General features: G+C 40.6%; 1 protein-coding gene and 1 pseudogene across 1 annotated transcript; both read right to left on the reverse strand.

The window, feature by feature from the left end:
* Positions 1 to 19,032: 19,032 nt before the first annotated feature.
* Positions 19,033 to 19,902, reverse strand: LOC122098746 (annotated as a pseudogene).
* A 4,101-nt stretch (positions 19,903 to 24,003) lies between these two features.
* Positions 24,004 to 52,664, reverse strand: LOC122098741 (double-strand-break repair protein rad21-like protein 1). The gene is made up of 10 exons (XM_042669175.1): positions 52,521 to 52,664; positions 50,974 to 51,103; positions 50,538 to 50,556; positions 49,531 to 49,605; positions 47,559 to 47,665; positions 46,325 to 46,495; positions 43,985 to 44,116; positions 42,190 to 42,416; positions 25,292 to 25,464; positions 24,004 to 24,100 (listed from the first exon to the last, which is right to left on the reverse strand). The coding sequence occupies exons 1-10, from the start codon at positions 52,662 to 52,664 to the stop codon at positions 24,004 to 24,006; spliced, it is 1,275 nt and encodes a 424-aa protein (XP_042525109.1).
* Between the last annotated feature and the right edge of the window lie 19,425 nt (positions 52,665 to 72,089).

A 72,089-nucleotide genomic window follows, 5' to 3' on the forward strand; every position in this document is an offset into this window, starting at 1 on the left:
GAGAAAGTAAAGCGCGAAGATGAGCAGGGAGCGGCCGGAGAAGGCCCTTGCCCTGGCGGAGGCATGGGTCAGGGCGCGGGCGTGGGCGCGGGCGCAGGCGCAAGCTTGGGCTCCGGCTCGGTCTCTCTGGTGGCCATGAAAGACGATGGTGGCACCGAGAATCCTGGGCAGCCGGAGTGGAAGGAGCCTGAAGAGGAGCTGTCCCAGAATGAGGCCGAGGCCTCTCAGCCTCCAGATATGGATCACATCACCCTGTGCCGCACTGTCAGTGAGTTGCGACTGCACGAGGTGGAGCGCATTTTCCAACGCACTCAATATCCTGAAATGTTAGCTAGGTAAGTGGCTTCCTCTGCAGACCGTCAGTTCTCCCGTCTCATTCCCTCCCCCTTTTTACTAAAAGCTATGTTGGGGGCACATTCCAGGGTGACAGCGATAGCAACTGGGCATCAGAGTAAATATTTTCATGTAATACAAGAATGAAAACGTTAGCAAACTTTAAACTCCTACTTTTGTAAACAATGTGTTATTGGACTCAGAATTCATATTGAGAAAGAGACATATTTTTCTTTAAAACTAAGAATGAAGGGAGTGGAAGTGGCAAATAACTGGGCTTATATGGGCAATGCCCTGCATTTAATCCACAACACCACAGGATGACAACAAAACAAAACCATGAAAATAAATTTCAAATGATTTTGTCATTGTAAAGTATCTCCACTGGTGTTGATTTTTAAAATATTGTTAATCTTGAGTTTCAAGTATTTTTTTTTTGCTAGTCCTGGGTCTTTAACTCATGGCCTGGGCACTGTCCATAACCCTCTCCCTGTTCAAGGCTAGCACTCTACCACTGGAGTCATACCACTACTTCCACCTCTTTCTGAGTAGTTTATTGGCAGTAAGACTTTCCTTCCTGGGTTGGCTTTGAACCAGGATCCTCGGATCTCAGCCTTCTGAGTATCTAGGATTACAGGTATGATCCCCTGGCAACTTACTGAGTACCATAGTTAGTGTCTCCCTCATGATTACACAGAAGAAAAACTGTAAAGTAAGCCTGGACTGGGGTTATTGCACAAAACACTCTAGGTTAAATAGAAGGAAGGATTTTTCCAGTGAACATTAGATGTATGTCCATACATTTCATATCATCTGCAATACTAACTATGAACCATTTGCTATTTTCTCCCTTCAGGGAGGATCTGTCAGTGCCCCCAAGTGCCACTGACGCTGAGTGCCAGAAACCTGAAAAACAGTGATCTTCCTGGGCAGCCATCCTAAAACCTGCTTCAGGACTTCAATGTAGGCTTCATAAGTAGGCTTATTTTTTTTTGTCTTTTTCATATTTGAGGAATATGTTTTGAGTGATGGTCTTTTTGCTGTGAGAAATAGTAAACCCCCAGCCTGTAGAAGTTCCTGTTACCAACAAGAACATGACTTAATAATGAAAAAAATAAAAAATAAACAACCAAATAGTCTCCATTTTCTTCTATAAAATGAAATAGTGTTCAACACTTTAACAGCAGTATTTTTAGAAAACTCAGTATCTGTGTGGTTCAGGTGAGCGTCTATCTAACTTGGGAAGGATGCAAATTAATGGACCAAGGAGATAGGTGATGAGAGGGTTCAACTGATATTTCATCAAACCTATATCCTGGGTATAGGCCTTTAGCTAAATGAGTAAATTTATGAGTGTCTGAACATTGGGATATAATCACACACACACTGAAAACTTGCTATATGACTGATTAATGGGTACTTGGTTATGCAAACACTGGAGGGGGGTTGATTCTCCTGTTATTGTTTTCAGTCAGAAGTAAAGGAATATGAAAAGTAGCACCCTAATATTTTCATTTAATTCATGTGTTTAATGTGTGAGCCTAAAATCCATTGCTAAAGTATTCTGATTATCATGGAGGGTGAGAAAAATGCTTGCAAACTGGAAAATTGCTTAAATTGTGAAGAAAGCAGAACACCTTTCTGGAAAATTTTGCATGTTAATGACAAATTTAAAGAGAAATTGTATACATGTTGCATATGCACCTTGAGCATATGTCATTAATTGGACTTTGTAAGTGAATTTGGACTTCAGGAATCTCAACATTCAGCATTGTTCACTACTTTATTTGGGTTTGGGGGGTGTTCTTTTTTTAATATATATTTTTTTACTGTAAAGATACTGTACAGAGGGGTTACAGTTACATGAGCAAGGTAAGGGAGTCCATTTCCAATGGAGCACTATTACACCCTCCTTTATTTCTCCCCTACCATCATCTCTTTCCTCCCCACCTCCCCAACTCCTCCCTCCCCTTTTCCACCATACCACACCTGCCTGCAAAGTTATAAAATTTGTTTTCAACATACTGACTTGTACATCTCATTGTCTCATTGTTACAATGGGTCATCCTGTATCCTTATTTCAGCATTTTGTTATTTCCCTTCCTCTCCCCAAATTAGAAAACTGTACATACAAGATGCAGGACACCAGAATCAAATAGTGACAACAGGGGTTTTACCATGGAGGAAGAACATACAAAGTAGAAAGAAAAATCACATAGTACATTATAAATACATTAAAAAGAACAGCAACAAAGATAAAACCTCTTATGTCCATATCTTGGGGATCATTTCACTTAGCATCAGGTTATATGGTCATATATACATAGCTTTTGGCCTCTTTGGCTTGTCCTATACATATACTAGCTATTGAAGACAAGGGAAACCATGAAACCTATGTTTCTTTGGGACTGGATTACTTGACTTAATATAATTTTTCCAAGTTTTTCCATTTCCTAACAAATGGGGCAGGGTCATTCTTTCTGATGGAGGCATAGAATTCCATTTTATATAAGTATAGTTTAGATATGAAAGCCTTGTCTATTGTATGGCTAGTGAAGATCTCCTAGTCCATGGGCTTTCTACTGATCTTGCTACTATGTCCTTTGCCATGCAGAAGCTGCAGTTTCATGCAATCCCATTTATCCAACCTTTCTTTGATTTGTTCACAACATTATTTGTAAAGAGTGGGTTGTTTGTTTGATAGAGGTCATTAAGGCTTTCAGGCCTCTCAGGTCATTACCGGTATTAATTTGGAATACCTTTTCATTGCTTCTGGGAGTGAAAACTGACTAGTACATGGAATCATAAGGACACTACAGGAGGCCATGTAAAGCATCATTTGTATTAAGAAATCCTCCTTTAACAATACCAAAAACAAAATAGGGGTAAGCTTATTAGCTTTGCTCAACAGTGCATAAGGACATGAAATGGAGCTACAGGCCTGGAAGAAGTGTTCATTTGGAAAGTTTTGTCAAATCTTTCCAAATTCCATAGGCTGAAATATGAAAGCAGTATATATGGGGTGAGAAACTCCTGATTTACAACTGGAGAAGTTACAGTCTGGGGAGGGGAGTATATGTGACTGAGCTTTCCTTAAAGAACCACCTAACTCCCATGATTTTTCACAGGAGGAATGCCCTGTGGACACCCTTGAGAAATTCTTCTTAATACTCCTAGCTAGGCACTGCTAACATATGCTGGTAATCCTACCCACTCAAGAGGATTATAACTGAGGATAAATTTTCTAAGTCAGCCACAACAGGAAAATCCATGAGACCCTTACCTCCAGTTGACCGCAAGAAAATCAGAAGGGCAGCTCAATTTATGGAGCACTAACCTTGAACAAAAGAGCACAGTGACACTGCTTAAACCTTAAGTTCAAGCTCCAGGACCAACACACACACACACACACACACACACACACACACATGCGTAATAAAAGTAATAATCATGCTTGCAGAATTGAGCTAAAAATTTAAAACCAAAAAATGTACATGAACATATAAGGATGATTGTCTGCATAGAGGAATGGTGGGAAAGAGAAAGGAGTAAATGGTGTTAGGGTGAATATAATCAAAGGAAACTATATGTATGAGTGAAAATGCCCTAATGAAACCTATTAAAAATGTAAAAACAAACCAGGGAAGAGTGGAGACATAGTCAAAGCATAGTAAAGGGGGTGAATCTGAACAAAATATACATTAGACATAAAGGAGAATAGCTCAACTAAATATTTTATGCCATTAGTATATGCTAATTTTTAAAAGTGGATGGGTTAAATCTGAAATATCCCCAATATATACATGTAATATGTATTTTACCTTATGAGTTAGAGATCTTAAAGATCCTGTGGAAAAGGCAGGTCAAATACTCAGAATGATGTTTTAAAATTTCTTAATTTGGCCAATCTGTTTTACAGTTAAAAAAATGACATTCTGAGAGGTTAGTAATTTGCTCAAGGGTACACAACCAAATTAGTGCCTGAACCAGCACTACAAATGAGTCTCTAGTATTTATGAACTCACTCTCAAATGAAATTAACTCACCATTTCAAAGAAAGTAAAAATAATGTTACAATCTCTTTTAGGGCTATTGGAAGAGGAGGTTTTCTTAAACTTTTTGTTTTTTATTGTGAAAATACCGTACAGAGGAGTTACAATTCCATGGGCAAGCATTCTTACCAAGCATTGTTGCCTCCTCCTTGGTTTCCCCTTCCCATACCTTCCCATCTTCCCCCCCCCCCCACCCCGCTTCCCCAGACCTCACTCACCCCCCCCCACCACCTCTCCCCCGGCCCAAAGTTGTAAAGTTCATTTTTTGACATAACATGTTGTACATCTCATTGTTGCAATGGGTCCACCTGTATCTCTATTTAAACAATTTGTTTTTTCCCTTCCCCTTCACAAAGTATACCAACATCAAATACAGTGAAAACTTTTGACAGTTCAAGTATAGTTTGGAAAGCATAATAGTTGACAACAGAATTTAGTTAACTGCTTTCAAATTGTTACAGGGTTTAATTTGAACCAAGAAAAACTGGTCATCAGTACATATCTGCTGATTTATGAGGGGCTGTAATGAAGTTGCACAGAGCAACTGATGGATGGATGAAGATATTTAAGATAAGTCACAGGAAGGATAAACAGAGCATATAAAGGTGTCATTCGTAAGGCAGCACATGAAGGGAAATAAGTGACATTGTACTTAGACTAGGAAAAGAGGATGATCACAAGTCAATGATCTAAGCATGCATCCCTGTTAGTAAAACCAGAGAGTTAAGAGCATGATCACTCAAGTAAGACAAAGGAAATTAATATAGGATCAGAGATTGATGAAATTGAAAGTAGGAAAACACACAAGAAATCCAGTTATACCAGTATGGTTCTTTGAATGCAGCAATAAAATTTCTAGCTCCTAGAAAAACTGAAGAAAATTTTTTTTATTATAATGGAAATGAAATAAGGGTGTTTTTCTGGATTTTACCAATGTTAATTCGCACTAAGCAAACACTGAAACAACTCCGCACACATAAACTCAACTACAGACAAAACAGATTCCCTGACTTGAGAAACAACCAAACTTGCCCAATATACAATGGACAACTGATCATCTTATGATTTTTAAAATTTGTTTCATAGTGAAAAAAATTCACACTGTAAATCCCTCAAAATTATGTCTCCAATGAGAGGGTTGTATGATATGAATTTAAACTAATTTCACAGGAACATATACAGACTTTTCTAGAGAACTAGAATGGGAAATATTTTCCAAGTTCTTTTATGAGGCTAGCATCAACTGTAATTCAAAAGCTAAAATATACTAAGAGAAAGCTAGAAAATTACCAAGTACAAGGAAACCAAGGACTAATATTTCCTGTTAAATAGGGCCTTTACCAAACCACTATTAAATTAACATTAACATGTACTCATTTCCTTATCAGGAGGGCAATGCCAAAGAGAAATTTGAGATAACACTTCATTCTCAGTAGGATGGCACTAGTTTCAAAAAATAAAAGGAATGACCAGCAGGGCACTGGTGGCTTAAACCAATAATCCTAGCAACGCAGATCTAAGGATTGTGGCTTGGAGCCAATCCAAGCAGGAATTCAGTGAAACCCTTATCTCCAATTAACCACCGGAAAACTGAAAGTGAAGCTATGGCTCAAGTGGTAGAGCACTAGTCTTGAGCAAAAATACTCAGGGACAGCACTTAAGCTATGAATTCAAGCCCAGACCTGGCACCACCCTCAAAAAAAAAAGTACAATAGGAATCGCTGGCAAGGTTATGTGAAGTTGGAACTCTGACACACTGTTGGAGCTGTGAAATGATGTAGCTCTACAGAAAAGAGCTGGTGGCGCATCAGAAGATTAAACATAGGTTCGTGGTGTGACTCTCCAATTCGACCTAAAGATAAATATTCAACGAAAACAGTAACAATATGCCAACAAAAACTTTTTAAATGCACTCAGAATTTTAATGTAAAATTGTCTTTAAAAACAAACCCATGCGGTTTCCCTTATTTGCAATATTTAGTATATGTATGAGTCAAGCAGAAAAGGTCAAATAAGGTGATATTAGGAAAATGAACCCTAAAATATGTATTTAAATGTTTTTATTCTTTCATGCATTTGTTTCTAACTCATTTATAAGATTATTTCTTTGTTGCTTTCTATGTCCCTCTCCCACAGTATAACCCATGCTTTCACTGTATTTGATGTCAGTATAATTTGTGGAAGGGAAGGGGAAAAACAAGTCGTTTAAATAAGGATACAGGTTGACCTGTTGCAACAATGAGAAGTACAAGCTGTCATGTTGAAAACAAACTTTACAACTTTGGTGGTGGGGGGGATTGGGTGGGGGCCTGGGGGAGGCTGAGAAGGGATGGGAAGGGGAAACAAAGAAGGACGCTACAATGCTTGATAAGAAATGTACTCATTATCTTGCCCATGTAATTGTAACCCCTCTGTACAGTATTTTCACAATAAAACACACACACACACACACACACACACACACACCATGCAATGAGACGTACAAGTCATTATGTCGAAAAAAGAACTTTACAACTTTGGCCGTGGGAGGGGGTGGGGAAGGGGGTGGGAGATGGGAAGGGATGGGAAGGGGAAACAAAGGAGGAGGCAGCAATGCTTGATAAGAAATGTACTCATTCCTTCTGATGGAGGCATAGAATTCCATTGTGTATATATACCATATTTTCTTGATCCATTCATCTACTGAGGGGCATCTGGGTTGGTTCCATATCTTAGCTATAGTAAATAATGCTGTGATAAACAGTCATGCTGGTAGCTTTAGTGTGGTTTTGTTTGTAAACATTTGGGCAAGTGCCCAAAAGTGGGATTGCTGGGTCATAGGGGAGTTCTACGTGGAGTCTTTTGAGGAACCTCCATACTACTTTTCAAAGTGGTTGAACAAGTTTACACTCCCAACAACAATGCAATAATGTTCCCTTCTGACCACATCCCCTCCAGCATCTGTTGTTATTAGAGTTCTTTATTTTAGCCATTCTAACTGGAGTGAGGTGGTATCTCAATGTTGTTTTGATTTGCATTTCTTTTATGGCTAGGGAGGTTAAGCATTTCTTCATGTGTCTATTGGCCATCCTTCTTTCCTCTTCAGAGAAGTTTCTCTTTAAGTCTTTAGCCCACTTATTTATTGGGCAGTTGTTTCTTTGAGGATTTGTTGTTGGGGGATTTGTTAGGAAATGGAAAGGCTTGGAAAAAATTATATTAAGTGAAGTAAGCCAGGCCCAAAGAAGCATAGGTCCCAAGGTTTCCCTTATTTGCAATATCTAGAATATGTCTGAGTCAAGCAGAAAAGGTCAGATAACGTGATGTTAGGGAAATGAACCCTAAGATATGTATTCAAATTTTTTTTTTCTTTCATGCGATTGTTTCTAGCACATTTATAAGATTATTTCTTTGTTGCTTTGTATGTCCCTCCCCAACAGTATAACCCCTGCTTTCACTGTATTGATGTTGGTATAATTTGTGGAGGGGAAGGGAAAAACATATCTTTTAAATAGGGATACAGATGGACCCATTGCAACAATGAGATGTACAAGTCATTATGTTGAAAATGAACTTTACAACTTTGATGCGGGGGGTGGGGGGGGGAGGGAGGGGAAGGGGGAGAGGGAAAGAGGAGTGGGTGTGGGACGGAAGGAAGATGGGAAGGGATGGGAAGGGGAAACAAAGGAGGAGGCTACAATGCTTGATAAGAAATGTACTCATTATCTTGCCCATGTAATTGTAACCCTCTGTAAGGTATTTTCACACACAAAAAAAAACACCCATGTCAGAAATATATCTTAAACAAACCATAAATGCAACACCCAAATAAGAAAAATGGTAGGTGAAATACATTCAAAATAGCTAAGTTAAGAAACAATGACTTAGCTGTAATTATGTATTTCTACTATACAGATACAAGTTTCCAGTTCTAGGTCTGATTATTCTACATTTACAAAGAAGGAATAGGAAATCAGCCTGACTATGAAATGGCTCAGACCTTCAGCTGCTTCCACATGGCTTTGTTAGCACACTAAACAACCTCTACAGAAAGCCACTGGCCACACCACCCACAGCATCTGGATTTCCTTCACACATCATGGAACCTGGGTCCCACTGTAACTGTAATATTGGCATAGGGAGCACTCTGGCTCAGCTCAACCACTTGTTTCTTTTTGAGGAACAACAAGCTATTAAACGTGACAGCGACTTGTTTTGGGTTGCAGTTTTTGCACAGCTCCTTCAGACTAAAGGACCATATTCCCATCTTGTTGTGTTCCTGGGAAAGTAATTCAAACAGAGAAAAGTAAAGGGAAACAAAATCATTAAAGGAACACAGGATATGGATAAACAATAACCAACAAAATACTGAAATTTTCATTGGTGACCATAATATCCTTCAAAGGAGCAAAACAGTACAATATGCTTAGAATAAATATCACTGGTCACTGGGCACAAAAATAGCTCACGGAGGAAATACATAGAAAAGAATTCCAAAATGTTACATCAATGTATGGTGTGATACACAAATGTTAGCTCATTTAAAATGCATGTTAATAAAAATCCTTCGTATGGAAAGAACAATTAGTCTTGACTACAGATGGAAGAAAAATCTACAGTGCTTTTGGGCACTTCAAATCCAAAGAAAATGATCACCTTACGAGGATTCCTCTCCTTAAAAGGAGCTAGATGTTTGGGGTGTGGTTGGGAGGGTGTAAAACCACTACATTGGTAAATGTAGAAGTCTATTTCTAAGGAAAGTGGTAGGGGTGTGGGTAAACCATGTGAGGACTGGGACAGGGTCCAGGAAACAGGAATCTTTAGGGGGCATAGGATGTGTTAATGGTACAGTCTAATGTACTTCAAACACTTGAAAATCATCCCATTATTTATGATTCTATTAACCCCTTTTACTTATATACTTTTGTTAGACTGGCTTTATTTTGGTGATTAATTGGAGATGAGTCTCACAGATTTTCCTGCTCAGATCTCAGCCTGCTGCGTAATCAGGATTACAAGCTTCAGCCACTGGCACCCAGCTTATTTATCTCTTTTAAAAGAAAACAGAACAAAACAAAACAATTACAACAAACTTTCAGTAAAGAAAAGGTAAAGGCAGAACTGCTATTTTCATCAAAGTGAAATACAAAGTAGACACTTGAAAATATAAAGTCAGAAGAAGTTAATATAGTGCATAATGGTTTTTCAAAAATCAAAGTAATGACGCAGATAATCCATAATCAGACCCTACACCCCCTTCAAGTAAGAGAAGGAAACAATAAAGATGAAGTTCCCAAAATATTAAACAAATCTTAGAATGTAAGAATGTTATTTTTGACCAAAAGTACCCATTACTTGCTTAGCACAACAAAATTCAAGAAAAAAAAATCTTGTAATGAATTGTCATAGCAGCAGGTATAAAGAAAAATCCCCAAACCTTCCAGAGTGAAAATAAGGATTGCCTGCAGAGGAACAAAGAGCTAGCAAGAAATTGCTGTATTTGTGATAAAGACTTTCCTAAGACAAAAACAGTGGAGAAGACACACACAAAAAAACTAGTTTAAATTAGAACAAAGCCGATGATGAGCTCCAAGAGGATTTCCTTGAAGAAAAAATGTAGAACTGATCAACTGGCATAGCTCACAGTATATATTTAGAAGACATTTTGTTTTATCACCAGGGAATTTGGAAAAATAATTAAGGATGGTAAATGGACAAATACTCAGTAAGTGTCAACATGCTGGAATTAACATCTCAGGTAATAGAAGCATAACATTTGTAAGGAAAGAATGCAGTGACACTATGAAACTGCCATGTAGGTTTCACATGACCTTGGTGGCAGAAGCTGCCAGCTGTTCCTTAACGTCTCTTCTTCAATAGAAACACTATTAACAGCTGGGTCTAAGGTGTCTAAAACCAAGCTACATTTCCCAGCCCGACAGAGCAAGGTGCCTAAGTACTGGTTGATGAACTGTGAAGAGTCAAATCTTTACATACCACACACACACACACACACACACACACACACACACACACACACACACACACACACACACACATACACACACACATTGTGGATTTTTCCCTTTAAGAAAGATGCTGCTGATTGAAATAGAAACATAGTGTATTTAGAGCTTATGGATCTTGACAATGATAAATAAGGAAAAGGAAAACACAGCTCTGACAACTTTTCGAGCATGAACCCATGCCAGATTGCATGATTAGCTGAGAGAGAAATACACTTCCTGTTGTCTTCTTTAAGAAAGATATTTTGGCTCTCTGTCACAATCGAGCCTGCATTCACAACTGTTATAATTATCACCTGGTAACACTAAAAGCTCTGCTAAAGGTATGCTAGGATGAGGAATTTAACAAGCTAGGATTGCCTTAACAAAGGCAATAGAGAAAACTAATGCCTTGGATATCAAGAAAGAACAGAAATCCTGTTCTCACTTAGAAACATGGACTTCTAAACAGAAGAGCCTCCCTCAGTGATGTCTGATGATGAGGGATTAGAGGTAAAGAAGGGTGAAAAAAGGACTGCTATCGTTGCTTTGCAGCCTTTTAGCACAGCACTGTGGAACATGTTGAATAGGAATTAAATTTAAGAACTGAGTTATCAGTCTTTAGCTACTAAAATCAGTGTCATATTTAGAATTATTTGACAGTTTGCTAAAATAAGAATGGAGCACAGAATAGATATCTGGGGACAACTTTCTGGCATCAGTCCCCAACTTCTGTACTCAACAGTAGTTTGCTTCAAGCAGAAACATTTTGAAAAGATGTCTGTAATCCTAGCTACTCAGGAGGCTGAAAGCTGAGGATTATTGTGTGAAGCCAGCCCAGGCAGGAAAGTCTCTAAGATTCTGATCTCTGAATAAGCACCAAAAAGTCAGAAGTGGAGCTGCTGCTCAATGGGTAGAGAACTCAGCTTCAGGACCAGTGCCAGGAAAAAAATGACTTTGTTTTCATAAATATCTAAGTGCTTGTGGCGATTGCATAAGTTTTCAAAGTAGAGTTGATAAATCTTACCTGTAAAGTAGTTCACACATGACACACACTTCCACTCCTTTGCACTGTCTCAGGGTTTTCTTTGCTGTTCCATAACTCCTGTTGAGATAATTCATAAACATTAAACATTTTAAGTGATTCATAACAAACATTTGCTGCTCAAATTAAAGAGTTTACACTCTGATCATGAAGATGATGAAAATAATACAAATAAACATTGACATGTGCTGATTTGCATTGCTACTTGTCCTACTATAGAGGGGACACCAAATAAGAGATTGTGTCATCTTTATTGATAATACAACTCAAAGCATTCTGGCCATTCTCTACTTTGAAATGTAAACTCAGCAGATACCCATTTTCAGTTAGCATTTTCCTACTCTTGGTCAATCTAACTCAACTGACAGGAGTAAATACAACCAACAGAAAAAGTAGATTGTTAATTTAAACTTAACTGATGATATAGAAGTTCTAAAAGTAACTGCTAGAGTTTGTGACAATTACCAAGGTAGGAAATCTTTCATATTTCAAGGCCTCTCCTTATCCCCAAATGGGTAACTAACTCACTACCTGCCCTGTGAGCTATCTGAATAGGTTCATTTTTTCAGTCTTTAAACTTTAACCACTTTGAGAAGAACCTCAAAAATGAGGTGTAGAAAGTTGAAATCTCTCTACAGAAAACCATTCCAATCCCTTACAAACCAGCACCTTACGAGCAGAAAAGGGAAAGGGCATAGGAAATGTGTTGATCCATCTGATATTAAAAAAAAAAAAAAAAAAAAACACAACACAGGCTATCAAGGCTTGGGGCACAGAAATGGCAGCGATTAGACCCTTGGGTTTTTTGGCCAAGTTTTGTAAGCTGGCTCTGACCACACCACCCAGAAGCATCTGTGTCACCCTCATCCCATGCCCATTGTTTGTCTAGCTTCAAACCAAACTCTGGAGCACAGCTCTTTCGTCAAAGTGCTCTTAGCTTTATTGATTTCAACATGGTTTCAGAGAGTTCATGAACACTCTGCCTTACATGAGAAATCTCTTGTGGCTACAAGGATCCTTTCAGGAGTTCTAGGAACTGCTGAACCCCATTCTCACAAGCTGTGCTGGCTTCCTGGTTCTGAAGAGGCCCTATCTTTTGTTTTTTCCAATACTGTTGCTTTAATAACAGGAAATACAAGTACAAAAACATTATACTAGTATACTTTTTATTACATGGAGATGGAATAGCACATTTGTGTTTTTACCAGAATTGATATCATCCAAAACTTTTACGACTGTATAAATGGCTTTCCACAGATTTTTTATACCTATGTAGATTTATAAATGAAAAAGCTCAGAATTCTTTTTAACCATTTAAGATTTACATTTATCCAAATATTCCTGTTCAAGATGCTCTGGAGAACTGTTTTTTTTAAATATACAATCAGCTATGCATTTCATATATGTAGTCTCTCCCATTAACCAAGATCTCCCTTATATTGGCATCACAAAGACATTACACACTCATTTGGGGTTAAAAGTATTGTTATTGGGGATCAAGGTGGCGACGGGACAGTAGGGAAACGCCACAGCTCTCTCCAACCAAAAAGAGAGTTTCATCACTTAATTTCCCCCAAGAGACCAACAACAACAAAAAGATGAATACCCAGAGAAAAACAGGAGGTGGAAAAAACAAAAAAGAAGGAAAGGGAAGAATTTCAGAACAGAGAAGCGCAAAGACCCCTCCCCCAACCTTTACTGGCTTTGTGGCACACACCAAGCCGCAGCCAGCCCAGCCTGGCGGCAGGGACTGCTGGAGTCCCCAGAGACATAGGGCATCGTGTGCACATCACCTGTGCAGAAGATGCCTGAGGTACCAGTGTCGGATCTGCTGATTGTGACGAACAGAGAAGCCTTCAAGCCTGGAGCCTGCACAAAGATCCCACTCCTACCCCTCACTCTCTGAGCTGATGGGCTCCATCCTACCAAAGCCACTTGGCCCCATGGCAGGAACCCCAGAACTACATGGGTCGCTCACAGAACGCCAAACCAGAAGACCTGCAAGGTACTGGTGCTGATCCAGAGAGGGCAAACAGAGACAAACCCCAGTGCTCAGAACCTGCACAAAGACCCCTCCCTCACCCCTTGGCCGGAGGCCGAGGCCCATTCAGCTGGACCCAAACAGCATCAACAGAGACAGAGACAGAGGAGAAACACGCAGAGCCACCATTGCCCAGCCCAGCCACAAGCATCTCAATTGAACTCTGATTGCAGCGGCAACCAGCAACCTACATCACACAGAAACAACAACTAGCTCAAGGGTGAACACCCCGCAGGGGATGGTGTATCCCTCCTCAAAGGAGACCAGAGATGGCAGGAACCCCCAGACTTGACCCAGACCCCTACCCCAACACCTGGACTACAAGACCCATGAAAACTGGGAACTGAGAGCTCCACCAGCCCGTGGAGCACAGCCAGCCAGCCAGGTTAGATCGAGTGTCCCTGGAAGGCAGCTGAAACACCCAAGCCAGGAACAGCACCCGTGGGTCACAACAACCAAGAGTAGAAGAAACTTGAACTGTGTACTCCAGGCTGCATAATCCCGGCGGGATACACAGCACCACAGGTCCACCTGGCATGCCCCAGGCTCGGGACCGGGAGCCAGGACTAGGCCTGGGGATCTGAGCAGCACAACCAACTCCTCCCGATTGAAGTCAGAAGCTGAGCATACGCTTCAGCAGAGGGGAGAAAACAGAAAACTGCACCCTCTGGGAATCACACCCATGACAGTAAAAGTCCTGGGTGTCCAGGGCAAGAGAACCAGAAACCCAAACCCAACCAGAACCTGATCCATATATCCCAGGCCAGGAATTGGACAACTCAGGGCACCAGCACCTGATAACAGTCAGGAGCTCAGGCTGGTAAGGTAGCTTAGCAGTAGAGTGCTTGCCTTGTGTGCACGAGGCCCTGGATCTGATTCCTCAGTACCACATAAGCAGAAAGGACCAGAAGTGGCACTGTGGCTCAAATGGTAGGGCGCCAGCCTTGAGCTGAAGAGCTGAGGGACAGCTCCCAGGCCCAGAATTCAGGCCCACAACTAGCCAAAAAAAATCAGGAGCCCATTGCAGATTCCAGCAACTGGGAGAGTACATCCAGCACACCCGACCTCACCAAGAGCACCTTTAGGAGTAAACAAGAGCAGTCTAGGCTGCTCAGTCCTTCTAAAGCCGGGAACTGCCAGTGATCTACAGCAGAGAGCCGAGAGCCCTACGTGGGTCAGACCAGCAGCTGAAGGTCAGCCCCCAACAGAGCAAGACCAGGTACAGACTCTCTCTACCAGTCCAGAAACAGGAGCCAAGCAGAGACAGACACCTATTGACCAAAACAAAATTTCAGATTAGTCTCCAATAATCCCTGAATCCCCATGTGAAAATCACAGAGAAAAATTACAAGGTTTATCAACGCCCAGGATAGCAAGCTATCCCCCAAAGCGATCAGCCACCCAGGAGAGAGCCCCAGGAGGAGCAAAGCAAGAATGGAAGACAAAAGCTACATCCAAGAGATGCTGGAGGCAATGACTCAAGAATTAAAGCCAGAAGTAGACCAGAAATTTAAAGAACACAGGGATAAACTATCGAAAGAGATGTAGGGTCTCAAACAGGAGGTGCATGCAAAAATAGAGGTAGTGCACACCTCACTAAGAGGTGAGATTAGTACTTTGAGAACCAACATTGAATCCATAAATTAGTCCATTTCCTCCATGCAAACCACAATGGAAGCCATAGTTAACAGAGTGAACGAAATGGAATTTAGAGTGTCAGTTACAGAAGACAGAATACACCAATTGGACCAAAAAGTCACAGATATGGAAAACCCGCTTAAATTATGCCAAAGGGAAATCCAAGAGCAAGTGGATAGTGCCAAGAAATTTAACCTTCGTATAATTGGAGTGGACAAAGGCAAGGAATATCAAAGCAAGGGAATGCAAGACCTATTCAACAAGATTATCAATGAAAATTTCCCCCATCTTAAAAGATAATATCTTACCTACACAACAGAAGCATATAGAACACCTAACAAGCAGGATCCCAGGATAAACACTTCTAGGTACATTATAGTAAAAATGATAGATCTGAATAATAAGGAAACAATCTTGCATGTAGCAAAAATGAAGGAGCTATACTACAATGGGAAAAAATTAGAATCACTGCAGATCTCTTCACACAGACACTGAATGCAAGAAAGGCCTGGGAAAGTACCATCCGAGCACTGAGAACCAATAACTGCCAGCCCAGACTGATATACCAGGCAAAGCTAGCATTCACATTCGATGGAGAAATGAACATTTTTAATAGTAAAGAAAAACTAAATGAATTCATGAACAATAAGCCAGCATTACAAAGAATACTAAGAGGGGGAACACAACATGAAGAAAGCAATGAGGAATGGGGACCCGCACCAGACAGGTATTAATAGAAGTCTAACTTAGTAAGCACAGGAGGAAAGGAAAGAAGAAAAACTTAGGAAAACAGGGAATGACAGGGACCACAATGCATCTCTCTATAATAACCTTAAACATTAATGGGTTTAATTCACCAATCAAAAGAAAAAGACCTGCAGATTGGATCAGAAAACACAACCCATTCATTTGTTGCCCTCAGGAGACCCACCTCTCAGCCAAACATACAAACAAACTCAGAGTGAAGGGTTGGAAAAGGATCTACCAATCAAATGCCTCCAGAAAGAAAGCAGAAGTAGCTATCCTGATACCTGACAAAATAAACTTTTCATTAAAATCAATAAAAAAAGACAAGGAAGGACACTACATATTAATGCAAGGAACAATCCAAGAGTAAGACATTGCCATTATCAACTTATACTCCCCAAACATTGGAGCACCCAAATATGGTAAGCAAATACTCTCAAACTTACAGAATAAAACAGACCCAAATACGATAATACTAGGAGACATTAATATCCCACTCTCACCAAAGGACAGGTCTACCAACCAGAGGATTGGCAAAGAAGCTACCAAATTAAGGGAGGACATACTTCAAGCAGAACTAACTGACATCTACCGAGTATTTCACCCTAAAACAACACAGTGTACGTTCTTCTCAGCAGCTCATGGAACTCTCTCCAAAATAGACTATATCATAGTTCATTCAAGGAACTTAAGCAAATACAAGGGGATTGATATAATCCTCTGTATCTTATCCAACCACAGTGGAATGAAGCTAGTTCTCAATAATAAAGCATACCGCAGAAATTACACAAATACTTGGAAATTGAACAGCACACTCTAAGCAACACCTGGGTAACAGAAGAAATTAGAGAAGAAATTAAAAAGTTCCTACAATTCAATGAAAATGAAGACACATCGCAAAGAAACTTGTGGGACACAACAAAAGCAGTCCTGAGGGGCAAATTTATCACCCTCAGTGCCCACATCAAGAAAATAGAGACAGACCAAGTAAATAATCTCATGTTGCAATTAAAACAGCTAGAAAAACATGAAAAAAAAAAAAACTAAAGTTATTAGACGGAGCCAGATAATCAAATTAAGAGTGAAAATTAATGAACTAGAGAATAGGAAAATTATAAATAAAATTAATAAAACAAAAAGCTGGTTCTTTGGAAAAATAAATAAAATTGATAGACCTTGGCAAGATAAATTAAGAAAAGAAGAGAGGAAATCCAAATTAACAAGATCAGGGATGCCACCGGAATAATCACAACAAATACCCAACATATCCAAACAATTATAAAGAACTATTTTCAAAAGTTATACTCTCTAAAAAAAGAAAACCTAGCAGGAATGGATGCATTTTTAGAGAAATACAAGTTGCCCAAACTGAGCAAAGAAATGTTCACCATCCCTGGTTGTGAAGGAAATGCAAATAAAGACAACCCTGAGATACCACCTTACCCCAGTCAGAATGGCCCACATCCTAAAGTCAGCCAGCGACAAATGCTGGAGGGGATGCAGAGAAAAAGGAACCCTATTACACTGCTGGTGGGAATGTACACTAACACAACCACTTTGGAAAGCCGTCTGGAGGCACTTCAGAAATCTAAATATAGACCTCCCCTATGACCCAGCCATACCACTCCTAGGCATCTATCCTGAACAACAGGAGCCAGTATACAAGGACACATGCACCTCCATGTTTACTGCAGCACTGTTCACAATAGCCAGGATATGGAAACAACCCAGATGTCCTACCACAGATGAATGGATCCAAAAATTGTGGTATCTATACACAATAGAATATTATGCAGCCATTGAAAAGCACAAAATAGGGCTGGGAAGGTGGCTCAGTGGTAGAGCGCTTGCCTTGCATGCCTGAGGCCCTGGGTTCAATTCCTCAGCACCACATAAGCAAAAAGGAAAAAGCCGGAAGTGGCGCTGTCGCTCAAGTGGTAGAGCACTAGCCTTGAGCTGAAGAGCTGAGGGACAGCGCCCAGGCCCAGAGTTCAGGCCCCAGGACCGGACCCAAAAAAAAAAAAAAGAAAGAAAGAAAGAAAAAAAAAGAAAAGTACAAAATAATAAATAATGCCATTTGTAGGGAAATGGATGGAGCTAGAAGAAATCATGTTGAGCAAGGTAAGCCAAGAGCAAAGAGACAAACGACACATGGTCTCCCTGATAAGTGGATGTTAAATCCAAAATGTAAGGTGATACAACAAAATTAACAAGACTTAAGAAACAAAGGACTTCTACTCATCTCACTACTAAATAACCCCATGCCGCTGATCAAATGTATGGTATATATGAACACACCAGAGGGAAACCTTGAAGAGGACACAGATCTAGGAGGAATCAGGGAAAAACATACAACAGTGGGACCCATCAGCTGCACTGGACATTGATCAAAATGAACTAAGTAACTCAATGGCAGCGATGGGAGGGAGAAAACAAGTGGGAAAGAGGGAACTGCTGATGCTATGCAAAACAAAAGAAATGTACGTATCACTCAATGTGGAAGACATAACTGTATTGTAAAGCTCATAGAGCTCATAAACGTTATAGACCACGATAGACAATTTGCCCCATGCAAGTTAGAATGTGTTTATGACTTTTAAGTATCACTATCCCACAATACTGTAAAATTTTGTAAATTATGTAATCACAATCACAATAAAGAATTTTTTTAAAAGGAACAGTTTAAAAAAAGTGTTGTTATTGGTTAGGTGGTAACTCATGAAATCCTATTTATAAAATTGACAATATAACAGAAAGCAACATAATGTCCTATAAGTATTAAAGACAAACAAGTTTACAAATAATGAAACTGTAGTTACTAACTCTAAAATAGTTGGCCATATGAAAGAAGAGTAACGTCAATTAATAAAGAAAAATAAACTGCTAGTACGCAGCATTCAGCCTTCCATAGCATATTTCACAGTTCCGGCCATTTCGGTTGAGTTGTTGTTAGATACACACACACACACCAAAAAAAAAAGATAAAAAGCTGAATTAATTTTGTTGGGAAGTATGAAATAATTTTCTATAATATTTGAAATATATTTTGTTTATAAATGAATAAAATAAAATAGGTGTTTATCTTAAATTTTAATCATTCTTGTTAAAAAATAAAACTGATCTCAACAATTAAATGAAAAACATGTGTATTTAAAACAATATGTTTAGAAAACTGAATCACATTCCTTGTCAGCATTATGCTTTTCTCTTGCTAGAATCATCTTTGTTCCTTCTTTTTACACCCCAATTATAAACCCTGGCTATATCTTCCCTCACTCAAGCACTAACCATGTGAAAGCAGGGAGAAGAAAAAGTACAGCTCCTATATTTGAAGGGTAACTTCGGTAGTAGTAAACTGATGTCAAAGAAAGTCAAGGTCTTCCTCAAGAGAATCAAGATTCTTCATAAACAGTAGATAAATTCTTTTCCAACAATGCCTGAGCTTCATCAGTATCATATTCAAGCATTACATTAGCCCCACCCACAGACACACTTTATCAGTAGGAGGAAGCGAAGCTTTGCAGTATGGGTTATCTGCCAATAAAAATCTGGTCTCCATTGAATCAGGGGACTCTTTCCTTCTGCACGTATTTTAGAATTTCTAAAGTCTCCTTAATTTCAGGAATCTGACTTTTCAGTCTCCTTTTCTTTCTTCTTTTTTTTTTTTTGTTGGTCATGGGGCTTGGACTCTAGGCATGGGCACTGTCCCTCAGCTCTTCAGCTCAAGGCTAGCGCTCTACCACTTGAGCCACAGTGCCACTTCCAGCTTTTTCTACTTATGTGGTGCTGAAGAATTGAACCCAGGGCCTCATGAATGCAAGGCAAGCACTCTTACCACTGAGCCACCTTCCCAGCCCTCTCCTTTTGAGCAAGGTTGAGTTCCATAAATTCACACGTCTGATAGGGTTCATCCAGCTTCTTTAGTACTGTATCTGCAGTCTCATTCCCAGGTTGTTTCATGAAGGAATCTACATCTTCCACAAGCACTGCTTCAGGAATCCCAAGGTGAAGCCGCGGCCCAGTCCCTGACCCCACTTCTTCAAGGGCAGCACCTTCCTTAGCAACCATCAGCTTGAGAAAGTCAGCTCCCAACTGACTGCCCCCTATCTTTGCTTACTCCCCAACTACACTAAGCTGAAAATATGGTACTTGTTTTCTGAAGGCTTTTCCAAATCTCTCAGCCCACAATTTTACTTTTCTTCTCTTCTAGGTCTGTGTCTGGGTAAGTTAGTTCACTCACTTAGTCATGTTTATTTTACTGTTAAACACTGTTAAATGATGTTTCTGACAGGCAGAATGCTCACTTAACTCACAAAAAAGCAGCTTAGAAGAATAGCCTGTGTATTTCACAAAAGACTGTCGATTAATTTCTCTGCATACCCTACACAACTGTCTCCGTATTGTGAGCATCCTCATGGATTATGACGATGCCTGAACTTGTTCTCTGGTGTGGTTTGCTTAACCATGTTTACACACAAACTGATTATGTAAGCAAGAGAAAGATGAAAACGAACACAGTCCCTTCTGGCTCAGCCCTTCAGATGTTTCAGCAAAGAGCTCATACTATTTATTCTGTCCTACATTATCCAGAGAATTTGGTATGATTTCCTTGTACTTAAAAACCATTTAATAGTCTTGGAACTTACTGTAAAGATAACTTGTTTAAAATCATCAGGCATTAGCTGCTGGTTTGACTATTTACTAATACTACTTTACTAAATTTCCTTACAGCTTCTAAATGTTTTCATTACTTTGGGACAAGGATCGGAGAAACAAGGCATTAGTCAATACGCAGGAAGTCAGATTTTACTTTTTGGTTATCAACCTTGATCTCTGCAAGCAATCCATTCTCTCTCTGATTTCAGAAGTCTTGTAAGGAAATAGGACTTCAGCCTTATAATGTCAGGGGGAAAATTACCAGGATACTTAATGTATGGGTTTTTTAGGGGGAGTGACCTTTTTCAGTTGGAGAGTAATTCTTGACATGTGGTCCAGATAGGTCTCAAGTACTCTATCCTCCTGCTTCATTGTACTGCATGCTCGGGTTACAATCATGTTCCACCATGCCCACTTGCTATTTTGACATAAAATTCAATTTTAAATATCCCAGGCTATGACCCTAAGATAACATTGTTTCTGGAGAATTAAGTATCATGAAAACCACAGATCAACATGTTTGAACTCATCAGTCACTTTCTGTGATAAGCATAAAAACCCATGCTTTCCTGTACATTTGAAGTTCCGACATAAATTAACAAATTAATATGCCAGAGAATGCTGCACATATGACTATTCAGAGATCCCTTTTCCCTTCCTCTTTTTAGGAGGGTGAGAATGGTGGGGAAAATATCTGGTCTCCCAATATATCCCAAGCTAGGCTACCTCCACTTTTAGAATTGTGGGATTTAAGTAAACTGCCACCACATCTGGCTAAAACTTGTTGACTGTTCATCTGGAGGTGGAATGCCTCAGGAGGTATAGTGCCACCCTTGAGCAAAAAACTAGACACAGCTCCCAGGTACTTAGTTTAGCCCCCAAGTGCTGGAGATAAACAAAAAAATGCTTTTGGCTTTGAATTAAAATTGACAACAATTTTAGATAAGGTATTAGCAATCTATAGACAGCATATATATATATATATATATATATGTATATGTATATATATATATACATATATATATATATATATATACATATATATATGCTGTATTGCCAGGATTACACTATCTATCATTTTAATTGGACACTGTTGTTTGGGCCAAGAAGCATCCATTAAAGATAATTTTGCAGAACATGGAAAAAGCATTTTAACAATCTCCTGCTAAGGCAAGTTGAAAAGGAGAAGTCAATCTGCTGGTGGTTATAATGGGGACAATCTAATTTTATTAAATGGCTTTTTATCATAAAATGCTATTTTTTCAGTCTCAGTGTGTGAGAACCCTAGAGCCCTGTGAGGACTATGGCTGGCTGCAATAGAGCTGACTGACATTTGAATGATAAAAGTGGAAAACTTTGTGTGTGCGTGTGAGAGAGAGAGGGAGAGAGAGAGATTGAGAGAGAGAGAGAGAGAGAGAGAGACAGAGAGACTTTCTAACGTCTCCTGTCGACAGGATGAGTCTCTGTATGTACTTATCTCAGTAATTCATGACATCCTGGACGTATCCCTGCCTGTCTCTGTTGAGTTCTTGATACTTCTTGAAAAGTATCCTTTCGTTAATCTTCCCATAATTCCCTTAAGCTACCCTGGGACAATTTTAGCCTATAAATTCAGAGGTTATGGAGATACCTTGAATTTAATCATATCTGTCCATTAACCCACTCTTCACTTCGTTTGATATTTAATTATTAAACATAAGGTAGTCTGTATGGAGAGTTCTTTATCTGTTCTCCCAGAAACTGCTGCTTGAAACCAGCGTCAGTGATTCATTTGTTCAAGGAATTCTTTCTGAGACACCCCAGAGAGGCAGTACCAGATTTAAATAGCCCTTTGTTAGCTATGCCTTTCACAAGTGTCAAACTTCCCTCATGACTTGCTATCCCTTTCCTTCCTAATTAGATGACATGATTACTGCCACTACTGCTGGAGTTGTCACTGACACCAGTTAAGAAAAGATTGTGTCCTCTCACAGGGTGAAAAGACACAAAGGAAGAAAGAAAAATAGAAAGTCAGAAATTCTACATGTATCATAACTTCCTCCCCTGCATTGCTAGAAAGCCTAAAGGGCCAAGCTCCCTTCCCCAGTTACCATCCCTGGCCTTCATTAAGAGCCTTCCCCTCCATGTTCCCTAGAATATTCACTGAAGCTTATTGAAAGTTTAGTGAATACAAGTGTACTTTAGTGTTCACATCTTTACAGAGCTTCATCTATTAACATTTGACCTCTGTGAATTTTCAACATTTTGTGAATTCTCACTTTTGAGATAGTGTATATATATATATATATATATATATATATATATATATATATATATATATATATAAACTTCTGCTTGACGAATATTTCGAAAAGATGAATCAGAATTAAAATTTTCCTGAGTTTCAAACAGAGTGTGCTCCCATCCATCACTGCATATCACATCTGCCCACCAATTTGGAAGGAAAATACAAATGGAAAGAAATGTGAAAATAAAGCTCAGGATGAAGGAGTAAATGTGGAAGAGACCTACAAGGGATAATCAATCTTGTTCATATGGCTGCTTTGGTAACTGCTCTCATAGTTCCCTCCCTGCCAAATGACAAGATTCCATAATCCTAATCGCAATAGGAATTTGGTAAGAACTGTCTGAGTGAAAATAAAAAAGACAGGACCAACCACACACTGCATCAGTATCCAGTCCTTTATGTTGAGTGAAAAACATCTTTTTAGGCACTGTCAAATTGTCTTTCCTCCCCAGGCATTCAGTTCCAGGATGGAGTGACCTTGAGCTCCCTCGGTGGCTATCTCAATACAGTGAGGACAGAAAAAACCAGAAAAGCTCTTGCCTTACAACCAGAAAAGTGGCTATTGAGAAAAAGAATTTAAACTGCATTGTTACCAATGGTATTCTCAAATAACTGTTTTCTAAATAAAAACAAAACTTTTTTTCTTTGCTCAAGGATTTGAGATCGTGTTTCAGATTACAGGTCAACATGTTTGGTAGGTTGAACCCCATATTACCTTAAGGTGAGGTATGAATTTATAATGAGAGACAAAATATAGGTTTAAGGAAATAGGTAGTGTGGGTAGGCGAGTGAGGGATGAGATCACACTGATCAAGATCCACTGCATACATGTTCAACTGAAATGTCTTGGTACAACTACTTAAAGATAGCAAGAAATGAAACTTAAAACAAGCTCACTAACTAGAGTCTGAAATGATTCTGTGACATACTGAATGGGGGGAACCTACTGAATTCTCTGTAGACTGATTCTGATACAGAAATCACTCCATGAATGTCTCAGGAAAAACTACTATTTCAGTATAAAACTGCTCTGTCTAAACTCCTAGGGAAGAATGCTTTGCAAGTGAAATTCGTATAAAATGCTGCAGTAGTGATATTTTTGTCAAATGTTAAGGAAAAACATAAAAATGCACCCATTCTTCCACCAGAGCAGTGCTGGAAAAATATCATTCTGATTCTCTCTGGTTACCCTACATCAGGGGTTCATATTTGCCTTGGTATTCTTAGGAGAGAGACTCTTTGGTACTGTAGTCACATGCTTCCAAATTCCTGGCTGATTTAAGTGTTCCTGGGGATTTGGTTCTTCCATCACAGGGGTAGCTGAATAGTCAATGGAGTAAAGATTATTTCACCATAAATACTTTTCAGATTGGACTTGAAATATGCTTGTTATTCAGAAGACTTCAGACAGACAAACTTGGAGTCCAAGAATACAGGCAATGTGTGCTCAAACGTTCTGTGGGCCCTAGAAGTCTCACATGTTCATCTTCCCTTTCCTTTCTCTGACTCTTATCACTTCACTCCTTATCCTCTGCCCACCATCCCCTCTATACTCACTCACACACGTACTCACAGGACCGCATGGGTACATTAAGCTCAATGAGGTGGGTTGTCAGTAGATTCTAATGTCTTCACAAAACGCGAGAGGAACAGGAGACTCACTCACCACACAAACTGGGTGTATTACTTTGCAAATGTCCCAACAATAATCAGTATCATTATTATTCCATAAACCTTTTGTGAGATTGGCAAATGCTAAGGTTTAGATTCATTGTACTGTTTAAGACTCTAACTGAAATGAGGAAGATGGCAGCGCTCTCACAGGTAGTCCTACTACGTGTCTCTGACCAAAAGATCTAAGGTCACAGCCACACTTTACCTCACTCCAATCAAACTCTAAATATCTAAAGACTTTTCCTATTTTTCCTAGCAGGCAAACAAGGAAAGCAAAAACATGAACAGTGAGCAGGACTCCTGCGGAGCAGCTGTACCATGCAGCTCTAGAACCCTGCTCCAGATCCCACTCCAACCCCCTTCCCCCATGGAGAAGGAATGAATCCAGCAATCCTGCCATTACAATTGCCAGAAATAGGCACAATGTGGTAAGTTCCCAAAGTTAGCCCATGCTTTTATCTCTGGCAGGATCCATGTGGGCCCCCAGGAAACCACAGCTGCAGCCAATCCCTTGCTCCACTGGCCTATTGACCTGCTGACTGGGCACTCTGCTGGGACCTGCTCCCTCCCTGCCACCACTGGGCACAGACCGTGGGCTCTCACATCCACTGCAGTATCATCCTGCTGCAGGCACCGTCACTGACACAGCTCCCAGCTGCAGGCCACTACCCCCAAGGCTGCCTGCAGCCTCCCACCACCTCTGCTGCAGACCAGCATGGTGCCCACTGCCCATATCAGCCCACTTAACCAGGTTCCACCAAGTCCTCCCATTGCCCAGACTCCCCATGCTGCAGAGGAGTCCCTTAAGCTGCAGCAGACACCACCCTGCACCTGTACCTGCCAACACCCAGACCCTCTGACTGATAACCCACCAGCTCCATCATGGCTGCCACAGCACAGGCTCTGTGGTCAAGTGCACCACCAGCTGCAGACTCTGTAAGTAACCCACCTGGGTCCACTCCCTGGGGGTGGAAACTCTGTGGGATCCCAAAGTCCTCTGACCCAAACTCCTTCCAAAAGGGAAGGATCACATCAAACCAGAACACAGACATAAGCTCTGTTTCTAAAGATCCTGTGGCTACCTGGGAAGGCCTGGGAACACAGCTCCAGGCCCATGAGAGCAGTCTACAAACCTGAAACTCCCAAACTCCCTACCACCAGGCCTGAGAGTGGGACTCTAGATACTGGTCACCCTCCCTCATGACAAGGCTATCTGTTCCCAACCAAGCCAAAAGGAAAATGGACTACCGCAAGGCATACAAGGTTTTATCAGGAACTGGCCTTGAGGACTACATCTAGAGTCAAGCTACCTCAAACAACCCGAAAAACCCACTCTTTAGGGGTTTTGTTTGTTTTTATGTCTGATGGTTTGCTGTTTGTTTTTATTCTGATGTGTTACTTTTGTGTATTGATTTTTTTAGGATTTATTATTTCACTCAAATCTATTTTTCATTATTTCTTGTTTTTTTCCACTACTTTTCAATTTCCTAATTTTTATTTTTTTCCTCTCACTCTCCCCTTTTCATTTCTTTCCACACTATACTACTACTACATCAGAGTTACTCTGTCTACTTCTATGAAGAAAGAAAGGCCTCCTATGTCTGTCTTCTTCTATGAAAAAAGTAAGGCTATAAGAGAACCTGATAAGGTCAACCAGAAGCTACTAGATGACTTCATGGCCTCCACAAATAAAAGGATAAAGGAAATCCAACAGAGGGAGAAAGAATCTAATGAAAAGATAGAAACCAAGATAAAGGAGTGGAAAGAGAAGTCAAAAAAACAACTCCAAGGGATAAGGCAATCTATTCAAGACTTAAAAGAAAACCTTGGTAATAAGCTGGCCACCATTAAGAAAGACCAGGAAGAAGGAAATGAAGTACACGGCAAAGTAAAAGGCCTTGAAAGAAGAATCTCAGAGGCAGAAGCATGACAGGTCACTGCAAGAAATACAGGATAGGGTTCCGGGAAGATGGCGGAGGAGAAGCTGGAATCTGAACAAGCTCTTGCATAGAAAACAGTTTCAGAGTTCCAGTGAACAGTCCCAAGCCAGAGAATCACACCAAGTGTGCCATCACAGGACAGAGAGTTAGCCAAGAGAGGGGAAGCCAAGCAGACACATCTGAGCGTCTGCCAGCAGCTGCTGCTGCGGCGGCAGGGTCGCAGCTGCGACCGCAGCCGCGGCCATACCTGAGCGCTCACACAGAGAGTCCGGGACGAAGGAGCCAGACGCAGCGGGCGAGCGGATTCTACTCAACACCAGCAAGAACCCACAAGGAGCGGACAACTTCATCCTGCACTTTGCAGACCAGAGACGACCCAGGATCCAAGACTCAGCGTGAGTAGCCCCACTTCCTCACTCCTTCCCAGGGAGCAGAGGAGGGAAGGCCACCCCTCCCCCCCCCAGCACCGGTGATCTCCATCTTGGATACCGACAAAGCTCGGAGGAGCGGCTAGCTCCAGCTCAGGCCTTGGAATAAAACGAGTCATTTAGCAGGTCACAAGAACTTAACGGCGAAGTGACCTCACAGACTCAGTTCCATCCAGGGAAAAGTCACCCAGCTCAGGCGCCAGCCATTGGAGTCCCTCTCCTCACCGGGTAACCAGAGCCAGAGGCTGCCCCGCCCTCTAGCAGCCACCAAAATCAATTGAAAAACAGAAACCCTGAGAATGGCTCCAGGCTGGGTGCTGTGAGTTTTTTTCACAAAATAGCCCCAGGGAAAAGCTACTGTTTGTTGAAAGGCCTCAACTCTACCCAGAACCTAGCCTCATCACTGCATCCCCCTCTTTTGTGATTCTCAAAGCAGATCACCCTCCCAGTAAACTAACCTGGGAGGGGGAATCTCAAAATCTTGGGTAAAGCAGAGCATTTTTCTGCCTGTTCCAACAAACTGACTTAAGAAACCAATCAAGCCACAGGACCTCAAGCTGACCAGAGACTCCAACCACACTCTGGTTACAGACAAAAGGGAGATACAGGACTCTTCCCACCCCTCCCCCCCCCAAAAAAAAATCAAAGACCTTTTTTTTTTTTTTTTTCTTCTTCTTTTCTTTTTTTCTTTTTTTTTGTTTTGTTTTTTTTTTCTTCGTTTTTTGTTACCTTATATATATAAAAAAATTTTTTTTGCTTTTCTAAAACTTTTATTAATCTTTAATTTTTGCCTCTTCTGAAAAAAATAATTGTTTTCCATTAACTTTTTTTTTTTCTTTTCTCCTCTTATAATTTTTATTTTAGGAATACGTGAATGTGTGTTTTCCTTTCTTTTCTTGTCTTCTTTCTCTTTTTCTTTCATTCTTAATTATCTTTTTGTTTTTTGTATAGCTCTACTGAACTTCTGATCTTTTTTTTTCTCCCTTTCTTATCCTTTTCACCTTTTCCTTTCTTTTGTTCTTCTGTATGTGACTTAACTCTTGTCCTGCACATCCTCAGATAAACCCATAGTTAACCAGTAGACCCTACCCCCCATTGTGTACACACTTAAGCCACAAACTTATTACTCAATTCAAAACCTCTGAGACTTAAATTCATTAATAGCAGTACTACCTCTTTATACCTATATAATATTTTAAGCATTTTTTTAAAGTTTTCCACATCTCCTCTATGTCCCTCCCTTTCTCTCAACATATTCATATTCCTCTATAAATAGATGGTCTTTTAATCTCTAAAATAACATTAATTTTTACGTTTCTATTTTTTTTCTGGTCTCTTTTCATTCCCCTTTCCCTTTCTTCTTTCTCTCTCTCTCTCTACTTGCATCCTACCCAACCTATTTCCTGCACTGTGATTAGGACATAGTTAACTCTCCCTGTGCCTCCCCACACCAATCTATTCCTATTTTTTACCCACATCTCTCCCTAACCCTAATAATTTCTGGTTTTCCAAATTCTTCTCTGCGGTTCGAAGTCCTTTAACATATAGTTGTTTGATGTCGAATAGATGTATCTGTTGAACTAGATTGTATCTGTAGACTATTGACTGTACAAATGTAAACTTTGGTTGATGGTTGCCTTAAGATAGTGTTCTAGCACAAAACTGGTGCTATCTTCATCTCAAATGGGCAGAGTAAGCCGGAAAAACACAAGAAAAATGGCAAATTCGGGTATCTCAATTCCCAATCTTGATAATCAGGGGTTAGAACAGATAATGAATAATCCAGAGGAGAGTTCCCAAACAGCTCTACAAACACTGCTGGCAAACATGATAAATGAAAAGTTTGACAATGTACAAAGGATTCTGTATGAGCGTGACAGGGAGAGAGAGGAGGCATCCCAGAAGTTTATATAGGAATATCATAAGCGTGAGGAAGCTACTCAAAAACTGATACAGGATTTGCGTGAACAACTTGAGAATACTCAAAGAGAAAGGGAGGAATGGCGTGAGCAGGCTGAGAACACTCAAAGAGATCTGCAGGAATCCCACGAACGGGAGGAAGCTAATCAAAGAGTAATACAGGAATTGAGAGACCAGGTAGAGAACACACAAAGATCACTAAAGGCATTCATGGAATCCATTAACAAAGAGCTGAAGGAAGTCAGGGAGACCACAAAGGGAATGCTGAATGGAACCCAACAGAAGGAATGGGAGCCCAAAGAAACCATAACCAATCAACTAAGTGATTTGAGGACAAACACTGAACACCAAATTAAGGAAGTAAAGAAATTCATACAAGACCTAAAACAGAGCTTCAACAAAGAACTTGAAGCCATCAAAGCTGACCAACTAGAAGGAAAAGAGATAAAAAACAAAGTAGAGAGTCTTGACAGCAGGTTAGACCATGCAGAAGATCGAATCTCAGGGATTGAAGACAGCCTAGATATTATAGAGAAAGAACATACAACCATCCAAGACAAGTCCAAGAAATATGATAGATCTATCCAACACCTGGAAGACACCATCAGAAGGCCTAACCTAAGGATAATGGGTGTAGAGGAGCACCTAGAAACAGAAGTTAATGGTCTAGGAAATTTGTTTAACAGGATCCTAGCAGAGAACTTCCCAAACATGCAAAAAGATAGGCCTGTCCAGATACAAGAAGCCTTTAGAACCCCAAATAGACCAGACCAGAATAGGACATCCCACCGCCACATTATAATCCACACAGGATCAACTCAGAACAAGGAAAAGATCCTTAAAGCTGTCAGAGAGAAAAGGGTAATCACTTATAAAGGGAAACCAATTAGAATCACCTCAGATTTCTCAGCAGAGACAATCAAAGCAAGAAGAGCCTGGAACGATGTATGCCATGCCCTAAAAACAAACAACTATCAACCAAGAATACTGTACCCAGCTAAACTCTCCTTCATAACCGAAGGCCAAATAAAAACCTTCCATAGCAAAGAAAAATTGAAACAATACATCTCCACCAAAATAGCCCTACAAAAGATTCTTAAAGATGTCCTACACATAGAAAACCAACAAGACCGCAATAAAGGCCAAGAAACTGCACCCAAACTGAGAATCCAAGAACCATAGGAAGAACCCAGTTTTCGCAGCCCCCAAAAAGGTAGATAACATGGCAGGAACTCCCAAATACCTCTCAGTCCTATCTCTTAATGTTAACGGACTGAACTCTCCAATTAAGCGACAGAGACTGTCTAGTTGGATTAAAAAACAAGACCCTTCTATCTGCTGCCTGCAGGAGTCACATCTTGCCCGTAAAAACAAACACATTTTCAATGTTAAAGGCTGGAACAAAATCTACCAAGCAAACGGACCGCATAAACAGGCGGGAGTTGCAATCCTAATATCAGATAAAATAGACTTCAAATTAAAATTCGTGAAAAGAGATAAAGAAGGTCACTACATACTAATTAAAGGATCTCTCCTTCAGGAGGATATTACAATTCTAAATATCTATTCACCAAACAATGGAGCACCCAAATTTATCAAAGAAACACTACTTTCCCTCAAATCCCATATAGATCCAAAGACATTAATTGTTGGGGATTTTAACACACCACTCTCCCCACTAGATAGATCAACTCGGCAAAAACTCAACAGAGAAACCACAGATCTAAACAGCTGCATAGATCAACTAGACTTAACAGACATTTACCGAACATTTCACCCAGCAGCATCAGAATACACGTTTTTCTCAGCAGCACATGCAACGTTTTCTATAATAGACCACATTTTAGGCCACAAAGCAAACTTGTCTAAATTCAGAAACATTGAAGTTATACCTTGCATTCTCTCTGACCACAAGGGAATAAAATTAGAACTCAACACCAAAAGCCACCAAAGAAAGTCCGGTATCACATGGAGGCTGAACAACACACTGCTGAATCATGAGTGGGTCATGGAAGAGATTAGAAAGGAAATTCAAATGTTCATGCTATTCAACAAAAATGAACACACAAATTACCAGCTCCTCTGGGACACAGCAAAGGCAGTACTCAGAGGCAAGTTTATAGCTCTGAGCTCCTACATCAACAAATTGGAGAGATCTGAAACTAGCAATTTAATGACGCATCTAAACCTCCTTGAAAAAGAGCAGCAAGATAAACCCCAATCCAGTAGACGGAAAGAAATAATCAAAATTAAATCAGAATTAAATGAATTAGAATCCAAAATAACTATAGAAAGAATCAACAAAACAAAGAGTTGGTTCTTCGAAAAACTTAACAAAATTGACAGACCCTTAGCAAATCTTATCAGAAAAAGAAGAGAACACACCCAAATTAATAAACTCAGAGATGAGAATGGAAACATCACCACGGAAACAACCAAGATTCAGAACATTATAAGGGAATACTTCTCAAAACTGTATGCTAATAAGTTTGAGAACTTGACAGAAATGGACCTCTTCCTAGCAAATATTGACATGCCAAAACTAAACCAAGATGAGTTAAACTATCTTAACAGGCCCATATCAAGCATTGAAATAGAAACAGCAATAAGAGACCTCCCAGCTAAGAAAAGTCCAGGACCAGATGGTTTTACAGCGGAATTTTACAAGGCCTTCAAAGCAGAGCTCACACCAATTCTCCTCCAACTCTTCAATGAAATTGAAAGAGAAAGCTCACTACCGAACACATTCTATGAAGCCATCATGACCCTCATCCCAAAACCAGGCAGGGACTCATCAAAGAAAGAGAACTATAGACCCATTTCTTTGATGAACATTGATGCAAAACTTCTCAACAAAATTTTGGCCAACCGACTTCAACAATTCATCCAAAAAATCATACACCACGATCAAACAGGATTCATTTCAGGGATGCAAAGCTGGTTCAATATACGCAAATCAATTAATATTTTTCATCACATCAACAGGAGCAAGAATAACAACCACATGGTTATCTCAATAGACGCAGAAAAAGCATTCGACAAGATCCAACACCCCTTTATGATGAAGGTTTTGGAAAAATTAGGGATCCATGGAACATTCCTCAGTACAATAAAGGCTGTATATGACAAACCTACAGCCAGCATTATACTCAATGGTGAAAAACTAAAGCCATTTCCTCTTAACTCAGGAACAAGACAAGGATGCCCACTCTCTCCACTTCTCTTCAATCTAGTGTTAGAATGCCTAGCTACAGCAATAAGACAAGATGCAGACATAAAGGGGATCCAAATAGGGAAAGAAGAAATAAAACTCTCCCTCTTTGCAGATGACATGATCTTGTATTTAAAGAATCCCATAGACTCCACTCCCAAATTACTTAAGCTGATTCAAAACTTTGGCAAAGTAGCAGGTTATAAAATTAACCCCCAAAAATCCATGGCTTTTCTGTATGCCAACAATGAGAAAAGTGTGGCTGAAATTAGGAAAGCAACTCCATTTGTAATAGCCCCACAAAAAATAAAATACCTAGGAATTAACTTAACTAAAGAAGTGAAGGACCTCTATGATGAAAACTTTAAAATCTTGAAAAAGGAAATCAACACAGAACTTAAAAAATGGCAAAACCTCCCATGCTCCTGGATTGGAAAGATTAACATTGTGAAAATGGCAATACTTCCCAAGGCTATCTACAAATTCAACGCAATACCTATCAAAATTCCAACCTCATTCTTCAAGGAAATAGAAGAGGCAATCCCAAAATTCACATGGAACAACAAAAGACCCCGAATAGCAAAAACGCTCTTCAACGGAAAGAACACTGCTGGAGGAATATCAATACCAAATTTCAAACTCTACTATAAAGCCATAGTAATCAAAACAGCTTGGTATTGGCATAAGAACAGACCTCAGGGCCAATGGAATAGAATTGAAAACCCAGAAATGAACCTACAGACCTATAGCCATCTAATCTTCGATAAGGGAGCTAAAACAATAGAATGGAAGACAGACAGCCTCTTCAGTAAATGGTGCTGGCAAAACTGGTTAACTACATGTAGAAAACTAAAGCTAGATCCTTATATATCACCCTGCACCAGAATCAACTGCAAATGGATCAAAGACCTTGAACTCAAAGCAGACACTCTGAAAACATTACAGGATGGAATAGGAGAAACCCTGGGTCTCCTCGGCTCAGGCCGAAATATTCTGAATAGAGACCCGGAAACACAACAAATCAAAGAAAGGTTGGACAAATGGGATTGTATAAGGTTGCAGAGCTTCTGCCGGGCAAATGACATAGCTAGCAAGATCAATAGAAAGCCCACGGATTGGGAGAAGATCTTTACTAGCCATACAACGGACAAGGGTCTCATATCTAAAATATACTTGGAACTCAAAAAATTAAACCACCCAACAACAAATCCTCAAAGAAACAACTGCCCAATAAGTAAGTGGGCGAAAGACCTAAAGAGAAGCTTCTCTGAAGAAGAAAGAAGGATGGCCAATAGACACATGAAGAAATGTTCAACATCCCTAGCCATAAAAGAAATGCAAATCAAAACAACATTGAGATATCACCTCACTCCAGTTAGAACAGCAAAAATCAAAAACTCTAACAACAACAGATGCTGGAGGGGATGTGGACAGAAAGGAACCTTACTTCATTGTTGGTGGGAATGTAAACTTGTTCAACCACTTTGGAAAGCAGTATGGAGGTTCCTCAAAAGACTCCATATAGAGCTCCCCAATGACCCAGCAATCCCACTTTTGGGCATTTACCCAAATGACCACAAACAAGGCCACACTAAAGCTACCAGCACAACTATGTTTATTGCAGCATTATTTACCATAGCTAAGATCTGGAACCAACCCAGATGCCCCTCAGTAGATGAATGGATCAAGAAGATGTGGTATATATACACAATGGAATTCTATGCCTCCATCAGAAAGAATGACATTGCCCCATTTGTTAGGAAATGGAAAGCCTTGGAAAAAATTATATTAAGTGAAGTAAGCCAGGCCCAAAGAAACATAGGTCCCATGGTTTCCCTTATTTGCAATATCTAGTATAGGTATGAGTCAAGTGGAAAAAGTCAGAGAATGTGATGTTAGGAAAACGAACCCTCAAATATGTATTTTAATGTTTTTGTTTCATTCATGCATGTGTTTCTAACGCATTTATAGTATTATTTCTTTGTTGCTTTGTATGTCCCTCCCCCACAGTGTAACCCCCGCTTTCACTATATTTGATGTCAGTATAACATGTGGAGGGGACGGGGACAAACAAGTCGTTTAAGTACAAAATGTCATGTCAAAACCAGCTTTACAATGTCGGTGGGGGGGAGGGAGGGGGGGTATGATTGGGTGGGGGTGCGGGGGGGAGGCTGGGAAGGGAGGTGAAGGGTAAACAAAGGAGGAGGCTGCAATGCTTGGTAAGAAATGTATGCATTTTCCTGCCCATGTAATTGTAACCCCTCTGTACAGTATGTTTTCAAATAAAATAAAATAAAATAAAATAAAAAAAGAAATACAGGATACATTCAGAAAGCCTAATTTGAGAAAAATAGGAAGACAAAAGGGCCTGGAGAGGGAAGCCAATGGATTAGCAAATACATTCATCAGAATCCTAGCGGAGAACTTCCCAAATATACAAAAGGTCAGCCCCATCCAGATACAAGAAGCCTTTAGAACCCCAAATAGACCAGACCAGAACAGGTCATCCCACCGCCACAGTATAATCTATACTGGATAAATAGCACTAAAGAAAGAATTCTGAAAGTTGCCAGGGAGAAGAGAACAATCACATATAAATGTAACCCAATCAGAATTACCTCAGACTTCTCAGCAGACACCATAAAAGCAAGGATGGCCTGGAAGGAGGTATGCCAAGCACTAAAGACAAATAACTACCAACCAAGAATGATCTACCAGCTAACCTCTCATTCATAGCAGAAGGACAAATAAAAACCTTCCACAGCAAGGAAAAACTGAAGCAATATATTGCTACCAAACCAGCTCTACAAAAATCCTCAAAGATGTTCTACACATAGAAAGCCAACAAGAGGAATTCCAGGAAGATGGAGGAAGAGAAGCTGGAGGCTAAACAAGCTATCACATAGAAAGCAGTTTTAGTGTTCCAGTGAGCAGTCCTAAGCCAGAGAATCACACCAAGTGTGCCATCACAGGACAGAGAGTTAGGCCAGAGAAGGAAAATTCAGGCTAGGAGACAGATCTGAGCATTTGCCAGCTGCTGTGGCGGCGGCAGTTGTAGCCGCCATACCTGCAACACAGAGAGTCAGGGACAAAGGTGCCAGACGTGGCAGGTGAGCGGATTCTGCTCAACACCAGCAAGAACTGACAAGGAGCAGACATCTTCATCCTGCAATTTGCAGACCAGAGACGACCCAGGAACTAAGACTCCAGCGTGAGTAGAAGCCTGACATCCTCACTCCTTCTCAGGGAGCAGAGGAGGGAAGGCCACCCATCCCTCCCCCACTACCTGAGATCTTCATCTTTGATACTGACAAAGGCCTGGCTGAGCAGCTAGCTCCAACACAGGCCTTGGAAGAAAACAAGAGTCATTTAGCAGGTCACAGGAACCTAATCTGACCTGCTAGGCTCAGCTCCCCACAGGGAAAAGTCACCCAGCTCTGGCCACCAGTCCCAGGAGTGGCTTTCTTCACTGGGTAAACAGAGCCAGAGGCTGCCCCTCCCTACAGCAGCCTTGACAATCAATTGAAATTCAGTAAACATAAACCCTGAGAATGGCTCTAGGCTGGGCTCTGTGAGTTTCTCAGCAGCTAGCTGCTCAGGGAAAAGCTGCTGTTTGCTGAAAGGCCTCAACTCTACTCAGAACCTAGCCTCGTCACAGCATCTCCAAACTAGAGGAAACAGCCATCTCCCTCTTTTGGGATACTCAAAGCAGATCTCCCTCCCATTGAACTAGCTTGTGAGGAGGATCACAAAATCCTGGGTAAAGCAGAGCATTTTTCTGCCTGCTCAAACAAACTGACTTAAGAAACCATCCAAGCCACAGGAAAATCAAACAATACAAGCAGACGAAACTCCAACAAGAGACTGGTTATGGACATAAGGGAGATACAGGATCCTCCCATCCCCCCCCCAAAAAAAATCAAAGAACTCTTTTTTTTTGCACCTTTTATAAAAAAAATTTTCAAAAAATTTTTTTAATTTTTAACTTTAAAAAAGTTTTTGTTTTCTATTAACTTTTTTTCTTCCTCTTATAATTTTTATTTTAGGGGTATATGTGTGTGTGCTTTTTGTGCTTTTTTCTTTAAAAAAATTTTTCTTTCCTTCTCATTCTTTTCACTTTTTCTTCTCTTTCATTCTCCTTTGCGTGACTTAATTGCTGTTCTGCTCATCCTCAGATATACCCATAGTCGATTATTGGACCTTAGCCCCCATTTGTGTACACATTTAATCCAGAAATTTATTACTCAATTTAAAACCTCTTAGACTTAAATTCCTTAATAGAAGTATTACCTCTTTATAGCCATATAATATTTTTTCAAATATTTTATTGGTGTTTTTACTTTTTTTTATATTTTTTATTGTGAAAATACTGTACAGAGGGGTTACAATTACATGGGCAAGATAATGAGTACATTTCTTACCAAGCATTGTAGCCTCCTCCTTTGTTTACCCTTCCCATCCCTTCCCAGCCTCCCCCCAGCCCCCACCCAATCCTCCCCTATATAATATTTTAAGCATATTATTTTTAAGTTTATCACATCTCGTTTCTATCCCTCCCCTTCTCTTATTCTATCCATGTTCTTCTCTGAAAATTACGTTTTCAATTTGCATAATTTTTAAGTGTTGCACTTTTTAATTTTTGTTTTTCTATTTTTTCTTGTCTTTTTTTCTCTCTTTGTGATATCATTCTATCCAACCTATTTTCCGCTTTGAGATTAGGATTTAGTTAACTCTCCCACTGCCTTTCCACATCCCTCTATGCCTACTTTTGCCCACATCTCTCCCTAAACCTAATAATCTCTGTTTGCCAAATTCTTCTTTACAGTTCGTAGCCCATCAACACATAGTTGATTGATGTTCAATAGATATATCTGTTGAACTAGATTGTATGTGCAGACTTTTTTTTGAGGGGTCCGGTCGTGGGGTCTGAACTCAGGGCCTGAGCGCTGTCCCTCAGCTCTTCAGCTCAAGGCTAGCGCCCTACCACTTGAGCCACAGTGCCACTTCCAGCCTTTTTCTTTTTGCTTATGTGGTGCTGAGGAATCGAACCCAGGGCCTCGAGCATGCAAGGCAAGCGCTCTACCACTGAGCCACCTTCCCAGCCCCTGTATCTGCAGACTTTTGACTGTGCAACTACAGACTTTGGTTGATGCTTGCTTTAAGATAGTGTGCTAGCACAAAACTGGTGTTACTTTCATCCCAAATGGGCAGAGCAACCCGGAAAAACACAAGAAAAATGGCAAGTCTGGGTATCTCAAATCCCACTCATGATAATCAGGGGACAGAAAATATAATGAATAATCCAGAAGAGAGTTAACATCATGAAAATGGCAATACTTCCCAAGGCTATCTATAAATTCAGTGGGTTACCTACCAATATCCGAACCTCATTCTTAAAGGAAATAGAAGAAGCAATCCAAAGATTCATATGGAACAATAGGATACCCCAAATAGCAAAAAAAAATTCTTAACAGAAAGAATAGCACTGGAAGAATATCAATTCCAAATTTCAAACTCTACTACAAAGCCATAGTAATCAAAACAGTTTGGTACTGGCACAAGAGCAGAACTGAGAACCAAAGGAATAGAACTGAAGACCCAGAAATGAACTCACAGATCTATAGTCAACTAATCTTTGACAAGGGAGCTAAAGAAATAGAATGGAAGAAAGACAGCTTCGTCAATAAATGGTATTACAAAATTGGTTAAATGCCTGTAGAAAATTAAAGCTAACAAAAAAAAAAGTGAAGAAAGGAAAATTAAAGCTGGATACTTAAATATCACGTTGCACCAGAATCGATTCCAAATGAATCAAAGAATTAATGCTCTACCTCTCTAGCCATAAAAGAAATGCAAATCAAAACAACATTGAGATACCACCTCACCTCTGTTAGAATGGCTATAATCAAGAACACTAATAACAACAGATGCTGGAGGGGATGTGAACAGAAGGGAACACTACTGCATTGTTGGTGGGAGTGTAAACTTGTTCAACCACTTTTGAAAGTAGAATGGAAGTTCCTCAAACGACTTCACATAGAGCTCCCCTGTGACCCAGCAATCCCACTTTTGGGCATTTACCCGAATGATCACAAAAAAGACCATACTAAAGCAAACAGCACAACTATGTTTATTGCAGCATTATTTACCATAGCTAAGATATGGAACCAACCCAGATGCCCCTCAGTAGATGGATGGATCAAGAAAATGTGGTATATATACACAATGGAATTCTGTGCCTCCATCAGAAAGAATGACATCACCCCATTTGTTAGGAAATGGAAAGACTTGGAAAAAAATTGTATTAAGTGAAGAAAGCCAGGCCCAAAGAAACAGAGGTCCCATGGTTTCCCTTATTTGCAATAATTAGTATATGTCTGAGACAAACAGAAAAGGTCAGATAAGTTGATGTTAGGTGAAATGAGCCCCAAAATAAGGGCTCAAATTTTTTTTCTTTCTTGCTATTGTTTCTAACACATTTGTAAGATGATTTCTTTGTTGCTTTGTATGTCCCTCCCCCATGGTATAATCCCTGGTTTCACTGTATTTGATGTTGGTATAATTTGTGGAGGGGAAGGGAAAAAACAAATTGTTTAAATAGGGATACAGGTGGACCCATTGCAACAATGAGATGTACAAAGTAGTTATGTCAAAAAAATGAACTTTATAACTTTGGCACTGGCGGAGGGGGAATGGGAAGGGATGGGAAGGGGAAACATAGGAGGAGGCAACAATGCTTGATAAGAAATGTACTCATCACCTTGCTCATGTAATTGTAACCCCTCTGTACAGTATTTTCACAATTAAAAAAATAAAAGAAAATAAAATAATTTTTAAAAAGATAATGGTAAGCGAAATGAACCCCAAGATATGGACACAGTAGTTTTTTTCTTTCTTGCTATTGTTTTTCACGTATTTATATTGTACCATGAGATTTTTTTTCTTTCTGTGTATGTTCCTCCTCCCCTGTATAACCAATGTTTTCAGTGTATTTGATGGTGGTACCCTGCATCTTGTATATTCTCTACTCTAATGTGGGGAAGGGAAGGAAAAAAACAAAATGCTTAAATAGGGATACAGGTTGACCCATTATAACAATGAGATATACAAGACACTATGTTGAAAAATGAACTTTACAATTTAGGCAATGGTGGGAGTGTAGTTGTGGAGATGGGAGAGAAGGGATGGTAGGGGATAAACAAGGGAGGAGGCAACAATGTTTGACAAGAATTGTACTCATTACCTTGCTCATGGAACTGTAACCCTCTGTACAGCATTTTTACAATTAAAAACGTATTATAAAAAAGAGAAATTGTATGAGATGTGCAAGTCGCTATGTCGAAAAATGAACTTTACAACATTGCGACATTGTGGGGGGGGAGGGGGAGGGAGGTGTTAGATGGGGGATGGGGATGGGAGGAAGTGGGTGGGAGATGGGAAGGATGGGAATAGGAAACAAAGGAGGAGGCAACAATGCTTGACAACAAATGTACTCATTATCTTACTCATGTAATTGTAACCCCTCTGTACGGTATTTTCACAATAAAAAAGAAAGAAATTGGGCTGGGAAGGTGGCTCAGTGGTAGAGCGCTTGCCTTGCATGCATGAGGCCCTGGATTAGATTCCTCAGCACCATATAAGCAAAAAGAAAAAAGCTGGAAGTGGCGCTGTAGCTCAAGTGGTAGAGCGCTAGCCTTGAGCTGAAGAGCTGAGGGACAGCGCCCAGGCCCAGAGTTCCGGCCCCACGACTGGAACCCCCCCCTCCCCAGCCAAAAAAAATGGAATTCTATGCCTCAATCAGAAAGAATGACATGGGCCCATTTGTTAGGAAATGGAGACTTGGAAAAAATTATATTAAGTCAAGTAATCCAAACCCAAAGAAACATAGGTCTCATGGTTTCCCTTGTCTGCAATGTCTAGGACTTGTATAGGAAAATCAGAGCATCAAGGTCAAAGTCTGTGTGCCTATAACCATATAAGGGATGATGTTAAGCAAAATGTACCTCAAGATAAGGACACAAGTGGTTTTTGCTTTCTTGCTATTGTTTTTAATGTACTTATAATGCACTATGTGATTCTTTTGTATGTTCTTCCCGCACGGTATAACCCCTGTTTTCACTGTATTTTATTCCAGTATTCTGCATCTTGTATATACATTTTGTAATTTGGGGAGGGAAAGGGATACAGCAGAATGCTTAAATGGGGATTCAGGTTGACCATTGTGACAACTAGATGTACAGGACACTATGTTGAAAACAAAGTTTAGAAAGTTGGAGGGGGGACAGAGGGAAGAGTAGGGAAGGTGTGGAGGGAAGGGATGGTAGGGGAAAAACAAAGGAGGAGGTAACAATGCTTGATAGGAAATGTACTCATTACCATACTCATATAACTTTAACCACTCTGTACAGTATTTTTACAAGAAAAAGTATAAGTAATTAAAAAGAACTCTAGAAAAGACTAACCGATTTTCATTTCATTGTTTAAAGGACACATGGTGTTAGATGTAAGTATTTTGTTATTGTATGTTTGTGTGTATTGCCTTTGAGGAAGATGGGGGGATAAGGATGAATAAGAATCAGAACAGGATACATAATAAGCACATTCATCTTGTGGAAGGTGAGGTACTGGGCTCTGAACTCATTACCTTGCACTTGCAAAGTAAAGATTTTATCCCTGCTGTCTCACCTCCAGCCTTTTTTCCTTTAGCTAATTGTCAGATAGGGTCTTTGGCTTCGTGCCTAGTCTCACTTCAGCCATGCCTCCCGTATAACAGGGATTACAGGCATAAAGCTTGTTTGTTGGGCTAATCCTAAACTTCTGGTACTCATTCAATCACTTCCAAATAGCTAGGATTATAGGCATGTGCCACCACAAGCATGCCTCGCTATTCCAACCTGTTCAAATGTGAAGACAATAAGAAGAAAAATGACAGACTGGAGTAACTATACGAAGTTCAAAATTTCTATTCTCAAGCTATCATTTATTATTGAAAAAAGGAACTGAATCCATCCCATTGGGACGTGTGGAATGAGATTTTTGTTTCCAGGAGTCTCTCCTCCCCATAGAAGTCTCACCATCTTTCTTTTTTTATTGTGAAAATACTGTACAGAGGGGTTACAATTACATGGGCAAGATAATGAGTACATTTCTTATCAAGCATTTTTTCCTCCTCCTTTGTTTCCCCTTCCCATCTCCCACCCAACCTCTGCACCCCCCCCCCCCCACAAAGTTGTAAAGTTCGTTTTTCGACAGAAGGACTGGTACATCTCATTGTTGCAATGGGTGTACTTGTATCCCTACTTAAACAATTTGTTTTTTACTTTCCCCTGCACAAATTATACCAACATTAAATACAGTGAAAGAAAGACTTATATCCTGGGGGAGGGACATACAAAGCAACTAAGAAATCATCTTATAATTATGTGAGAAATAATCGCATGAAAGAAAAAAATATTTGAATATTTATCTTGGAGTTATTTCACCTCACATCGACTTACCAGACCTTTTCTGTTTGTCTCAGACATATACTAGTTACTGCAAATAAGGGAAACCATGGGACCTATGTTTCTTACTGCATTGCTGGTGGGAGTTTAAACTTGTTCAACCACTTTGGAAAGTAGTACAGAGGTTCCTCAAAAGACTCCACATAGAGCTCCCCTATGACCCAGCAATCCCACTTTTGGGCATTTACCCAAATGATCACAAACAAGTCCATACTAAAGCTACCAGCACAACTATGTTTATTGCAGTATTATTTACCATAGCTAAGATATGGAACCAACCCAGATACTCCTCAGTAGATGAATGGATCAACAAAATGTGGTATATATACACAATGGAATTCTGTGCCTCCATCAGAAAGAATGACATCACCCCATTTGTTAGGAAATGGAAAGACTTGGAAATAATTATATTAAGTGAGTCTCACCATCTTTGTAGCAATTTTCTTCTTCCTCTAACTTCCTGTTCACTAATCTTGGAGATTTCAAACCGGAAGGCAAAAGGCAATTTGGAAACAACTGTAAAAACAGACATTTTTATGTGTTCTCTCTGTACTTTAAACACAAGCATAGATGCTCTAAGTTAAACAAATAAAAAGATAACTCCTATACCCATACTCAAAATTTAACTTAAAATGAAACGTGTGGTAAGATCTAATTCTGTTGCAAAGATGGAAAACTTCATAAGCACATATCGCAATCACAGAAATGAGCTGCCATAAGTCTGTTCTGTTACCTTCTTCAACTTATCAGAAACCAAATACTGGCTTGGTGTCGATAAAAGTGTACTGGCTTGGTCCCTCTCCTTCAACAACATTAATTTTCGTGTGGGTGGTGCAAATTCTATAGGCTTGAGAGTGTCTTCAATGGAAATAAGCTGTTCAAACATACTCTGGTTACTGAGCTCCTTGACTGGATCTATGAGCAATCTCCTCTTTTTTCTTTTCCTTTTCTCAGAAGTGCCTAAATATAAAAAAATAAACTTCTGTGTGATTGGTTGCATAACCTTGCAAAATGATACTCTAGACACCACATATATAAGTTTCTGTAACACACACAAACGTATACACAACATATATAACTGTAGAGTTGCATTGGAAAGTAAATCCTTCTAGTCTTTCAGGAATATCTCCTTTGCATGATTTTTTGTAAGATAGAGTGCTGACCACCCAAGAGCTGTTACATTCTAAGATGTTGTTTGAAAATGCTTCAGAGGGATTTGTTGACTTACTAAGTGGAACCCTGGGCACATGTAGAGCAGAGGCTACACTTAGAGGGAAATGAGCCCATTCAGAGGTAGCTCTATAGTGCCTAAGAGATTTTTTTTTTTTGGTCAGTAATGGGGTTTGAACTCAGGTCCAGGATGCTGAACCTGAGCTCTCTTTGCTCAAGGCTGGTGTTCTACCATGTTGTGCTACCTCCAGTTTTCTGGTGATTAATTGGAGATAAGAGTCTCAAGGCTTTTCCTACCTATGCTGGGTTTGAACAGAATCCTCAGATCTCAGACTACTACCTAGGATTACAAAAAGTCAACATTTCATTAGTCAAGCTGAAAATGCAGAGAATTAGCTATTTCAGATGCAGACCTGTTAATCATACAGAGCCAGTGAGAAAGGGAGTGGGAAAGGGAGCCTGCTTGCTAGAGGTGCTTTGGTGAGAACCTGGAAACATGAGTCAATGGGCTAACTATGTAGTTAGGACAGTTGGTACAACTGCAAACTGATGTAGCTGATGACAGGTAGAGTTCTTTTGCACCTCTTCTCTCGTTTCTTACACATTAATTCTAACATGGCTCAGGACAGACAGGAAAGCCAAGTACATTGACTTTTTGCCAGCCCTGTGGAATAAAGCCTCAAGAGTTTTATTCAGGAGAGCTATTGGACTGCTTTCAGACTTTTACACCTGAGCTTAAAGATGCATGATTCTTATCAATTAACTAATAAAACTAGAATGTTGCTAAAGTATCTAAATCACATTAAGTCCATATTTCCTGTTTACTCCTGGAAACACATTAAAATTCCAGGTGAAATGTTTGGGATTCGCTCTACTGACCTCTCTCATCCTGCCTTGGGTTATATTCGCTTCAGTATCTGCTTATCTCAATCAGATTGGAGCTTTTCCTTTGTGGCCCCACTATCCACTTTTGGAGACTGGCCTCAGACTATGTACAACATGCTGACATTGAACTCTAAATCCTGCTAACTGAGCTGCCCAAAGGCTGAAATTCTCTGGATGTACCTCCATGCTCTTCTCAAAGATGGAAGCCTTTCTTCATTCCTGTGTCTAACACACAGCAATGCCTCAGTAACTTCCTTCAACTAAAGTCAGATTTAATTTTCCAGTTCCCCAAAGTCAATCTGTAATTTGAGCAGGACTGAATATCATGAGTCACCTGAAAGTCATTTCATACCCTTTACCTGACAAATGTTACTGCTATTCTGCCTTCTTTAACACTTACTAAAGTATTTATGTATCTCAGTAGGTAAATAAAGATATCAAAGACAAAATCAAAACATGGAAATGCCACTGACCTGAAATACCAATTGGATGAAGAATGAATCGTTCCTGCTTAGTTGTTAAGGTTGTTGCATCCTTCTTTTCAATCTCTGGGAAGCATATGTCATCTGAATTGAAACACGCTCCATCTGAATAATCTGGTTTTGCTAATGAATGCCATCATAAAAAGAGTAGAAAAACACAGAAATTATGCTGCAAGGTAGACAATTATGTCTGCAGTAAATTAACATGAAAATGAACTGAAAGTTTATACTGTTGTGGTCGTATCTCAGTGTTTAAGTGTCCCGAGTTTAAGAGAGAAAACAAGGCTCAATTATAGTCTGGGAACTGCAGTATTTGATTGAGTCAACTCTTATTGTCCTCTTTGCACCTGCAACATCTAAGAGCAGTGAACACAGTGGTAGCAACTCCAGTACATTACGGATATGAACTTGATATGTCTCCTGGAGAATTTATATTCTGTTGAATCGCTCAGAAATTGGCCATAAAGATCCATGATGAAATATGTGCTAAGTCTTTTTATGTTTCCTGTTACTGTGGTTGTCATTGTTGTCCAGTCCTGAGGCTTGACCTCAGAGCTTGGTCGCTGTCCCTGAGATTTTCCGCTCCAGGCTTGTGTCTTACTACTTGAGCCACAGCAACATTTCCAGTTTTTTCTGTGATTAATTGGAAGTGAGCGTCTCATGGATTTTCCTGCCTGGGCTAGCTAAGAACCATGACTGCCCGATCTCAGCCACCTCTGTAGCTAACATTACAGACATGAGCCACCCATCCTAGCATGTTGTCCATTTCTATTCTTGTCTTAGAATGCAAACAAGCCATCAACGTTGTGAAGAATCACAATGGGTCAACTTATACTTTTAAATAAACCCAGAGGACCTCAACTCATCTGAGGTACTTGTGAGAATTTCAGGCTCCAAGAAATATCCCATTTGCAATTTCTCTCAAAATGTATACTTTCAAACCATATCTTATAATTTTTAAATATGTACCATATGTGTTCAGGATTTGAAAGCCCATATTCTGGGCAGAGTATTTGAACATGCTCTCAAACTCCATCCTGGTTACATATTCTTCAGTGTGAGTGGAACATTCTCAGCACCCAACATCCTTTTCTACATCGTCTAGAGTTAGACTGATTGAGTATGAAGCCTTATCTTCTATTTTTATCTCTCACTATCCTACTCTGCTATTTAGATTTGGATGTTCTCAGGTTTAACTAGAATACTGGGATTTTTCAACTTTACACACAGAGACTTCAACATACTCAATGTACTGTGGTGAGAGTCAAGGGTCAGTGGGAGTTTTCCCTCCAAAGGCATGTCTTCTAGCAGGCAATTCACATTTTCCTTCCACAGAAAGTCTTGAAAAACAGAAATTTTTGTCAAACAAACTTGAACCTTCCATTGGTACACAGAACATTAACATTACTTTATAAAGGGCACTGTGAAGGGATAACTAGGTTTTAATATAAAGTGGAAAATTTTAACAGTATATTAGATGGAAAAAGTTTACCCACTATCTTTCAAATACAGACAAATTTCTCAGATTTTGTTTGACCCTTTCCTTTTCTTTCTTTCCTTCTTTCTTTCTTTCCTTCTTTCTTTCTTTCCTTCCTTCCTTCCTTCCTTCCTTCCTTCCTTCCTTTCTTTCTTTCTTTTCTTGTTGGTTCTGGGGCTTAAACTCTGGGCTTGGGCGCTGGCCCTCAGCTCTTAGATGAAGGCTAGCGCTCTACCACTTGAGCCATAGCACCACTTCCAGTTTTCTGAGTGGTTTATTGGAGGTAAGAGTCTCACAGACTTTCCTGCCCGGCTTGCTTTGAATTGCAATCCTCAGATCTCAGCCTCCTGTATAGCTACGAGTACAGGAATGAGCCACCAGCCTCTGGCTATGTTTGACCCATTTTTATAGTTATATAATACAATAGTAATATAATACAAAAGCAAATATAGAGTGCTAGAGAGGTAATCTTGTACAGGTATTCCACAATTTGTGTCAAAGAAGATTATGTTTATAGGATATACTAAACTCACTCCTCTCCAACAATAATGAATTTGTAAAAAACAGAAAACAAAACACATAAAATGAAAAACAAAAAAAACTTTTAGGCAGTAGTTCCCAAATTCTATGAAAAATTTGTTTCAGTGGATGACTTTCTTTAGGTCCAAACATATCACTGTCTTCTTTGGAGAGTTGTGTGAAGCTTTAGTGGATGTACAGAAAATTGTGTACTTTATTAAGGTGTACAAGACACAGAGAGTGACCTCCAAATTCTATTTTGATATACTCAGCCCACTAATTCATCATCGTGTTCACACTGAATTACTGTATTTCTGTACAACCAAACAGCCTACCTGTCATTGTTTCAGAAGCTCCTTCATCTCCAAATCCATCCCTATTGTTACACATCAAAGACTTTTCTCCAGTGAGGTTTCCAGTACTATGTTCTGATAAAGGGACACTGCAGCTCAGCAATGTATTCCCTTCCACAAAGCTCTGTCCTCTGCGAATCTGAGATCCTTCCCCTAAATAAATATATACATAGATATCATTAAGGCTAAGTGTGTTGTAGAAACCTTTATACTTTAAGAGTTGGAACACCTTTAACTATTATAGCTGACAACTGTTAATAAACTCACAAGAAAATTTATAGGTTTTTGATAATGTATACATATAATTACATATAACAATAAATCTATGGAACATGAAACATTACTTTAAAAGAAAAATGATAATAAGAGCAAAATAAAATGTTTAGAGAGAAACAAACAAAATTCAAGTGACATTTTAAAGAATGGGCTTACAACATTCATTCAATAATAACTTCTTTGCATATGGGATTGTGCAACAGAAGGTACTATTCTATCCCTCATCACAAAAATAAAGGAACACATCACTGAAAGGGTTTTTTATTTCATACAGTTACCACCTTAATAAATGGCATACCCAGGATTTCAACTCATTTTTTTTCTCCTACTAAAAACGTTATACTGATATTCCTGGGCAACAAATATCAGCTGTAGCTTCAGTTTATGCAGATACATGCGAACCCTGGTATATATGTTCACATAGCATCTGTTTGTGTCTACCTAGCCTGAAGCTTCTGGAAGACACAAACTACCTCTTTCAACTGGTAATGCACATGTCCTTGATAGCACCTGGCATAGAGTAGGCATTCAAGAAAGGTAAGTGCACTGGGAAATGAAGCAGATGCTAATACCTGGGACTTACATCCAAAAACAAAGTTTTATATGTGATAATATTTATACAGAAAAATGTCCATGCATTTGATAGTTTGGGCTGTATTGAGACTTGGACTCAGGGTCTTACATACTTGCTAGGCATATTCACTCAAGTAGGGCACTCTAGCACTTGAGCCACATTTCAACTTCTGGTTAGTTTGAGCTAAAAGTCTTCAAGCCTTTCCTCCCTAGGCTGCCTTTGAACCTTCAGCCTTTCAGTGGCTAGGATTAGACGTGAGGCACCTGCTTCTAGATTTGTTAAGTATTACTATTGTATTGTTTTACCACGTAAAATACAACTACAATGACTTATGTCTGGTAATTTTGATTTCTTATATATGATCACCAAAATTCTGTGCTTCCAAAGGTAGAACCTTACCATAATCTTCTTTAAGTGTAATTTCCTCCGGTCTACTTTGGTTTGGAGTAAAGTGTTCAGATGCATCGATAGTACTATAAAGAAATGAATGTTTGAGCAAGCAATAGGAAAAGAACAGTTATTTTGCCACATATTGAAAACATGTAAAACAAAACCAGGTTCATTGCTTAAAAATACAGGAGAGTTTTGCTTTCTCAACAGTATCTTTTGTGAACACATGATTTTAGTATATGATATGCACAAATAGTTTCCACACTGCCAAAGCCAGTGCTGGTTTTCAGTCGTTCTCACACTTGTGTTCACCAACAGCATTCTGGGGAGATGCGCACACTGGCTATGGACTGAAGGCATGCATCCTCCAAATCTGTATGCTAAACATCATCAACAAGGAGATAGTATTCAGCCTTTTTCACATGACAAGGTCATAAGGGCTCTGCAGTCATGAATGGCATTAGTACCCTTAGGATGACTTTCACCTTGTGAGGACACAGAGACAACACTGCCATCTATGACCCGGTAAACACAGGTTCACCAAACACTGCATTTGGTTTTGTATGCCAAGGCTTTAGGGATGCTGTAAACCAAGTACACTTTACTGGGCAATTTATAAGCAATAGAACAATTGTTATGCATAGAGACTGGAGTTTAGGAAGCCCAAGATTAGTGGGCCAGCAGATTCACTGTCTTGTAAGAACCTGTTCCTCATAGAGGGGGCCTTCTTATTATATTCTTAGGACACAGAAAAGGTACAAAAATGACCTCAAGTCTCTCTTCTGAGGGCACTGATCCCATTCAAGAGAACCATTACCAATTAATCATTCTCAAAATCCTCAAATTAAAAAAATACTATTGTCTTACAGACTCGGTTTCCACATCTGAATTGGAGGGAACACAGATGTTCAGGACAAAACCATTAATGGTCCAAAATCACTCTTCCTTGTCTCTCCTTTTAAAATTTGTCATTCCCTGGGTGTCCTAATTTTCTGAGGAGGTAACTCAATCATCATGCCCCCTAATAAGAGTGATCCTTTGCTTCTTTCCCTCATAGCCATATTCATGATCAAATACTGATGGCTCTGCCTTTCACCCACATCCATGGTATGACTGCTACAACCTTCCTAAGATGAATGCTGAGAATTGCTCAGAAAGTCTATCTTCTCCTAGTTGATAATATCTTTTTACAATAATGTTCTCACGGTTTCTCTGCTTCTTTATCATGGTGAACTCAAGTCAGATCTGGCCACACCTCTGTTTTCTATTCAAAACCTGCCTGTGCTTACTTACTTAGTAAAAAAAAAATGTGCCACCATTCCTGTAATGGACCACACATTACCTGGACCTCCTGCTACCTCTATGATCTCATTTTTCTACCACTCAGCTGCTTATTCTCTAAACTACAATCTTACTTGCATTCTTGCCTGAGGACCTCACTACTTGGTTCTACCTGGAACACCTATGCTCCACATAACTAATGAGTCCTTTTAGCTCCTTCAGGCTTCTATAATTACATTAGCAGAAAATCCTTCCTTGGCCATCCTAGTATCTTACTTCCCCTCACATCACATCAAGTATCTGGTCATCCCCCTGGTGGAATGTACATGCACTCGGTTGGTTTTCCTAGTCTTCTGCAATTAAAATATAAAGTCTACAAGGCCAGGAGCTGAGTTTTATTCATGGCTATCTCTTCAATGCTTGAAAGTGCCTGGCATAGGAAAGGCACACAAGGAACTCTTAAAATCAGTGAATCAATCTATCATCAGTGTTGCAAGCTACATGAAGTAAATACAATGGTGTAATTTTGTGGTCACGTATTGTAATTTTATGGTAATTTTTAATCTCTGACAACTACATGTGTTCTTGTATTCTACTTGCCTACATGCAACCTGAACATGAAAACAGCAACATGTCATGAAAATCTAACTGAAGGAGCATCATTTACTTTATGTTATCAGTGTCAAAATCATAAAATTCTTCTTCAAATGTGATAGCAGTGTAAGATGCTTCTAATTCCCCCCTTTGAGAGGTCAATCAGTCCTGAAAAGCATAACAGAAAACAATCAATAGGCAAATATATTGTATAAAATAAGACAATCCCATTAAATCCTTGTTGTCTCCCACTAGACAATTGCTTTCTCTCTTTATCTGGTTTCCCTGTATCCACTCCTGCCCTTCTGCAGTCCATGACACAGCAATGAGCATATCAGTTTTCCAGGGCAAACAGCTGGCAAACTCTGGGTTTAGCAATTTCTCCCATGTAAATTAAATCAAAATTTCCAACCTGGGCCTCTTTAGTCCCACAAACCTATCACGAGCTATTGGAGACCCTCTCCTCCTTGTTCCATTCTAAGTCTACTGGCCATTTGGGTCCCTCAGACTGCCAAGTTTGTCATATAAGCACTTTGTTCCAAAGTTACATCGGCCTCTTATGCTGTTATTTCAGGGACTATTTTGGTGCCTGGATATTTTTACATCTGCGATGCTGAGTGAGCTAAAATGGTATCTTCCCCTCAGAAAGGATTTCCCAGCAGTTATATGTAAACTGAATTTGTCAAAGGAAGGAAACTTGTCTTGGTAGTGCACACATGTCATTTCAGCTATAATGAGGATCCTAAAACATACAGATTGTAGTCCACGTCTATGCCGAGGCAGGGAATGAGATCCTATCCCAGCATGAGCAGTGCTGGACAAAGGGCTGATAGCATGGATGAGTTCTCAAGTACCGGCCTAGCAAAGCCTAAGGGTTCAAACCGCAGTGGTGCCAACAAAACAGAGGTTCAGCAAATGAGTATAACAAAGATACTTGAAGTCTGGTGATAGGAAAAGACTGATGTCTAAATCACCACAATAAATGGAAGAAAAATGATAAATATCCACAAAGTGGAATAGATGATATCTATGTATATTAAAATCTGAAAGCACTATAGTTGAAACACATGAACATAGTACTTTGGAAGGCTTAGGAATTCTGATAAGAACATTTCAAAAATAGCAGACAATTTAGAAAAAGGACAATTCTAAACAGACTGGCAATCACACTATTTCTAACAGGTCCTGTAAAAGCAAGAACAAATGAGAAGTTAAAGGCATCAGTAAAAGCAGAGTATTTGATCCTTACAAGCATACAGTATGCTTAAGTATACTTGCAACATGCACACAGATAAAACAAGTTTTGGACAGCATCACCTTTCACACACATATGGGAAAGGAACAAGGGAGAGAATGTAATTTGTCCTTAACCATCGATACTGAAACTCCATCAAAATGAAGCTCACATCCACTTAACTCATCTGAAACTACACCATGCTGTCAGTTATAAGAGCACAGACCTGCAAAATGCTAAAGAAACCAGGAAGAATGAGACAAATTGAAACAGCATGTTTACCTGGGGAAAATGTCTTATTCATTTTAACAATTGCTTCACTGCAATCTTCCAAAAGATACTTCACCATCCTCTTATAGATTCGAACAACTCCCAAAAGAAGATGTCCCGAAGTTCGAAGTGCAAACTTCACCTTTTGATAATATACAACATATTAGAAGAATAAAAATTAGGTTCATAAATCCTACTCTAAAAAGCACCTTGCAGGTTTTTGAAAAAAATCTAAAACCACTTAGCTTAGCTTTTACCTAAAGTTGTAAAAATAAAAAAGTGAACATTCTTTATATTAGTCAACAAACTTAGTAAGACATTGCATCTAAGGGAAGTATGCTATTATTAACATTAAGGAAAGAACATCAACTCTGCAATAAGAAACCTGGGTAAATTGCAAAAGGTGAGTCACTACGCCTTATTCAAATTCAGTTCAACAAAAATGTCTACAAGTATTATATATTTACATTGTGCCAATAAGGCCACAACAGCTTTCCATATATTAATTTAATTGTAATAATGTCTATTCACAGGGAGAAACCTAGGCTCATACATCTGAGAAATGATGTATGAGCTAAATATCAATTTGAACAACACATATATTCATCTTGTTAATCACCAAACTTAACTGAGTTTAGCTTAAGGCTTACTGTGCAGATTAAACATACACACACACACAAAGACACACACACACACACACACACACACACACACACACACACACACACAAAACTAACCAATATAAAGTCTAGCACTGTGACCAACAAATAGCCTCTCAACTCTAATTGAAAATGTATGTCATATAGTTAACTTGGAAGATGTTAGTATGCTTAAAGGGAATTCTATTAGATACTTTTAAATTTTTAATGATGAAAAAGTAAAAAGAACAAGAGTAAAAGAAGGAACAGCTAACACAAGGCAAAACAAAAGAAATGTACATATCACCCAATGTAGAAGAAATAACTGTATTGTCAAAGCTCATAGAAATCATCAAAGTTATAGACCATGACAGAAAATTTGACCCATTAAAGCTAGAATGTGTTTGTGACTTTAACTAAGCATCACTATCCCACAATACAGTGAAATATGGGAAATTATGCCATCGCTTAAACACAATACAGAATTTGAAAAAAAATGATTTTAACGAAAAAAGTATTTTACTTTTTATACAATAGCTTCACGTCATTTTGCTCCTAATAGATGCTTTTCTATTCTACACAACCATTTTTCATAAGAAATCATTATCAGGTACTGGCTATGCACAACTTATTTTATTAGGGAAGTATATAAAGCAATACAAAACATAGAGCATAGTCTTTGTTCCTCAGAGTCAAGTTTATTCTTGCTAAGTATATAAAACAATTGTGCACTAAAGTTAATTATCATTTGTTCATGTTCACACAAAAGATGGTAAGGAAATAAAAGCAATCATTTGAAAAGTAAAACTGTCTCAGAAATATACTTCCTGATACAAACGAATTGTAACGGCTTGCCTCTTTGAGTACTCAGGCTGAATGAACATATACTAACATTTCTCATAAGTTACATCAGTTACATACCTTCTGTGAAATAATTTTTCCAATGGTTTTCTGTATATTACATTTGAATACTTGATCCTTGGTGAGCTTCTTCTCCCAGTGAGCTGCCAGCCATACTTTGGCCAATGGCACACGCTTACTCAAAAGTGCATGGGCATAGAACATGTTGCCTTTAGTCGTATATTTAAGGAAGTGGAGAAAACAGAAAACAATGCTTAAAAGTTCACAACTAGAGTTTGTAGTGGTATTCTGATACAAGCGGAAACACCAGTGATCATAGAGTATAATCGCCTACTTTAAAATATTGTTCAACGAAAAAAATACAGTTTTTTGGGTCGTGGGCCTTGAACTCTGGCCCTGGGCTCTGGCTCTGAGCTCTTGAGGTCAGCACTCTACCACTTGAGCCTCAGCCCCACTTCCGGTTTTCTGGTGGTTTGTTGGCAGTAAGAGTGTCACCGACTTTCCAGCCCGGGCTGGCTTTGAACTGTGATCCTCCCATCTCAGCTTCTCAGCCTCCTGAGTAGCTAGGGTTACAGGGGTGAGCCTCCAGAGCCCAGCAAAAACTATTTTCTTGTGAAAAGGAGAGAACCATATTTAGAATGAGGGTGCAACTCCACTCCCCCACCAGGTGCACCTTTCAGCGCCGCTAGCTTAAAGACCCACAGTGTAGGGGGGGCAGGTGGATACCGCCCCCCTCCCCCTCTAGGTACATGTGCCCCCACCCCTAGCCTGAACACCTGCAGTGGGGAAAAGGCGCGTGCTGCTCCCTTCCCCCACTCCATGCACATGCCCCCTCCACTAGCCTGCACACACGCGGTGGCGGGAAGGAGAGCGGAACTCCCCACCCCCATCGAGTCCACCTCCTCTCCCTTAGCCTGAAGTCCTGCCATGGATGGGAAGGTGGGCACCGCTCCCCTCCCCGACCCATTCCACATCCCTTCTACCCTAGTCTGAAGACCTCCAGTGGGTGGGAAGGTGGGCGCCGCTCTGCTCCCTTCCCCTACCAAGCGCACCTCCCCCATCCCGTAGGCTGAACCCCGGAAAAAGTGTGAGGGAAGGTTGGCGCCACTCCCTTCCACCAAAGCCTACCCCAACCCCCATCATCCTTCTGCTACCCTGAAGACCTCCAGTGCATGGGAGGGTGGGCAGCAAAGTCCGCATCACCAAACCCGGTACCCCCCACCCTCTGCTAGCATGAAGGCCACCAGTGGTGTCTCTGCCACCGGTGGGGGTGCGGGCGGCAAAGTCCCCACCACCAAGCCCCTCCCCGCCCCCGCCAGCCGGTGGTAGCTAGCTAGGTAGCCTGAAGACTTGTGGCGGGTGGGAAGGTGGGTTGCGCTCCCACCCGACCAAGACCCCTTCCCCTTGCACCCATGAGGCCTACATTCCACACCGGATCTCAGGAGGAGTGCTAAGGAAGAGACGCCACTGCAGCCAGCCAAGTCCCCGCCAGGAAGGACAATCTGTGCAGGGAGAGATTTTATAACGAGACTAACGTGGGGGGAGTGGTGTGGTGTGGACCCGTGGGGTACCATGGGAAGGGGGCTGGCAGCACCTACAGGGGGTGGGCACCACAGTGAGGAGGCGATGCACTGTGGGGACTGGGAAAGGCACCACGACCAGGGGGCGGGCATCCATAACATACAGGGGGTGGAGACCAAGGGGAGGGGGAAGGTCAGCACCGAGAGAGGCCGGCATTTGGTGCACGGGGCGGGCAACGCGTGCAGGGTCAGGCCGCATGGCAGTGGGAGCAGCACCATGGGGAGGTGGGAAGGGCAGCAGAAGGAAGGGGCAGGCATCAGCTGCACCGAGAAACATGGAGTGGAGGAAGGGCAGCACATGGAGTGAGTGAAGCACCATGACAAAGGGAAAGCACGGGGTGGGAAGGGCAGCAGAAGGAGGGGGTGAGGCGCCATGGGGAAAGACAGCACCCGGAAAGGGGCAGAGTAGCACAGGAAAGGGGTAGGGCACCATGGGGAAGGGGAAGGGCAGCATGTGGAAGGGGCGGGGCACCCTGGGGATTGGGAAGGGCAGCAGGAAGAGGTGGCGAACATGATGTCGATGGGTGGGGGCACGGCGGGGTGGGGAAATGGGAGCACGGGGAAGGGGTCGGGCAACCCAAGGGACAGTAAGGCATCAGGAGGCAGGGCCTTGGGCACCCGGGTTCTACTGTAAAGCTGGAGAGACATACTTATCCTCTCGAAACAGACCAGGATCCGTCTATTGAAGCAAGGCAAGGACAGGGCACTGCCTTACAAACTCACCATCCTTGCCACATTTCCTAGCATCCTTGTGACATAGTATTCTCACTTCCCTGTAATTAGATAGAGGTCCCAGGAGAAAGTTTTAATTTCCTTGAGCCTCAGCTTATCTCACTGGTGAAATGAAAATGACGGTAATAAAAATGCTGGAAGCAGGGTGCCTGTGGTTCTTACCTACTCAGGAGGCTGAGATCTGAGGTTCACAGAATAAAGCCGGCCAGGGCAACAAAGGCTGTTAGAATGGTGACTAGAGTTAATCACCAAAGCGGCAAAAGTAAAGCTGTTGCTTTAGTGGTAGATTGCCAGGCTTGATAATTAAAGCTCAAGCACCAGGCATCCAGGCCCTATGTTCAAGCCCCAGGACCAACAGCAAACAAAGTGCCTCTACCTTCAATCATTGTAAGAAAAGAGATGATAGTTACCAAGAACCTATATTAGGTTCTTCATGAAAATTGTGTATTAGCATTCTTCAATATGGCATTCACATCCTTTTGCCCTTTGGGGTTAGTAATTGCTTTCCAGCCTGCAATACCAAAGTTTTCAATACATAAGGCAGTTTATACCAGCTAACAACAATCATAAAAGAGAATAAGGATTGAAATCTAGTTAATTCCTTTGAGCTTATTAAGGATCAAACACGAACCCTTCTGTATGACAAGCAAGAACTTTACAACTGAGATACAACCCTAAATCCAAAATTAAGTATTTTTTGGTGAGTCTGAGGCAGGCACTTAACACAGAGTGCCTGTTTTGCAGGTCCAAATGTAAGAAAGCCCCTGTGAAGCCAGGTAGGTGCTGGTGGATTATGTCTATAATCCTAGCTACTCAGGAGGCTGAGATCAGAGGGTTATGGTTCAAAGCCATACTGGTCAAGAAAGTCCATGATAGTCCTATCTCTAATTAACTAGTAAATCCAGAAGTGCCCCTGTGGCTCAAGTGGTAGACAGCGAGGTTTCAGCAAAATAAGCTAAGGGACAGCAAAACTGAGCCCTGAGGTCAAAAAATCAAAGTAAGCCTGTGTCTGGTAAAGCACACCTGTAATCCTAGCTACTCAGGAGGCTGAAATCTGAGAATTGTGGTTCAAAGCCACACCAGGAACAAAAGCCTTTGAGACTCTTACCTTGACTAAATTAACAAACGTTCTAGAAGAGAAGCTGTGGCTCAGGTGGTAGAGCACTAACCTTGAGGTAAAACACAATGCAGGCCTTGAGTTCAAGCCCCAGGACCAGGATAAAAATGCAAAGAAAAGAAGAACAAGAGAAAGAAGAGGAAAGAAAAAAGAGAAGAAAAATATCACAATGGTACCTAGAGATACTCAAGGCAGTTTCTAGCCTCGTTTCACTGATTAAAACCAAGTGTCTCCCAAAAGCCCATGACTCTAGCTCTATCAACACAGCTTCTGGGAGCTCATAGCACATTGTGTGCCTCTGACAGGCTTTGGGAACATCAGCCTTGAGATCAGCACCAAATGCAGAAATGGTGAGTACACAGCTCAACGCTACATAGGCCAATGGCATGGGTTTTCAACTGGGGACCAACATCCCAGTCACTGCTTCACAGAGTAGTAAACTTGTTCTGCTGGAAGAAGCCCAATAGAAAGCACATAAGCATTCTGGAGGCTCCTGTGCTGGGAAAGCTTGCTATGCAGCCACAGAGAGTCTAAAGACTCTAGGGCATATGAATTTGAATGGTATTCCCATAACAATTTACACCCATATTCTCCTAACATAAGAAGACACACACACACACACACACACACACACACACACACACACACATTGTGGATATGCCTCTTTATTGCTATTATGAGTAGAGAGGATAAAACGGTTGTAGTGTCAGCATGTAGGCCAAGTGTAGAAGGCACTAGAAGAACCCATCTGCCTCTGATTCCTGGAGAAGATGGCACTCTAGGGCTCTTCCAGCCACATGGGGAAGATAATGCCTCAGTTGTCACTGTCACTACTCTTCTCACGGCTTCTGGTCATTCTTGTCACAGTTTTTCTATGTTTGACTCTCCTATTTCGAAACCAAATCTGCAAGTAGAGTGAAGAATCATAGGTTTACTATAATGAGCAGTGAATATAATAAAGGAGAAAGCCTATCATGCAACTTTATCAGGCCCTGAGAGTTGAACTTGCTCAAGGTAACTCTTCTGTCAATGCTTTAATCTCTCGCTGGGGAACAAGGGTAGCTCAGTGCTGGGACACATGGCTAGTATATGTAGAGCCAAAGGGTAAATCCCCAACACCATAAACAACAGCAAAGACTCTGTAAAGATCAACACACCCCCTTCTTCAGGTCATACAAAGTGAGCACCCACTTTGTGCCATGTGTGGGAACATGCTTACGTTGGGTGAGGGAAGTGAATAAATTCGCTGATAAATTTACATAAGCTGTAGTCTGACATAACATTTTGAAATATATTGAGATTTCAAAGCACAGCTGTAGAATCCTCTATGAAGTACAAATTGTCACTGGACCAAAATTTACTCATTTATATTTAAAGTATATTTAAAAAATGGTAACTTATGTTTTGAAATCCAGAGTTCACCCACTCTCTTCATAGGTTTACAATTTGAAAGTCAGTGCTTTCCAGATGCAGTTTCACCGCCAACTTTCAGATTTTGAGACTTATTTGAATGAATCCACGCAAAGTATTCCTAACTTCTGTATGTTTCTTAAGGAGAGTTTTCTGAGCACTGTCCATCAAATAGCAAGAATTATTTCTGTGCAGGTAATGGCAGTGATGGAAAAAAACTAAACTGTCAAAAACTCACTCATGTTTAAAATAACAGTACTGGTGCTGCTCTGTCACAAAAAAGAACATGTCAAGTTAAATAATTTTTATTTACTTTTATATAGGAATATATGGCGCATTTACTGTTTGTTATTTATGCATGCGATTTTATTCCATCATTTCATTTGAGAAAAGTCTCAAACTCCCACAAATACCAGTGATGACAGTGGTTCCAGCTCTTGGCTTCAGCGGCAGGAAGAAACCAAGCAGTGCTAGGTTCTAGTGGAGGTGGTGTGGCAGCAATATGGTCAAAACCAGTTTCACATGTGGAACTCTCCACTGCCATGCCTTTTTCCCAGGACCACGATGAGCCAGAGGGTGAGAGGCTGAGGAGCAGCAGCTAGCAGCCCGAACTAACTCCCACAGCCAGGGCAAACCAGCTCCCTTTTGGGGGGACATCACACTATGACGCACTCCTCTTTTGGCAGTATCCCACCTGCCCCTGCTGCCATCGTCCTCTTCCACTCTAACTTTGGGGATTTGTCCTTTGTCATTTGGCCTTTTCATTGGGTAATCACATGCGCTCCACTTAGAAAAGAATGAGAGGCTGGAGTTTGCAGAGTCCTCTGTCCATCAAAGCATTCTAAAATCCAGTAACTTTTTGCCAGAAGAAAATACTGTTAGGGAAGTGCTGCTGTGGCTCAAATGGTACATTGCTTGCCATCATCATCATCATCATCATCAATAACAACAACAACAAAGGCTCAGGGACAGTGCCCAGGCCCTGAGTTGAAAACACAGGACCGGCAAAATTAAAAAAGAAAATCTATACAAATAAATGCAAGTGAAAGGTCTCAGAAATCAGGCAAGTGAGCAAGCAAGCAAGCAAGGACTGTTAGGAGGCTGAAATCCCAACAACAGAAAAAGCTAGACTACACAGAAAAAGGTGTGAGACTTCATCTCCAAAATATCCAGAAAAGGCAAGGCTGGAGATGTGGCTCATGTAATTTTCTGCCTCTGCTTCTGAAATAGCTGGAACACAGACATGTGCTGCCACACCCAGCCAGACTCTCAGGAATTTTACATTCTGGCTCCCTCCCATAAAGAGAAAAGAAAAGAAAGAACTGTTAAACTATATCAACTTGAAACTGCCTAGGAAAAAGCTGCTTCGGTTCTGAACCAGATTTCTGTTGACTGACTTTAAAATGTTCGCTTCACATGTACTGACCTTCACTCTCTCATCAGACTCGTTGATGTATTTTGCAAGCTGGTTCCTGTGGAGACAAAACCAAAAATGTTCATGGCCCCTGTTATTGGTGAAATGACATCTAAACTGTCCATCCTATGCATTGTTTATAGGCATGGCACATCTTGGCAAGTCCCAAGTGTAGTTTGCTGTAATTCTGAGAACTCATACTTCTTGAGAAATGATTTCAATTCGTCACAAAACTGCTGGTAGCTTTAAACCTGGAGAGTCAGGATTGGAATTGCTAAAATATTACCTTTCTATTTATTTCCTTGCTTTCTATTTATTTTTGCATTTTGTTTCTGAGTTGTCCCAGGCTATCCCCAAACATGAGCCATAGGGCTGGGAAGGAGGCTCAGTAGTAGAGTGCTTGCCTTGCATGCATGAGGCCCTGCGTTCGATTCCTCAGCACCACATAAGCAGAAAAAGCCGAAAGTGGCGCTGTAGCTCAAGTGGTAGAGTGCCAGCCTTGAGCTGAAGAGCTGAGGGACAGTGCCCAGGCCTAGAGTTCAAGCCCCATCACTTTCAAACAAAACACAACAAAACAAAAACCATGAGCCATAGACCAAGATGGCCTAGAATGTGTTACACCATCGTCTCAGATAGGGGCATGTGCCCCCATCACCAGCACAACTCCACAGTAAAAAGGGCAAAAAGCTAAGGTGAACAAATTGAATGAAATTTAAACTCTACAGGAATGCTCAAGACTGTAGCTATGTGACTGGATCTTACACACAGAGGCAATAAAAGTGAAACAAAAATTAGAATGCATCAAAAGTGAAAACTTCTACCAAAGATATTAAGGGAAGCATACAATTAGTGATATTCTTTTCAAATCAGCTAGATACTAGGGGGTCATGGTTGTAGTTGTAGACACACAAGAGGCTGAGACCTGAAGGATTCAGTTTAAAGCTAACCTGGATGGAAAAGTCCTGGGCAAAACAGCACTGAGAACATCTCTAATTAACCAGCAAAATGCTAGTCTGGAAGTGTGATTGAAGTGGCAGAGCATTAGGCACAAGAGAAAAAAAAAAATCTTAGTGAGATCTGACAAGTCCCAGCAAAATACATACATACAACCTAAAAGAATAAGTAACAGGTAAGTATATAAACTGCTAGTCCTACAACAGATAAGGGGTTCCCAAATCACTAACCCAACAGTGCCCCCCCAAGCCCCACACACAGTTGGATTTACCAGCTCTCACAAGCAAAAGAAACCCAAAGCAATGCCTGCTAGTCATCTCCTAGGCGTGTTACCAGTCTATACCGTATGTCCATACTAATTTAGCACCCAAGGCATTCTTCCCAGGCCCAGGACCAAGGAAGGCAAAACCGCTAGTGGGTTGGGATAAACGCGGGAAAATCGGGGAAAAGAGATGGGCAATGGCCGAGAGCAATGGAGGTCCAGTACCACTCTGAGCAACCACTGACCTTGTGGAGGCATCAGGATAGTGACTCTCTTGGAAAAGTTTTTCCATTTCCTCCAGCTGCCAAGGCAAGAACTTGCGAATTTCCCTGCGCTGGCGCTGCGGAGTCACGGTGGCACCCGTCTGCACCGGCTGCAGAGCCTGCTGGGCTTGCGGCTGTGGAGGCGCCTGGTGCCCGCAAGGGCCCTCACAGGTGACGGAGCCGCCAGTGCCGCCGTCCTTGTTCACCACACCTACATGGTTCACGTCACCTTCATCATCCAGGGCAGCTATGAGCTTCATGTAGTCATTGAAGCTCAGAGCTTCTTCTCGAAAGTGGCGGCCCTCTGCTCCCCATGGGTAGGGCTCAGCCATCATGTTCTTTCTGTTGACTCCTCGGGGAGTCTGACGAACCTGTCTGGAGTCCGTCCACAAGTGCACTAAAGCCACACCAGGATTGGCCAGGAAACCCCGTAGCTCTCCAGCCTTGCGCAAGGCGCAAGGGGCGCGACAACTCCCCTGCGTCGCAGGGGGCGCACTATCTCTCCGGGGCCCCGCAGGGCACAGGTGCTGAGGTACCTTCCTTGTGTTACAGGAAGCACAGGGGGCACAATGCCTCTCCTATGTCACTCAGGCACAGGGGGCGTGGTAGCACTCCTGTGTTTTATAAGTCCCGCATATACAGGCTATCCTTCTGGTGAACACTAGGGCCTTTCTAAATCGACTTTGGCAGTGGGGGAGGAGGAATTCCTTACACACAAACGTAACTTGGAAGACGGTCTGAGAGGAAATAAAGGTGCCAAATCAGGGAGGGACTACTAAGCACAGGTGGAATAGGATGTCCCATCTAGGGGATGATCACAAAATGGTACATAACTTGGCTGTGAGCTGACTACTACTGTTACACCTGGAGCCCAGTGAGGCGACTAAGGAAGGAACTATGCTGGTCTTTTGAGAGAAAACATGGTGTCCTGGTGGCCGACATGAGAAAGTCAAGAGCTCTTGCGGGAATAAACTGAGAACTTGGACATCATTTTCAGCCTGAACAGAACCTGGGCAGGGAATTAGGTTGACATGATCAGCTGGGTGATCGCTTGCTTCAGATTTTGGAAAGCACACTAAAAACATAATGGGTATTGTCTTCTTTATTCTTAAAATTTCTTTTTTTGTGCCAGTACTGAGGCTTGAACTCAGGACCTTACACTGGTTCTTAGTTTTTTTGGCCCAAGTCTGATGCTGGATCACTTGAGTCACACCTCCACTTCCGGGCATTGTCCTATATGTTTTGGGCTCTACATGGTATTCTAGCCAGAGATGCCCATTACGAAGTAAACTCAATGTCTTCCTTGACCCCAGAGTTCAAGCCTCAGTAATTAAAAAAAAAAAAAAAAAGCAGAAGGAAAAGGGAAGCCCTCTAAATAATCTGTCAGGTAGCATGATATGGAGGCTCACTCTTGGAATGGGCAACCCAGGAATCTTTAGTGGGATTTTATTACAGTTATATAATTTTCACTTTTTCTGAATGTGTTTGTCACAATACATAAGTCTCTCACCAACATTCCTGCCCAGTTGGATGTGAACTGCAACTCTTGGATTCCAGACTCTTTTTTTTGTTGTTTGTTTTGGTCCGGTCATGGGGCCTGAACTCTTCAGCTCAAGGCTAGCGCTCTACCACTTGAGCCACAGTGCCACTTCCAGCTTTTTTCTTATGTGGTGCTGAGGAATCGAACCCAGGGCAAGGCAAGCGCTCTACCACTGAGCCATCTACCCAGCCCGTCCAAATTCTTATTTTAACAGGGGTAAAAGTTACACAAGTCAGGTAATGAGTACATTTCCTTCGAAGAGTGGGACCACCTCCCTCTTTCTTTCCCAGTGTTTTCCCTCCCAACTTCTGTCCTCCCCAAATCCTGTAGTTCATTTTGAAAATACTGTTTAGTGCGTTTCACTGCTTAATTGGTTCATCTTTTGTCCCAACATTTCCATGCCCAGATTCCAGACTCTTGAGTAGCTAGTTTTGTACCCATAAGCCACTGATGCTTGACTCCATACACCTCTTGGTAGCTTGTATAACATTGCAGAGCTTCCGATCCACAGAATCTAACCCTTGGCAAGATGGAATTCAGAAGGAGAAAAAGAACTGTTGGCTTGAGATGTAATAACTCAGAGCTACAAATTTTCCTCTGAGTACTTACTGCCTTTTCTGTGTCTCAGAGGAACTGGTGTTTTGTGTGCTATTTTGTACATAACATAAACATTTGAATTTCCATTCTGATCTCTTCAATGACGCACTGTTGATTCCAAAGTGTGTTGTTGGGGCAATGTCATTGCCCCATTTGTTAGGAAATGGAAAAACTTGGAAAAAGTTATATTAAGTGAAGTAAGCCAGGCCCAAAGAAACATAGGTCCCATGGTTTCCCTTATTTGCAATATCTAGTATATGTATGAGTCAAGCGGAAAAGGTCAGATAATGTGATGTTAGGAAAATGAACCCTTAGATGTGTATTTTAATGTTTTTTTCTTTCATGCATGTGTTTCTAACACATTTATAAGATTATCTCTTTGTTGCTTTGTATGTCCCTCCCCCACAGTATAACCCCTGCTTTCACTATATTTGATGTCAGTATAACTTGTAGAGGACATGGGAAAAAACAAGTCGTTTAAGGATACAGGTGGACCTGTTGCAACAATGAGAAGTACAAGTTGTCATGTCGAAAACAAGCTTTACAACGTTGGTGGGGGAGGAGGGGGGAGGGGGGGAGCATGGAAGGGGTGGGGGGGAGGCTGGGAAGGGATGTGAAGGGTAAACAAAGGAGGAGGCTGCAATGCTTGATAAGAAATGTACGCATTATCCTGCCCGTGTAATTGTAACCCCTCTGTACAGTGTGTTCACACACACACACACACAAAATAATAAAAAAAATATATTTTAAAAAAAAGTGTGTTGTTCAGTCTCCCTGCATGACAGGATTTTCTGTGGTGGCTTTTGGTGTTGAGCTCTAATTGTATTCCATTGTGGCTGGAGAGAATGCTGGGACTAATTTCAATATTTCTGAATTTGCTTTGTGCCCTAAAATGTCATCTCTTTTGGAGAATGATCCTTGTGCTGCCAAGAAGAATGTGTTTACTGGTGTTGCTGGGTGGAATATCCTGTGAATGTCTCTTAAGTCTAGTTGGTGTATGCAGTTGTTTAGTTCTGAAAATTCTCTGTCCAGCTTCTGCCATGTTGATCTACCTAGAGGTGTCAGTGGTGTGCTAAAGTCACCAATGATTAATTTGTTTGCATCTATGATTGTTTTTAGTCTAAATAGTGTATGTAGTTGGGTGCTCTGGCACTTGGTGTACAGATATTTATGATTGTTATATCCTCTCGTAGGAGAGATTCCTTTATTAGTATGTACTGATCTTCTTTGTCTCTTCTCACAAATTTTAATTTGAAGTCGATTTTTTCTGGTACTAGGATTGCAACCCCAGCCTGTTTATGGGTGCCATTTGCTTGACAGATTTTATTCTAGCTTTCCCCTTTCGAGTATGATTGTTCTTTGGGGGCAGAACGTGTCTCTTGAAGACATCAGAAAGATGGATCTTGCTTTTTGATCCAACTAGTCAGTGTATGTCATTTAATTGGAGAGTTAAGTCCATTCATATTGACAGGATTGAGAAGTGTTTGTTAGTTCTGGCCATATTCTCCACCTTTCTATGGGCTGTGCCTTGTCAAAATTCTTACTATAATTACCTGGTTCTCTGTTTAGGGGCCATTTCTCTGCCAGTATCATGTTCTTGTTGGTTTTCTGTGTGTAGAATGTGTTTGAGTATTTTCGGTAAATTGGTTCAATTTTTCCTTGCTGTGGAAGGTTTTTATTTGTCTCTCAGTTACGAATGAGAGCTCAGCTGGGTATACTATTCCTGCTTGATAGCTGTTTGCCCTAAGGGTGTGGCATTCCTCATTCCAGGCTCTCCTTGATTTTGTGGTCTCTGCTGTGAAAACTGTATTTATTCGGTTGGTTTTCCTTTATAGGTGATTGCTCTCGTTTCCTTCTCAGCTTTAAGGACCCTTTCCTTGGTCTCTATTGATCTTGTGGGGATTATAATACGGTGGCAGGGTGCCCTGTTCTGGTCTGGGCTGTTTGGGGTTCTAAAAGCTGCTTGTATCTGGATGGGCCTATCTCTGCTAGGATTCTGTTAAATATAGTTCCTATTCCATTACCTTCTTTCTTTCTCTAGGCCTTCCTCAAATCCTATCAGGCTTCAGTTTAGGCCTTCTGATTATGTCTGGTATCTCCTATAGGGTTCTATCTGGTTTCTTAGATTTGTTTTTGAATACTTGTCCTTTCTCTAGAAAGTCTAGACTAACTTCAATGCCAGACAATCTACCTACGGCATCACCTAATCTGCTGTCAAGACTTTCTACTTTGTTTTTTATCTCCCTTCCTTCTAGTTGGTCATTATTGATGGCTTCAATCTCTTTATTGAAGCTTTCATTTTAGATCTTGTATAGACTTTTTATTTCCTTTAATTGGTTTTCAGTTTCTCTCTCAAATCCTTTAGTTGAGGGGCCATATTTCACTGGACTCCCTATCCTTCGGTTGGAATCCATTCTTATTTCTTTTTGTGGATTCCATGACTGCCTCTATTAATCTTTGCTCAATCTTATCACTTTCATGCAGAGCGGTGGGCAAGATTTCGATCTTTTCATTCAGCATATTTACCAGCAGTGTTCTCAAAGCATTTTGAGAACTATCTTCCAGGTCTTTCAGTGACTGCCCTATTGCCTGTATCTTCTGAGTGGGAGTTGAGGTTCATTGACTTGCCATGTTTCTTGTCTTTCTATGGTTTTTTCTGCCCATTTGGAAACAAAACCCACTCCAATATGACAAGAGAACACGATTTTAGGACAGGAACCAACCTGGTACCCTGTAGTTGTATAGACGTTAGCGGTTCAAAAGCATACATAGGTATTCCCCTATCCCTATTTACCTCTCCTTTTCTTTGTATGGGGAGGCATGTTGTGGTTCAGCAGTGGGGATTACATACAGTTGTACCCAGTGAACAGATCTGATGAGTGATAAAATAGTCTGAACAGAAAGAATAACAAGATGAGCCGCTTAGGCTCAGTCAAAATGGAACCAAAGGCAGTCTAACACAGATACAAACAATTCGGGATCAACAGACTAAAGAAAATGATGGAGGAGAGAAGGGCTAGGAATGAAGGGAATTGGATTAAACGGGAAGTGAAGAGAAAAATTGAGGGATATAATGAAAAATAGAGGGAGGTACAGATAAGAGTAGAGGAATATATAGAAGGAAAGAAACAGAAGGAAGGGAACTCAAGACCTAATTTCAGAGGAAAAGAGGAAAAATAAAAATAAAATAAATTTAAAGAGTAAAAATGAGGATAAAATTTTAAAAAACAAATTATTTGTACAAGTAATGCAAAATTAAAACTACCGGGCAGGGAATGTGGCTTAGTGGTAGAGTTCTTTCCTAGCATGCATGAAGCCCTGGGTTCAATTCCTCAGTACCGCATAAACAGAAAAATCCTGAAGTGGCTCAAGTGGTATGGCACTATCCTTGAGCAAACAGGTGCTGAGTTCAAGCCCCAAGACTGGCAAAAATACATGCATACATCCATACATTAAATACATGCATACTTATACAATATGTACATACATACTAAGACTGATAGAAAAATAGAAATTTGAATAATCACAAATATAGCCTGTATTAATTGTGCATGTAAACAGGAACAAAAGCCTAGTAATCACCTTACTCTATATGTAAAACCAAACAGAATATCACTGAGGAAGAATGAGGGAAAATTGTTTTTATTAATCTGAATTAGAATAAATGCTTATGGAGTTAATTTTTTTCTCGTTTTTATTGTCAAGGTGACATAGAGAGGCTTACAGTTACATAAGTAAGTTAATAAGTACATTTCTTGTAAAACTTGTTACCCCTTCCCTCATTTTCCCCCTACATTCCCTCCCCCAAAGCCACCCCTAAGCTGTACAGATAATTTCCAACATATCTTCTTGTGTATGCCACTGTTCCATTGGTTCTCCCCTTGTCCTTTGTCTCACCATTCTGCTGTTCCCCTTCTCTTATCTAATTCAAATAAATGTACATACAAGAGCAGGGTACCAAAAGTTTTTTGAAAATTACAAAATTAAAAACACTAAAAAATAGCAAAAATAATAAACGAGAGGTTTCCAGTTTGTTTGGGGATCTTGAATCTCCTTGATGTCCTCTATTCTGTCTCTTGATGGAGATTTAATTGCCTTGCAGTGGTCAGCTTTCCTTGTGGCATCGTTGGATTCAGACATGCACTTGACATGGGAATATGGATCCTATCTAGAATGCAATTCTCCGATCTGGTTGTGGGAGCTTTGCATAGAGTTGGGATTTGTGGTTTGTTGGTGCAGGAGTGGAGCAGAGCTGTGTCCCAGGAGTCTTTCCCACGTAGCCATGGAAGGTTGAGGAAAAAAGTTTAGGTCTTTGCTCTCTTCAGATAAGATCCCTCTCTTTCAGGCTGGACTTGGGTTCAGAGAAGTTTGGGTCACCAGGGAGAGCTGGTTCCCCAAGGGAATGGGTTACTCACAGGTTCTGGAGCTGGTGTTGAGCTGGAAAGCAGAGACTTATTGATGGGTCTCTATGTCTGGTGGCAGTGGCGGTGGGCTCTCAGTGGGGGTCCCCATGCGGTCATGGGGGCTACAGCACATGAGTTCAGTGGTGCCAACTCTCAGTGGCGGTCAGTGCATGATGCAAGACGGATGTGTTTTGTATTTTTTTTAGATAGCCCTACAGGAAGTTATTGTTTTTTCTTTCTTTTTTCCCCCTTTGGTTTAACCCCTGTTGTCACTGTATTTGATTTTGGGACCCTGAATGTTATATATACGTTTAGCTGATTTGGAGAAGGGAAGTGGAATAACAAGACAGTGAGACAAAGGACAAAAGGTGAATCAATGCAATAGCGAGTCTCACAAGACACTTTGTTGGAAATGAACTTTACAAATTGGGGGGGGGGGGTGGAGGGGAAGCGAGAGAAAACAAGAGAGAGGGGTAACAATGCTCGACAAGAAATATACTGCTTACCCTACTTATGTAACTGTAACCCATCTGTACATCACCCTTACAATAAAATAAAACTACATTAAAAAGATCAGGTGCATAATAGGATGCATATTCTAGGGATTTCATGAAAGGATTAATGGGGCCTTTATTTTCAAATGCCCATTCCAAATTCCTCAGCCAATCCTGGAACTGAAAAGGGCATCTCTGATCCTTCTAATCCTTTCACTTTCCAACAACACACCAGTAGTCTCAAAATAGAGACTGCAGGAGCCTCCTATCTTCCTGCTTCCACCTCATTATATATACCCTAGAAGATGGAGACCTGAGGTAAACCCTGCCATATAACTATTTACCATGTTACAAGTCTTCTTCCTTGTGTTGAGTACAGACTCTTCATGGAATTCTTGGACACCCCAGGAGGACATGATCTTTTTTTTTTGACGCCAAGTTAGAAAAGTATACACAATGCAAAGAGACACAATAGGACACTGAGGAGAATCCACATTTCCTGGCACACTTTCTGCCATATATCTAGATCTCACACAGCAGTAGCCAGAAGAGGCTTAATCACTGGAGCCACTTTGGTCTAAAACCACATGGTCTGTGATGTCCTCAAAGGAAAATACTTCATGTTACTCATGTGCTACTATAGAGAAGCCTTATCTTTCTCCTCTCTTGGGCCCTTGTGAATAAAAGTGAAGAAAGGTGAGGCTACATGCTGAAGTTACTTGTAAAGTCTTCAAAATGTCAACGCAGTTAGTCCTTACCATACCTCCTAGGAATTATCTATGTGCACTGTTACTACTATATAATCCTCATCGCATGCACCATCAATTACAAGTTAGTGGAGCAGTATTCAGACAACTACATTCTTGGGCCAAAGGCCCTCCATACTCAAGTCACTTATGGCAGACTGATAGAGGGCTCTTTTAACCTCCCCTGTGGCTCCATCTCCTATTACTGCTCTCAAACAGTCAATTAAAATTAAATTTACATAAACAATGTTTTTTCTCAATTTTGGGGGGCGGAGAGTCCGATCGTGGAGCCTGAACTCTGGGCCTGGGTACTGCCCCTCAGCTCTTCAGCTCAAGGCTAGCGCTCTACCACTTGAGCCACAGCACCAATTCCGGCTTTTTTTCTATTTGCTTATGTGGTGCTGAGGAATTGAACCCAGGGCCTCAAGCATGCAAGGTAAGCGCTCTATTACTGAGCCACCTTCCCAGCCCTATTTCTCCAATTTTCATAAAACTAATTATTCCCTATAACACACTGGCATAAAAAAATGTGGATTTTATTTTAGTTTTTGGCAGAACTGGAAATTGAGCCCAGTCAACAGCTGTACATATTTGAGCTATGAGCCCGGACCTCGGATGGTTAGTATTTTAAATGTTTTTGAAATTTCACTAGGTAGTATTTAACAATACCGGTTTGCCACAAAAAAAAAAAATGAATCATTATCATCGGTAGATTTATCTGCATGTGTCTTAATGTAGTGAGAAAAACATGAAGGAAATTAAATATCTGAATAATTAATATGGAGAGTGAGACTGAGAATGTGGAGAGTTGAGAAAGTTATCAAGGAAAAGGATTATTCCATGTATATTCTTACCAGGCCATTTATCTTTCCTGGGATTCATCTTGACTATCCTCATCCCTGCTTCGTTTGCCCTTTGTCACTTTCTTAGAGCCTCTCATCAATCAGCAGAAATACATGCTGATGACCAGTTTTACATGATTTAAATCAAACACGGAAACAAACTGTTTAGAATACATATCTAAGTCCTATAGTAAATTATCTTCCATTCTAAACTCTATCTGAGGAAGTGGGACTGTGGTTCAAGCGGTAGAGCACTCGCCTTGAGCTGAAGAGTGCAGGGACAGCACCCAAGCCCAGATTTCAAGCCCCGTGACCAACCAAAACAAAAATGAATAAAACCACCTAAACTCTATCTGAACTGTGGGAGCTTCAAAAGAGTATCCTCATGAAATATCCCTAAGAGAAACTTCAATCATTTGTCTAGTCTTTCCTAGAAATGCTGAGATTTAAGTTAACGGAACTTGATATAAATTTACAAAGCACTACAGTCCCACTTCTGGTATTGGTTCAATCACCACTTTGATTGTGTGATCTTGAAAGAGTTGGAAACATCACAGGGTTTTGTTGTTTGTTTTTTGTGTTTTTGCCAGTCGTGGTGCCTGAACTCTGGGCCTGGGTGCTGTTCCTCAGATCTTCAGCTCAAGAGTAATACTCTACCACTTAAGCCACAATGCCATTTCTGGCTTATTTTGCTTACGTGATGCTGAGGAATCAAACCCAGGGCCTCATGCACGCAAGGCAAGCACTCTACCACTGAGTCACCTTCTTAGAACACCTCAGATGTTTTTGGTTTATTTTTTAATCTGTAAAACAGAATGGCAAATTCAATCAATTTCTTCTTACTGTATTTCCCTACCTTTTCGTAGAATGTTTACATGGCCAGTCTTCCTATAAAAATATGTGACATCTATGAGTTGAGATCATGTTTGATCTATGCTTTTTTCAACTTTTAAAACTTAGCATATACTAACTGCACATTAGTGCATCATTGAGATACTCCCATACATGCATAGGAGGCATTTTGAACATACTTAGCTCCCTCTTTAACTGTTTGGCAACTCTGATTCCTATTGTTTCTTTCTACAAACAGTCCCTCTTTTACAGTCATGTACACTCTATTTTTAGGTATAGGTAGGTACTTCCGGCAGAATTTGGGGGGAAGCTGCTAGTGTTTGAGCTCAGAGCACCCCCATTTCCTTGCCTGCCTAACTCAGCTTGTGGTATAACACTTGAGCCATAGCAACAACATGGCTTTTTGACAGTTAAGTGAGAAATAGAATCTCTGACTTTTCTGACTTGGCTAGCTTCAAACCATAATCTTCTATATCAGCCTCCTGAGTAGTAGGATTACAGGCATAAGACTCTGGTGCCTGGCTTGCAGGCAGGATTTAAAAACAGCAGTTATTAAGATTGACTAAGGAGCCTTTCTCCTCTGAAAGTTCTTTAGTCTAAAATGTATTCTCAAAAGGAAAGGTCAGTCATGGCTGAACCAGAGACTAGTGTGTCCAGATTTAACAGGGCACTTACTGACCACCTGGATTCATATTCATATTTCAGTCTGTGGAATATGAGAGTGTCACCCTAAATGGTCCAAACTCATCAACACTTCCCAGAACTAGGCCTGCAGGTCCTTTCCTGGTACTCATAAGCTATGAAGCAGTTACCATACCAGCTGCATACCTTATTTTTGGTTTTGAACAGAAAGTCCCTTGATACACCTGACACCTCTCCATGGTCTTAAATAGTAACGTTTGATTCCATGACCTAGGGATTGATTTTCAGTGCTTCAGCCAAACCAAAAAAGTATCAAATTCATATAGGTAAGAACCTAGTCTGAACTGAGAGCGTCCACACGCTCCTCCATGAACAGATTTCACAAAACTTACTATCTAAAAATAATACAGTAATACATGAAAAATTCTGAGATGTTAGAAGTTTCTCAAGCAAATATGCATTCATTAAGCCCACTTTGTGGCATATTCTCAAGGTACCTATTAAAGTGTAGGGAATTTATATCTTTGTTGAAGTGTTGTTCTAGATTGTTCTTGTTTGTACCAATCTTTTAAAAATACAGTTTTTAGGTATTTTTCAACATGAAGTATGATAATTCAAATATTTTAGCAACCTTTTCAGGGTGACACAATGATCCTTCGGCTGCCATTTTCTATTCTCCTTACTCCTGACTAAAAACAACAGCTGGATAACTAGCCACTTGTACTTCAAAGTTGTATCCTCCCATCAGTCCTGCCATAATTAAGCACACAGCAATTACGCATGTACCGGGATCTCTGTGTGTATATTTATTCCCTTACCCTGATGTCGAAACACTTGCAAATTCACTCATGAATTTGGTTAAAGGTCTACACCTAGGCTTCATAGTTTTTACTGAAGTGTCAGTTGAAACCGCTCCTAAGCTAGTTGCTTGTTGCATTAATTTGCATACTTCCCAAGTCAGATTGATGCCCAACATGTCTACACGCAGATGAGTTTCCCAAAATTCCATTGTTCAAGTGAATTCAACTTTATTTTATCTATTTTAGTGCAAGAGTCATTTGTCCTTTATACCAGTAACAGACATTTCTTTAAATACTCTGGTTTATTTATCTAATTTCTGATTAGAAAATCATTCAAACTTTGTCCCACAAGCATAGAAGAAGTACGAAAGCCACACACACACCTGAACATATGTAGGAGGCGGGTTGAACTCTTGAAGCAGGCTTTAGGATGTCTGCCCAGGCAGATCATGTGTTTTCAGGTTCACTGCCCTGAACTGGGTCTCAGTAGCACTCAAGTCTATAGCAAGCTCCTCTCTGAAGGGAGAAAACAGCAAATGGTCTATATCTGGAGTTGCCAATGAAATGAAATTAAATGTAAGAACACACGTTTTTATGCTCATTACAAAAAAAGTCTGTCCATCCAAACCACAGCTCATTCTACCTACTTCCAGGTTTCCTTCATGGACAGTTTTTCTTGAGTTGATAAACTAAGGAGATACTGAAAAACCATCTGAGACTAATGAATGATGTTTCAATATAGCATGTAAAATTCTACACTAGTGAAGATGACTGTGATGGTCAAATCATCAAAGTTTTATTTTACCATTGTTCTGGGATTGCTTGTGTTTCCATGTGGTGCTGAAGATGAAAACCAGGGCCTTGCTCATTCTGGACAAGCTCTCTCTGTAGAGCCAAACCCCCAGCTTGAGTTTTAAATATATAAAAGATCTGTCCCTCATTTTCACCCGAACGTCGATCCTGACTCCAATGAAATGTTAT

Source organism: Dipodomys spectabilis, unplaced genomic scaffold (assembly GCF_019054845.1).
Source record: "Dipodomys spectabilis isolate Male_0828 unplaced genomic scaffold, ASM1905484v1 ptg000490l, whole genome shotgun sequence".
Lineage (NCBI taxonomy): Eukaryota > Metazoa > Chordata > Mammalia > Rodentia > Heteromyidae > Dipodomys > Dipodomys spectabilis.

What these genes read in the sequence shown, in the direction of transcription:
- LOC122098741 (XM_042669175.1), bottom strand. Translation starts at nt 52,664, where the DNA reads ATGTTCTATGCCCATGCACTTTTGAGTAAGCGTGTGCCATTGGCCAAA. An exon ending in TTTGACACTGATAACATAAA is followed by an intron (nt 47,666 to 49,530) that starts GTAAATGATGCT and finishes ATTTCTTTATAG; the next exon opens with TACTATCGATGCATCTGAAC. An exon ending in TTTCTGATAAGTTGAAGAAG is followed by an intron (nt 25,465 to 42,189) that starts GTAACAGAACAG and finishes CCCTTTTGGAAG; the next exon opens with GAGTTTGGGTCAGAGGACTT.